This window comes from Ceratotherium simum, chromosome 19, assembly GCF_057802395.1.
Source record: "Ceratotherium simum simum isolate JZ-2026a chromosome 19, ASM5780239v1, whole genome shotgun sequence".
Classification (NCBI taxonomy): domain Eukaryota; kingdom Metazoa; phylum Chordata; class Mammalia; order Perissodactyla; family Rhinocerotidae; genus Ceratotherium; species Ceratotherium simum.
This window is the reverse complement of record NC_141918.1, coordinates 23,709,867-23,781,955: the sequence shown is the minus strand read 5'-3', so window position 1 is coordinate 23,781,955 and position 72,089 is coordinate 23,709,867.

The following is a 72,089-nucleotide window of genomic DNA, read 5'->3' as shown; positions in this document are numbered from 1 at the left end:
TGGTTTTTAGCATATTTAGAGAATTTTGCAACCGTCACCCTAATCTAATCTTAGAATATCTTCATCACCCCAGAAAGAAACCTAGAACTCATTAAGTCACTCTCCATTCTCCCCTCCCACCTCCTCCAGCCCTAGGCAAACACTAGTCTATATTCTATCTCTATAGATTTGTCTATTCTGGACATTTCATATAGATGGAATCATACAATATGTGGCCTTTTGTATCTGGCTGCTTTCACTTAGCATGATGTTTTCAAGGTTCATCAGGTCATAGCATGTATCGATACTTCATTCCTTTTTATTGCCGAATGATATTCTATTGTGTGGATATACATAGATAACCATTCATCAGCTGATAGAAATTTGGGTTGTTCTACTTTTTGGCTATTATGAATAATGCTGCTATGAACATTCATGTATTCTCCATCTATTTTTACTTGTATGAAGTTTCCTCTTTGTTCATCTTTTTAGTTTTTCTCTATATGTTCCTTCAGGTCTGATACACAACAATTAGTGACTTTTTTTCTCTAATGCTCAAATATATCAGATAAAGTTTTTTCCCCCATTTCCTCTGGAAACCTTCCTTATGGGCCTTCTTTCCTCCTGCTCTAGTCTGGATGGTTACCCTCAAATCTACTGCATAGCTTTCTTACTGGAACATTCCTTCAGTGTACGTCTGTGTCAGAGCTCCCATATCTTGGATCCCATGTCATCTTCTTTTTTAGTTGATGCCTCTGTTTGGCAAAAGCCATGTGGGGCATGGGAGGGCATCTGGGGCCCAACTGCTCTGTATACATGGCGGCTTTCAATTGAGGTCTCTCATCCCATCTCCAATCCCTGAGCCTCTGGGGGTTCCAGGGTGAATTGGCTAATGTCTCCTTGGTATCCCCTCTGTTCTGCTTTTCATCTCCCAAATATGTGTCGGAATGCCTTGTGTACAGAAGACTCCTCTTTAGTTCTCTTTGTCCTTAGGAATTTATACTTTGTCCCTTTACTATCATTGGGAAAGTGTCTCTGGAGAGAGAGAGGAGGTAAACATGTGAATGAATGTTCGACTGCGAGCTCAGGCCTTGATTTCAATGAGATAGTGTGGTTCCTCAAAACCACTCTTTCCTACTTATGGGCTTTCTCCTTTCTTTGGGATTGGAATTTTAAATTCCCCTTAAGAAAAATTAATTATCAATGTTTATTATAGTTTATGTATTTATACTTGCGAAACCTAAATGTTATGAGAAAAGTTATGAAAGCAAAAATGAACTACCAAACGCTCATAGATGGGTAGTTGTGGACCACGCCCAAGAGATGCTGGAATCAGTTAGACTGGAAGGGAGATTAAGCCCACAAGGCCTCACTGAATCCCATAGGAATGAGGAAACAGGCTCAGTGAGGCCACCTGACATGCCCTGGGTCCCACAGCTAATAGGTGAGAGTCACAGGAGGACCCAGGTCTCCTGACTCAGTTTGGGGAACCTTCTCTCCTTCCCGCTGGCTCCCATATTGCCATTTGACCTTTGCTAGTCTACCTGTGAAGACCTCAAGGAGGAATCCTGCAACACTGCAGAAGCATATTCCAGCACCTAGTGATCCCCATGGAAATTCTTTTATACATATGAAGTAACCAACCCTTTTTGGGTCACAATTAAAGCCTATTTTTTGTCATGTTCCTTAGCAGGGATGTAGAGTCTCTAGTAAACAGTCATGCGCCGCTTAATGACAAGGATACGTTCTAAGAAATGCATCATTAGGCGATTTAGTCATTGTGCAAACATCATAGAGTGTACTTACACAAACCTAGATGGTATAGCCTACTACACACCTAGGCTGTGTGGTACGAATCTTCTGGAACCACTGCAGTATCTGTGACCCATCGTTAACTGAAACATTGTTATGCGGTGCATGACTGTAGTTAGTTTTGATAACTATCTAGTCTTCCTTCATTTTCTGTTTCTTCATGACTACAAATGAGGTAGACAGTACCCACCTCTCAAGGCTGCGAAGATGAAATAAAGTAACATGTGAGAGTGCCTGGTATAAAGTCTGGTGCTCTATAAATGCCAGGGTCGGTGCTTTATTTTCCTTTAAAGTAAAGCTGTCGTAGGAAACATTGCGTTGATATAAAGCAGGTATATGATATATCTATCTAGGGTCATTATTTGCTTACTATAGGAATTGTTATGGAATTACTCTGAATAAACTTTAACTTGTAGACATTTTGTCAGTAAGCTTTTGAGTAAAGTTCACCTGTAAGAATCTGGTTAGTGTTGGATATGAGAGGTGAATTTCAATGAGCTCCTCTCTGGGTGTGCTCAATTTCATTTCCCCAACCCCCTGCACTGACTCATACCCTGTTCTGCCACATTTGTTATATTTCCCATCGGCATGAATTGCTATATTAACCAATTGCCTCTGTATGACATTTCATTCTTCCAAGGAAACTCACGTTTAGAAAAATTGTGTTCCAAGATTATTATCTCTCCTTTATTCTTGAGTATCTTGTTCTTGATTTTTTGCAATTCTTTTTGTAGTTTTATCCCCTTTGTGGTGTATGCTTAAGCAAATTATAGTATACCAGTTTGGAGATGCATAAAAATAAAAACGAACTATAGACATCAATTAGCCTTTATTTTACAGACAGGGAAATGGAAGCCCAGAGACAGGGAGTAACTTGCCCAAAGTCCCACAACTTATTGATGGCCCAGTTCTCCTGACCTCCCATCTTACCACTCCTTTTCTTTTTTTGGTGAGGAAGATTAGCCCTGAGCTAACACTTGTGCCAATCTTCCTCTATTTTGTATGCGGGTCGCCACCTCAGCGTGGCTGATGAGTGGTGTAGGTCCACACCTGGGATCTGAACCCACAAAACGGGGCCGCTGAAGTGGAGTGCGCCGACCTTAACCACTACACCATGGGGCCAGCCCCTTGCCGCTCCATCCTAACTGCTTCCTACTAAACTATACTCCATTTGTTCCATACTATTATTCTTGCATATCCAGACCATTTAAAATTCTGTCTTCAAGATTTATTTAGATGATTATGTGAGCTTTATTTTTCATTTTAACATAAAAGCATTTATTTAAAAGTATACAGTTTATCATAAATCTCTAACTCATTTATTTCCCTTCTCCAAGTTTTTATTTTGAAAAATCTCAAAGCTACAGAAGAGTTGAAAGAATAGTACAATAAACACCTGTATAACCCTTTACCTGAATTAATCAATTGTTGTTTTTGCCACATTTGCTTATATAGCATATAAAGCACATGGATGTGTGTGTATGTATGAGTGCAGAGAGGAAGAGAGAGAGAAAGAGACTGGGATACTTTTTGTCCTGAACCATTTGAAAGTTGCAGACATCATGACAATCTACCCCCAAGTATTGAACATGCATTTCCTAAAAACAAGCATATTGGTTTACATAACCACTATACCATTATTACATCTAAGGAATTTAACACTGACATAATAATATTATCTAATAGCCAGTCCCTTTCAAAGTTCCCCAATTGTTCCCAGTATATTCTTTATAACTGTATGTGGTATTCAGTTTTTGTGTCAGTTGCCTGTTAATGTGCAACAAATCAACACAAAACTTGGTGGCTTAAAATTATAACTATTTATTTACTTCTTGAATTTCTGTGGGCTGACAAGGCAGTTCTTCCCCACGTGGTATCAGCAGGGGTCACTCATTTAACTACATCCAGCTGGCAGCTGGGGTGGGCTGGGCTGGAGGGTCCAAGAAGTCCCCCTCACATGTCTGGGATTTGGGTGCTGACAGTTAGTTGGATACCTCAATTCTTTTCCTTGTCTTCTCTTTCCACATGGCATCTCATCCTCCATGTCCTCTATACATGGCCTCTCGCTCCAGCAGGCTAGACTGGACTCTCTTATAACATGGCAGCTGAGTTCCAAGAGAGCAAAAGCAGAAGCTGCCAGGCCTCTTAATGACTAGTACTGGAACTTGCACAAGGTCCGTTGTCTTTTATGGATCATTGCAGGTCAAAAAGCCACCCCAGGTTTAAGGAGAAGAAATGGACCCTGCCTCTTGATGGGAGGAACAGCATGCGTGTACAGGGAGGAGAGTTATTGGCAGCCATCCTTGGAGACTGTGTACTGCAATTTTTTTTTCTTTTCCCTTCTCTTCTATTTTCTTTTTTTAATGTTTTTCAGGACATTGACATTTTTGAAGAGCCCAGGCCAGCTGTCCAGTAGAATTTTCACAATCTGGATTTATCTAATTACTTCCTCATGAATAGATTCAGATTAAACATTTTTGTCAAGAACACTGCCTAGATAACGTTGTGTACTTTCTTAGGAGGCACAAAATAGCAATTTGTGCAATTGTTAGTGGGGCTAACTTTGATCTCTTGGTTAAGGTGGTGCCTGTCTATATTGCAAAAGTAACTTTTCCCTTTGTAACTAGTAAGTAATATTGTGGGGTGATACCATGACAGCATGAGGTGACTTTCCTAACAAACTTGCACCCAATTGTGTTAGCATCCAGTAGTAATCCTTGATTGAATCAGTTATTGCATGGGTGGTTGTATATTGGTGATTTCAGAAATTCTATCATTCCTTCTAATCTATTAGTTGGCTTCTATTAGTTGCTCCTCCTCCATACCTTCTCCTTCCCCTCCACTTATTTTTTAATTGTTATTATCATATACACCATGGATAAAAAAAATCAAACGTGTTATAGTCCATTAACATTATTATTATTTGTGGTGTTCAAATTGTCCCAGATTTGACCATTGGAAGCCCATTTGAATTGGGTCCTGTAAATTTTTGACACGTCCCCACCAGTCTTAGAATACTTTCTTCTTCTATGCCACAAAGCAATATTCCAAGAAATGAGCATGTTTTTTATTCTATTATCTGTGCCATTCATAGAAGTTTTTCAACAGACTGGATTCTCTCTAAATCCTTGAGAGAAATTACTATTATTCCTCTCCAAAATGCCGTGAACTCAGTTATAGCTCTCTTTGAGATTTTCTTAATAACTTATGAATCTAGGATGACCAACCATTCCAGTCTCCCCGGGACTGATGAGGTGCCTGGGACTCGAGACTTTCAGGCTTAAAATCAAGAAAGCCAGGGAAACCAAGATGAGTTAGTCACCCCAGGTGCATCACATCCTTTCATTTAAAAATAGATGCTGCCTCTAACTTTATCACATTTTTCTAAGTTCTGTTGCATACACTTAAAATAAATTTATAAAGCTTCAGGTAATTACATTACACAATTATGTACAATGTACATAATAAGGTAGAGCAGCTACTGTCTGCCTCCATAGGTTCTAAAAAGCCCATTTATCCAGGGAATATTTGTTATATGTTATAGTTAATTAAACTAATGACTAGAGTACTTTTGGTCTGTATTGTAGTTTTTGCAAGGCTTTTCCGTGTAACATCATTTATCCTTACATCAGGCCTACAGTGTAGGCAGGATATTGTCCTGTTATTGCTGAGAAACTGAGATTCAGAGTTACTTAAGATGTCAGAAATTAGAGGCAAGAGCTAGGACCAGCACACAGTTCCCTGATTTTCTGTCTTGCTCTTTTGATTACAATACAACAAACAAATAAATCACACACACACACACACACACACACACACACACACATATCAGAGCCTAAACAAAGGTGAGGAGGGCTTCAGAATCTCTGAATCATGCGTTTAAAAATACTGTATTGTGGGGCTGGCCCGGTGGCACAAGTGCTTAAGTGCGTGTGCTCCACCGCGGCGGCCCAGGGTTCGCCGGTTTGGATCCCGGGCGTGCACCGACGCACTGCTTGTCGAGCCACGCTGTGGTGGCGTCCCATATAAAGTAGAGGAAGATGGGCACGGATGTTAGCCCAGGGCCAGTCTTCCTCAGAAAAAAGAGGAGGATTGGTATCAGATGTTAGCTCAGGGCTGATCTTCCTCACCAAAAATAATAATAATAATAATAATACTGTATTGTATATTTGAAAGTTGCTAAGAGTAGGTCTTAAAAGTTCTCATCATGGGAACAAAAAATTTGTAACTATGTGAGGTGAGGGATGTTTAAGTTTATTGTGGTAATCATTTCACAATATACACATACATCAAATCATTATGTTGTATACCTTAAACTAATACAATGTTGTATGTCAATTAAATCTCAATAAAGCTGGAAAAAAATATCGTTACAGAAAGAGAAACATTCTACAAACTTGACCAGAAAGCAATTTCTTCAGGAGTCCAACATCTCTTTTGCTTAAGAACTAACATTCACAATCTGGTAATGGCTGAGGGAGTGGGTACGTCTGTCCCTCTCTATTTGTTCCCTTGACCCAGCAAGGACACCGGATAGCAGTCATCTTAAAAGCACATTTCAAATTCATTATATTGGAGTCACATAAGCTTGCATGTCAGGGTGGCTGGTGGACTTACGGGTGGTGGTCTCCCTTCTCTGTTCTGAGAAGACACTGCAGCTAGTGGCAGGCTTTGTCTTTGCAATGGATCATGGGTAAGACAGCTAATGGCTTTCTTGCAAATAGTCTAAATTCCGATACTTCAACCTTACAGAGGACACTGTTAAAAGTAGAGATAAATGCTCTTAAAACTCCCAGAAATCACAAAGAAATTTTTACAGGAAAAGAAAGTTTAAAATTACATGGACCTGTGTTTTGTTTTGTTTTGGTTTTGGCTGAGGAAGGTTAGCCCTGAGCTAATATCCGTGCCAGTCTTCCTCTACTTTATATTTGGTTCACTGCCACAGCGTGGCTGACTAGTGGTATAGGTGTGAGCCCGGGATCTGAACCCATGAATCCGGGCCACCAAAGTGGAACGTACCAAATTTAAGCACTATGCCACAGGGCTGGCCCCAAAATTTTCCAAATTTTTTTTGTGTGTGTGGGGAAGATTGGCCCTGAGCTAACAACTGTTGCCAATCTTCCTCTTTTTGCTTGAGGACGATTGTCCCTAAGGTAACATCTGTTCCAATCTTCCTCTGTTTTGTACGTGGGACCACCCCACAGGATGGCTTGATGAGCGGTGTGTAGATCCATCCTGTGAACCCCAGGCCACCAAAGTGGAGCACTCGAACTTAACCACCATGCCACCAGGCCTGCCCCTAAATTGGTGATTTGAGCTGTTTTGCATTTTTTCTGTGGATTATTTTCTTTCCCTTTTCTGATTCCCTACTTTTAGTCATTACATATTTGATAGTATCCCTTTGCTGGTTAAATGGGTTGCAAAATTTTTCAGTCTGTCATTTGCCTTTTAACTTGTTTATAGTATGTTTTACTATACAGCGGCTTAAAATATTTGTATTATTTAATCTGTCAATCTTTTTATGACTTGTAGGATTTGAGTCTTTCTCAAACAGTATAAAAAACTTCTTAAGTTTTATCTTTTAGAACATTCTTAGATTTATTTTTGTTTGGCAATTTAACTAGAATTTATTTTATGTATCTTTTGAGGTAGAGATCTGCATTTATTTATTTATTTTTAGTAAACAACCATAATTTTAACTTAAATAATAAAATAAATCAATATTATTCCCACATTTTAAAATGCCACTTTTTATAAGTTCACATATATTCATGGGTCTTTTTCTGGACTCTCAATACTGTTCCATTGATATATTTGTCTTTTCTGTGCCAGTGTCACACTATCCTAATTACTGTACATCTATAGTATATTTTCATATCAAGTGGAGAAAGTCCAGAGGAAAAAATTTTTGAATATTTTTATTTTTCTTTCTTTTTACATTTCCCTTTCCCAGCCTAATTGCAGTCTTCCCAGTTTGCTATGGCTGCACTGATTTCTGTGTTTATCTTGGCTCTTCAAGATCTCATACTTTGCGTTCTCATGCACTACAGCCATTTTCTCCTCCTTTGAGGCTAGACCCCATTGGTAAGAGCAGTGTTATTATTAAGATTCAAAAGAATTTAAGCTGCATCTTTACATGCCAAGTGAGGTAGACTTTGACTAATTAATTGATGAAGAACAAATTTGGGTAATTTGATAATTTCTAGCTCATTTGGCTGAATGGTAAAACAACTCCCAGGACATCCTCCCATCTCATTCTCGCAAATTATCCCATTTCTATTTATCCACTTGGACATGACAAAATTCTCAGTCTATGCTGAAATAAAGAAAAGCTATAGACTAATGACAGCTTCTCCATTCATTTTAGCTGTTTAAGTGAACTGCTTAGTAGAGCTATACAATCATTTGGCCAGGTAAGATCGGTGATATGTTAGTGGAGAATAAGAATTCAATTTTATATTGTAATACTGTCGGCTTTCTTAATAATAATATAAAACCAAAATATGATATTCATAATGCACTTGAAAATTTCCAAAGTGCTTCCATTCTTAATATTATTCCAATTGACCCTTCAAATAGGATGCCATGTGACATAGGATGGGTGTGTGTCTGTATATAGGTATCTTAAGTGAACTATATCTTAGGAACATTGAATACTAATTAAAATTAAACTTTATAAGGAAATAATTTTTTCTATTATATCTCCAAAGTGAAAGTGGAGTTTTGATTTCTGAATTTCACTGAAATAATGGCATTGGCTATAATTTTTCCTTTTTTATACAATGCCGTAGATGTAACATGGAACGTCTCCCCTCCCCCAATCCTATATTGAGGAGTGATTGTTGACTGCTGGCTCCCTTAACAGTGGGGTTGGATGTGAACTCTAGGCTCTCCTGCTGTTGAACATAACAAACAAGCTGACCATGAGATTCCAGATGTTTCTACTTCTTTTTGTTTGAGACTATTGGACCTCCCAGAAGCAAATGTCAGCGTGGTTGAGTGGTAGACCCTGTCCCCTTCATGTTGGGAACAAAATTTTAACCTTGTGGCATTACCAAAAATTTAAACTTGGGTCCCTCAGAACAGGAAGCTCTCACAGATCCAGAGCATCAACTTGCACTGCCAGTGATACGAGTCAGAAATCTAAGTATGTTTAGAAAACATATCCTAAGTTGAAAGACAGCTATACTGATTTGATGCTGTAAACGGGTCACATGAATTTTTACACTGAGCTCTGATTGAAACACACAGGGAGTATTCTAGTTGTAATTTTAAAAATTGATTAGGGAGGAGATGGAGGTTATGGGGAGACTGGAGTAGCAAGTGTATGGCACCTAATTGGGTTAAAGAGAACTCATAATAGAGACTGCTGGGAGAGAAAGGGAAGGCTGGTGGAGAGAGTCATCAGGTGTTTGGTTTGATGAAACTCATTGTTTATCTCATTTACTCTGGTAGTCATCCCAAATGTGCATTTGGAGCTCAGTCAGCAAGAGCTGGTTTCAAAATGAGAAAGCCTACTTAAAAACCCATTGACAGAATCAGAACTTTTGAAAAACAATCCTTTCACAGACTCATCACATTTTAGTGGGTTGTGGGCCTCAAGGTCAATGCCATGGAATGAATTAATCTCCTCAAGTCCATGCTGGCTTACATCTGAGCTTAATGTGGTTGTTTTAGACTGATGGCTTATTAATCCACGGCTGTTTTCATAATTTTATTTTTTGGGTCTTGAAACAAACAGTGCTTTCTAACAAGCCCTCTAAACTTCTACTGAAGATTCCACTGAAACCGCCCTGAAGCAATTAGTGAGAGGAATTGCGAATTAGAAATGTTCCCCACAGTGGTAGTTTGGCATTTGGGTTTTTGAGGGAAGGAAGGTGTGCTCCTTGGGTTATTTTTTGGTTGCAACTGGAAAGCCATGCAGAAACATTAGTGATGCTAGTTTTAAAAGCCAGTCGGTAAGATGAATTAAACTGAGCAGTAAAATAAAGCTCAAGAGTGCTTTGCACAGAGAACCCTACACTAAACCATGGGAACGGGCAAAAAGAAAGAAGCAAAATACTCTTTCATTTCAAGACAAATTTGGGGCCAAAGGCAAATTTTTCCTAGTGTGAAACTGTGGTGCTTTTGATTTTCTGGAGTGAAGCACTGATATCCTGTGCCTCCACCCCCACCTCCCCTAGCCTGCCTGCTCCCTGTTCAAGAGGAGATTTCACTGGGCTGAAAACTGCTTGTACAGTGGCCATTTGACTTGCCAGCATTCTGCTCTCCTGTGGAAAATGTGGATCTTCAGCCACATAATGTCTTTCCATTAGTGATGGCGGCTCTCCAAAGTCGGGCTGTGGTTTAAACACAAATGGGCAGTGCGGGCCAAAATGAATGCAATTCTGAGTCTACTATCTTTAAAAGGTGGATCTGGAGGCAATTTAGTGAGTGTAAATTACAATTGACTTTGGAAGAAATAACTCATACACTTGAACCTCCTCAGATGTGTAGCCAATAGGGGGTAGCCAGGCTAACATGAAATTTTACACATCCATCAGCTAAAGAAGAGATCCAAATGTAAAAATCTAGCTATCATATGGATTCGTAACACCCCCTGGAGGACTTGCAGCCCACAAATCAATGAATGGTTTATGCTGAGCCAAAAATGTACTTTCACAGTGCTTCTCATTTTCCTTAACCATTTCAGAACACCATATGTGCGAGGCGCAGCAGCCTGTGAGTTGCTCCTGCAGAAGGCGCTCCTCGCCAGTGAGAGGGGTACCTCGCAAGGCAGCCAAAGACATATTGTTGGCCAGCTCCTAAGCTCTAATGATAAACAATTATTTAGTTACCTTTAAAACTTAAGCCAGGCAGACATTTTCTGCCATACAGGTGTTTTGGTCTGTGGTATTCTAGAAGGTGTGGGACATGCTACTTCCTCCCTTTGATTCTCTTCACTGATATGTTACTAATCAGTGGTGGATTAAAACAATCTGATTTTGGTTACTGTCTTGCTGTCTTCTTTTGTGTGTGCATGAGACCTCTTCTTCGTCTTTACTTGATGTCAGCAGCCAGAAATCCTTACGTATTCACAGGGTTTGTTCTCGCTCTGTGTGTTCTCTATTTAAGGTTGCTGCATAAATACATAAGAAATGTATTTAATGTTAGCTCTGCATATAGGTAAAAAGAACTCTTTTTGTAGCTAAAATTTTAAAGCGTTAATCATTAAGTTATAAACAGTGAGAACTGTTTATTAGCAACTAAGTGAATAAAATGCAGGTCATTTCTTTTTGGACAATACTGTTGTCTAAGGTGATATAAATGATAAATACTTTTGCATTCTTTAAAAAAAGAGGTCTGATGTTTATGTTTCTTGAGTATTTACATTTTTCTATTTAGCAAACTTGGATGACAACATCTTACTTCACTGTCCACATTAAAAAATAGTCAACTAAAATGTTCAAAACAAAGGCTTGTGTGGATTCTATGTGGACTATTCTAAACAAGTAGGTGTGGAAGGAAACATGTTTCTTTACAGAAATGTGTGACTTAGAATTCCAAGTTTGCACTGCATTTTCTATGTGTTTTTATAAAAATAATGTGTATATATTTGTTTACGTATGTATATGTATATACATATCTTTTTTGTTGTCGTTGTTACCTAGCATTCTAGTTAGGAATTGCATCTAGCCACTTGTAACAGAGATCTGAACAAAACAATGGCTTAAACAAATTAGGGCTTTCTTGTTCTGTCATGTAAAAGAATTTCCGAGGTTTGAAGTTCAGGGCTAGCATGATGGCTCCACAGTGTCACCAGTGATCCAGAATCCTTCTAGCTTTCTGCTCTGCCATCCTTAGAGAAGGGAATGTGACCCTTCTCACATATGCTCAGGATGGCTGCCAGTGCTCCAGCCTCACGGTGAATTTCCAGCAAGAATATAGAGGTCAAGAAAAGAAGTTTTTCAATTGATTCAGCCCCTTTAAAAGGATTTCCCAGCAGCGCCAAGTAGATCTCATTGACAAGAACTTTGTCATATGACCTACTGCAAAGGAGGCTGGGAAAAATAGATTTTTTAGAATTTTAGCTAGGCATATTGAAATCTGAAATAATATTAGAGTTTTGTTAGTAAGGCAGAAGGGAAATATATGTTGAATAGGCAAGTAGTGCTGTTTGCCACAGCTGTGGTTTGCAAGGGGAAAACAAGTACAGTGCCAAGCCCGTAGGGCAATGTGTTATGAAAATGGGGACGTCTTTAAGGTAATTTGAACTTCTCTTCTCATGAGGACACACCAGGAAACACAATGACTGCCCAACATGTTCCTTCCTAGAGACCTTTGCCCTTTCTACTCTTTTTGCCTGGGAAACACTTCTCCCAGGGATTTGAAGGGCTTTATGCTTTATTCGGGTCTCTGCTTAAAATTTACTTCATCACTGAGGTCTTCCCTGACACCTGGGAATGGATCCAGGTTTTGTAGGGTCTGAAGCTTACACAGTCCAGGAGGCTCCTTTAAAAAACACAAAGAAAATTGTGAATATCAAATTGGATATTTACGTATGAAAGTGAGTATTGATTTAGAATGAGAAACCACAAGTTACACAATTAAGACACTTATAACTACTACAAGTATCACAAAATCCAGAAGAATAACATAAGTTTTATTAACTAATGACTAGACACACTTCTAATGCTCCCCACCCCCAATTTTTGTCTATATTTCTTTTGATCCCCTCCACATGTGACAACAATTTTATAATATTTTCTATAAAGAAAATAGAAAGATATCCCAGTCTTTCCTTTAGTATTAGTTTATAAAAACTTTTTTCTAAAAATCATTGATAGTTTAGAAAACTTCCTTTCAGCTTCTAAACAACTTGTAATTGATAATATCACATAAATTTTTAGGATTGTTGTCAAATTTTGGAAAACCTCTATCAAGTTTTTTTGATATCTGCAACTTTAAGATTTTAGGGAATATTAACACATTGATATCTTATGCATTGACTAATCTTAAATGTTCTTTGATTGTGACACTCAACTTTTTTGCCATTGATGTCCTTATTGTAGTAGCATATTATTTTACAGTTTTATATTATCTTTGCTGATATCAGTTTTTTGTGCCCAATTATCAACTAATTAATAATGGCAAGACCATTTCAGACTGAGAGAAGATCCTGGGCAGAGGTGGTGTCAGTAAAGATAAGGAGTCCAGTTTGGGGAAGTGCCGTGTACAGGTAGAGCTACTGTAGGAGATAAGACCAGAAAGATGAAGCCAAGTGGGACAACTGTCAAATGCTGGTGTGTGGCTGATGAATATTTTGAGTTATGATTCCTTTCAGTTAAGGCGTGGAAGGCTTCTTAATGGAAAATTAAGTACATGAAAAGTGAGAAAGCATTCTGTTGAAGTTGGTATTAGGGTTGGACGAATCCTCAATTTAAGTCCTAGCTCTGGTGCTTACTGGTCTATGAAACCTTCCTAGCAATACTGTAAGCAGCAGTGAAGTGATCTACATAATGATATCTCACTAAACCCAAACCAAATGTATTTCTAGCTCGACTTCCCCTTAACTGTGTCCTAACCAGGCTCGAGGTCTACACAACACTACCAACACAAGGCAAAGTGTGACAGAAGGGAAGTTGGAGTGGAAAAGGACAGTAGTGTAACCGGTTTCAGTTAAAACTTCATACATTTGAAAATGTTACAAAAGTATATGGGAAAAGGCACACATGAGTGATGGGTCCTGAATCTTCAGCTTCATTAGCTTCACAGTAAATCCATTCCTTTCAAAGTTACGGACCTCTCCCCCAATACCCATGGCTCTCCCATTCTCCTTGCCCTTCTCATGTTTCTCCATAGCACTTATTATAATATATATTTTATAATTATAATATTATCTATTTACTTGTTTACTGTTTTTTGTTTAACTCACTTCACTAGGATGTAAACCTCCGTAGTGAGAGGGACTCTTGCTGTCAGTTTGTCCCCAGTGTGAGAAAGGTATGTGGCACATAGATACTTGTTGAATGAATGAATGAATCAATCAATAGCTTCACTGTTTTGCTGTGTTGTGTTTTTTACTTCTAAATCATATTTAGTTTACTTTGTGGTTAAACAAACTGGTCAAGTGATTGTTTCTATACCATATTTTTGGCTTTTGGAAAGCAAACTGGGAAAATTGTTGCGGGCGGAGGGTGATAGGGGTGAGGGTGAGGACACAGCCAAGGCAAAGGAGAAATTTCAATCATAATTGAACAGTGAGCAAATGACGTCCCACAGAACTGAGGCCATCTGAAAGATCCCATGGGTAAGCGAGGCCACACTTCTGACTTTCCAGGTCACATTAAAAACTGTTTCTGATAAATGTGTCCTTTGAACCCTACAGTGAATTTATTTATGTTGCAATTGAATATTTCAGACCTCTTACTCCTGCTTGGTTCTCGTATCCAACGTCTATCTCCTAACCTCTGCTCCACCGCCCTGGAGAGGCATGGCTCTATATGAGTACCATGAAGTCTTAACAAAGACTGAAATCTGATGCTGGTATTGATGTTCTCATGGAAATAAGAATTCTGACTCTATGTGTAGGTACTAATCACACACTTTGGTCCCCTACCACACAGAATTATTAAATAAAAAGTTGAAAAGCACTTAAAATTTGCTTTTTCATCTTTTTTACAAATTAACACAGTGTCAAGGGAGGTAGAGTGGTCTGCCCAAACCAGAACTAGGACTCAGCTGTTCTGCTTTTTAGCCCATGTTCTTTTAACTATAATGCAGGGTTAAGCTGAGAAGGAAGAACCAAAAGACAATTTTGCATTCTTTGCTCCATGAAACTTGAGGTTTGTGGGGGATTCTGAGAGCTAGCTTATGTCTTCTTTTTCATTGAGGCGTTATTGGAGTGCCCATGGACCCACTGGCATGACAACCTCAAGAAATTTTCCAAACGGTTTTGATCTTTCTTCAAAGCTATGACAAGAAAAACTCAGATATGCTTTTGAGGAGAGCAGTCCAATGTCCATGACTTAGATCTGTTCTTAGAATATTCCTCCGGAGATGTGGATCCTGGTGTTCAGAGCTTTAAGAGGAAAGAACATATATATCCAAATATATTACATGTCCATGGAAAGCAGCCTTCAGTCTGTACTTCATGTGGGGAGAATTCATTAGTTTCATTTTTGTTTGTTTGAAGTGTTGCGCCTTGAAAAGTATAAAGTCTAAAACTATGTTCTAAAAAAAATATTGCCTTTCTCTCTGATGCCAAAAACAAATGCACTGTCAAACAAGCTAATTATTCATGAGCTTTCCTTACACTTTCTTTCTAGGCCTTCCATCTCTAAATTTTTCACATGGCACGACCTCTACTACAAAGGAAATATTGTGGGTGGAGTAGACTCAAATTCTGCTGGCTCACAGGGATTCTGCAGTGAGTTTATCTGGGCCCCAATCTTTAAGAATCCACTCCTTCTTCCCTCTAGTCCTATCTTTTCCTCTGACACTCTTTCTTAAATCATCCTCATTCTTTGACCACTGTGATTTGTCATGGGGGATGTACCCAACCCAAGCTAAGCCAATTGTAATATTTTACCTGCCTGCCAACTGTGATTGGTTTATTTGGGCCAAAGTTCTTCCCTGAGATTTTTCAAATTACAATTGAGAAAAGAAAGCCTTTCTTCTTTGTCTGTGGAGCTTAGAGAATACAAGTCTGGCAGCTGCCCTAGGCATACCTCCCACCATGTGGAGAAAGGGGGTGTACAGAAGGGAGAATGAAGCCAAAAGATGAAGCTAAAGAGGCACCGAGAGGTGGATTCTTGAGATCAGTGCTGCTACTGTCTTTCCTGCCTTTGGTTATGTCAACTGATGACTTTTGTTCTCTCTTCCTTTTCTCCCTCCCTCCCTTCTTTCTTTTCCTCCCTTCCTTCTTCTTAAACTAGGATTTTTGGATTTTCAGCCGTGGCCACCAAAGTCCTAATGGATACAATAAATCAAATATTTTCTTTCTATTTGGTAGTCTAAAACTCAACACAGATATAGCCAGGTTTTTCTTAACTCTAATATGTTTTTTCTGAATAGAATTTTGCCACATAGAATTTTTGCTGTTGTTTAAATATAAGAATATTTGAAGGAAACATATATTACTGTGTTTCCACTGTTGGTCATATTCTCTCTGAGCAGATTGACGTTGTAAGGGTTCAAGAGGAGGAAGGCTAGAAACCACCTCTCCCCAGCATCCATGCCATGGTTCTTTCTGAGTGCATGATCGCAGCATGGACGTGAACTCCAGAGTGGACTTAAGGTAAAGGCTGGCTGTGGAACTGGGCTCTGGGATGTGGCCTGTGAAAAGGTCTGTTACTCAGAGCCAGGATATTAGGGAACTGCTGTGTTGTGGCCCAGAGATGATGAAACTGGACTTCCTCAGGGAGGAGATGCTCTCCCTTTCCTACATTGCTAGTCGTGCCTGTGTTCAGAGGCTCCTATGGTTTTCCTGCTGCTCCTCTTCCTGCCTGTCCCTCTACCAGGCCAGGCTTATGGGTGCCCGTGTTCTCTTCAATCCTGGGAAGAGAGTTTCACTCCTTTGAAAAACTACATGCCCTTTTAGTGTCTTAAAAAATAGCTTTAGGTAGGAATATAAAATAGTGCAGCTGCTATGGAAAAGGGTACAGAGAGTCCTCAAAAAAATTAAAAATAGAACTACCATATGACCGAGTAATCCCACTTCTGGGTGTATATCCAAAGGAAATGAAAACAAGATATCTGCATTGCCATGTTCCTTGTAGCATTATTCACAATAGCCAAAAGGTGGAAGCAACCCAAATGAGTATTGATGGATGAGTGGATAAAGAAAATGTGCATACACATACAATGGAATATTATTCAGCCTTTAAAAAGAGGGAAATCCTCTCATATACTACCACACAGATGAACCTTGAGGACATTATGCTAAGTGAAATAAATCAGACATAAAAATATAGATACCATATGATTCCACTTACATGAGGTATCTAGAGTAGTCAAACTCATAGAAGCAGAAAGTAGAACTGTGGTTGCCATGGGCTTCGGGAAGGAGGAAAAGGGAATTGTTGTTTAATAGGTATAGAGTTTCAGTTTTGCAAAATGAAAAAGTTCTACAGATTTGTTGCACAACAAGGTACATATAGTTAACGCTATTGTACTGCATACTTAAAAATGGTTAAGATGGTAAATTTTCTATGTGTTTTTTTTTTTTTACCACTATTTAAAAAAGTAGACTTCAGCATTACAGTTCCTTCTTTTAAGTAGGGATAGGGTACAGTGTAATACATTCAAGAGTTCAGGGTTTCCTTTCCTTTGTCCCATGCTCAGTCTCTTTCCATCCCTTACCCTCCAAAGAGGAGCCAGTCTACAGATCGTGGGATTTTCTGCTGAAGAATCAGAAGAACGTGGGGAGATGAGTAAAACAACAAGTGGTCTAAGAGGAGAAGGATGGAGTTGCTTCTCAAGGGTTTCCAAAGAGAGAAGGAGAGAGAGAAACTGATGTGGGAAGAGCAGGGCCACCATTAACCTACACAGAGCTTTTGCATGGATTAGAAAAAGGGGCTTCTTGGGGTGGATGAAGTCCACCTGCTCAGTGGCTGGCACCTTTCTTTGAAGATCTAGAGCCTCTTCCTCCAAGAGCCATCAGAGCCATCTCTTGGTGTGAGAGCAGGCTAGATTCTGCTCCCATTGGCCCCTTGTACACAAAACTAACCAGACACTCTCTGGTAAGCACAGTACATGGGAGAAGAAGAGAGTTTTAACAAATATATAAGTAGAGCCAGAAATTGTGTCCCCTTCATAAGTTTGAAGGACTTAAGATTTTAAATAAATTATGAAATAGTTAAAAACATAACTCCATATAAATAATAATAGATCCCATGAATAGCACCAAGATTTAACACATTGTTGCCATATTTTCTTCAGATGAGGTAGTTGCAGATATGGTCTTACTAATATCACAGGCACAGTAACATTAAATCCATTTTGGCCCTGTCTCATTCCTTTTCCTACCTCCCTAGAAGTGAGCTTCATTCTGAAGATATTTTATCCTTTCTGTGTATGTACCTTTACCACATGTTTGCAAACATAAATAATATATAGCATCTTTTGGCATACTTGAAAATTTTTATACATATAGAGAGAGAGAAAGAGAGAGAGAGTATCCTATTGCAACTTACTTTTTGCATTCAATATTATATTTTTGAAATATTTTCGTCTTATTATACGTATATCTAGTTCTATCATTCTAACTCCTCTGTAGTATTCCATTATATGACTATCCCATAATGTACTTATCTGTTTCCTTATTGAAGAATCGTTGGGTTGTTTGTAACTGAAAATGATTCAGTCTTGGTGTGCATGTTCTTATAAGCCTGCATGAGAGCATGCCCATTTTGTTACTTCCCGTGTGCAAATAGAACTACTGATGGACTACCCTGAATCCCCAACATTCTTGGGGAAAGCATTCATGTGAGGTCCTTGTTGTCAAAGTTGATGCACTCAGAAAAAAAATTCATTCTTTTTGGAAACTTTCTGCACCTGCCCCAGCCGTCCCTTCTTCTTGGTGTTCTCCTCAAGTGCTCTCTCCATCATCAAGGTTGTGAAATACCTTGATTCTTCCATCTTGCAGAAACATTGTGCCGAAGGGAATAATGTTCCTGAGTTTGAGTCTGGACTGAAATTTAGCCCTAAGATCTTTGAAACCTTGATGCCAATAGTAGAAGGGGGACAAAATACTATTTAAAAGCTTCATTTTTCTCTCTTCACGGGAGTGGAATGGAGACTTGAATACAGGTTGGGGTAGACTGTCTCTTTGTCTGGGACAAGCTGTTGAATGAGACATTTAGTTGTGCAAACTTAAAGTAGTGACTACAACCAAACAAGATGCTTGAGATCAGTGGCTCCAAGGAGCTCCAGATAAAAATATAACATATTGTCTAAGTGGTGAGTAGAATTGCATCTCTGCCAATACCGCTTCCTGGGCTGATTTTATTTTCTAAGAAAGATTGAGACTGTTTTGTGCCTGAATAATGTTGTAACTACTTGTGAAAATGGGTAACTTTTTTTTTTTTCCCCAAACAGGGACTATCTAGTTGAAGTTTAGACGTAGAAGCAGAAGGAGTTGCTTCCATGAAGCCCTTTGTACAACCCTGGCCACAAGCAGGGCTATTTTGGGGTATGGTTGCCAAAAAATTATTTGTTGAATAAATGAAAGCAGGCTTGGAGTTGGGGTGCAGGACGTTCTTTCCACCTCCCCATGGACTCTGGGATCCTGTGAAGAGATCCCACAGGAGCTATAGTAAGGATTCCTTGTGGCTTGTGAGCAGGAGAGCAGGGGAACCCAGAAAACTAGAAAATAAGAGAACAGAGGCAGCTGTGGTAGGGGGGAGCCTTTGGTTAGCACCCATGATCACCTCTTTGGGGACTTCCAGAAATAACTGGGAGACGTCTTATGGGGGCACAGAAATCACAAATTACAATGTGTCTTTTGTAATTTGAACATTGAGCATTAATACAACATTATTGATATTCACAGGCTGTTGAAGAACTTGTGCTGGTGAAGAATGGAGGCTGTATAACTGTTTTCTTTCTCCTTTTGAGGAGCAATTTAAAAAGAAATGGCTGTATTTCTTCCTGTTTATATGCACAGAAATCCTTTGGAAAGTGGCACATTTTACAGGGAGTATCTTAGGCTTGAAAAAGAGGCAATCATAGAATAGAAATGTGGAACGATTTTTAGCTGGCAATCTCAGAGGACTTGATTTATAAATGTACTTCCTACATATTTGGATTTAATTCCCTATCTTTTTCTCTAACCTGAATGTTAAGAGTTTGGGAGGAAAAAGGGTCAAATTCAAGCACCTTTCCACTATCTGAGATTGAGGTTTCACATTGATTTTTATAGCATTTTAATCTAAGCGTATACTTTAAAAAATGTCCTCAAATAATTTCTTCCTTGATACCTAATTATTAATTGGACTGAGATGGTATATTTTACTTTTGACTGCATTGACTAGATTTCTCAAATACATTCGGCTTATGTAGGTAATTAATGTGCAATATTTCTATCCTTGAGGACTAGGAGACACCTCATTACTTGTCTGGATCACTGTGGACTTTGAAGTCCTAATTTTTAAAGGTATTGGTTTATTGTTCCTTTTAATTTCATTTTGAATTATAAAACTCTCTGAGGCCTTGCTGTATGAATTTATTATATTGTTCTTATTACTAGTCATACATTATCCATACAGTATTAATGAGAAAACCAGGAGAGATAAGGTAAGATTTTAAAGCAAGAGACTCATTTACAAGAACCAAACCTACAGCCTTTTCTTTCTCCTCTTTCTTTTTTTTTTTCAGTTTCATCATTTTTCTGCCTCTGCCTTGTTCTGTTAGCTTGTTAACAGTATAGTTTCTATAGCAACACCTATTGGTTGTTGGAATAGTGAAAGCCATAGCAAGATCTCCTGCAGCGAAATCCTTGATGCTGACAAGATCAACTCATATTTTCTTTGTCTGATGTTCTCTATTTCTTCTTGGAATGACCCTTTTAGCAGAATATAAAAGATCTCTACTAATTACTTGTGAAATAAACAGCTGAAGTCAGGCAGCCCTGACAGCACATTGGATGTTAGCTTTATTCCAGGGATGGTGAGAGATTGCCTGAAGGAACAAGCCAATTTCTTGAGCTATAAATTTTACTAGCCAGCACTGTTAACATGAAATAAAATGAAGGTCAGTCCGCTTCTTCCAATTTGAGTTAAAAGGTTTTATTTAGAGAAAATTTCCCATGTACTCAGGTTTTAGCACTGCATCAAAATAGCAAAAGTAAATATCTGATGTTATTTTGATGTATGATTTAGAATAATAGATTAAAAATAAAAATAAAATATTGAATGCTAACTCTGATAAGATGGGTTTGGATAGCCGTTTAGACAACCACTTAGACTAAATCCTCTTTTATGTCTCTATTTTTGGAGCTATTGGATGCAAATTTTTCTGTCTAATGTTCCTTTCCTGAATTATTCAGAAAATAGCACTGCTTATCCATTTTGCTTTATGTGACATATTCATACTTGTTAACTTAAGGAACAAGGAGGAATTGAGAAGTTATGGGTTTTCTCTATTGCAAATTTACCCATTGTGCATCATTAACCAAAAATAAAGTATTATTGCTTAATGTTTAATTCCAGGGCCTTGATAAATTGAGGATCTTTGTCCTTATTTCCTATCTCTTCCACTTTCCTTTTGGCCTTCTCATGAACATCAACAAAAAAATTAGCATTGTTGGACTCTTTGAAAACCTACATTAATTCTTCCCAGTCAAAAGTTATCTATTCCATAAATTTAAATATTTCCTGAGGGTTTAAAACAGTTTATCTATCTTCCAATAGTTTAAGCATTAAATATCATTTAAAGTCTTCATGCTTAGGCATCAAAAGCAATATTGGATGATTCCAAGCTTTTCAATTTCAATTACAGGCATTGAGTACGTATGCAAAGTATTTAATTAAATTAAAACTCAGAAATTGACAAACTGAGAGGACAATGGCCAAAATTCTTATTTCCTTTTCCAAGTTCTTTCATATCTTTGTATTTAGATGAGGTTCTAATGTCTACCAAGCAAACTGCCACAATTTTCCACAACTATTGTCTCTTTAAAATACACAGACACACGCATACATATAGAACCAATTATGAGTAATGTTAAGTTCTGAAAAATGGGGTTAAGGGAGAGTTTTGTTTTCTTCTTATGGCATTTCTGTATTTTTTCCAAAATTTATTCATTGAGAATAATTATATATATAATAACTATAATTAGAAAAAATAAGGAAAAACTTCTTGGTAAAGTTAATTGTGGTAAATGTCTTCCTACTAGGTTTCATAAATTCTGGTCAGCCTCTGGATGTTATTTCATCCTGAAAATCTGTAAATCTCATCTCCAGCAGAAGAAGTAGTTTTGCTAGAGTTAATAAGGAAAAAGCATTAAGGATTTTTCCACCTGAATCTTGATGAAAACTATCTTGAACCCTACATATCCCTTATTTAACATACAAAGATACTCAGATTCAAAAATCCCGTGCATAGTCTAGCATGCATCTGATAAGTACTTCACCACATACTCTTTAGAATAGTGGTATCAGATGCAGCCTTAGACTGTCTGCTATTCTGATTCATCAGGATGTCTCTAGGGCACTTGCTTATGCACTTGCCTAATCACAGCCTTCAAATGCAGATGTTTCTTAGGGCTTGGAATCACATCTGGCCTGATCATCAGTTGATGTTGGCTTCAACTCTGTAACCTTGACATTAATTCCTCTATGACCGCAAACTTCATATTTCCAACTTCCATAGCTACTAAAACTTCTCTCCGTCTACACCAAGCCTCCAGTTATTTGATTCCTCCAACTTTACCCAACCTGTCACCCCTTTCTCCCTTGGAGCCCACTTTGTCCTTGTGCCACAGTCAACAACCTCAATGCTTTGCTCCTTCCTCCCTGGACTTGCTCACTCCCTGATCAGCTATTGCAGTGTAGCACTGGGTTATGCACATCTCCTTCCCCTTTCTTTCTAGTATGCTCATGTCTTCTCATCTTAAAAACATCTAAGCTAACAAACAAAAAAACTTTACTATGGACCATCATATGTTTACTATCCAATTGGTTTCTTTCTTTTTTGTGTCAAACTCTCTAATGAATGATCCAAACCCTCTGCCTTCCACTTTGGTACCATTTATTAATTCCTTCCCTAATTCCATGTTAGAAGCAAGTTTCTGCCTCCATTATTCTTTTAAAATTGGTCTCTCAAAAATCGCCAGTGAGCTTCTGGACAAACACAGAGGCTATCTTTCAGTCCCCATTCTCCTGGGGTTGTCTGTAGCTCACACCAGGGCTGACATTGCTCTTTCTAAATGCCCGTCTCCCTTGGCTTTCAAAAAGCCATTGTTTTCTGGGCTTTGTTTTTTTTTTTTTTAACCCCAGACTGTTCATTGGCTATCTTCACTTACTTTCTCTTTTCTTACCTGGGAGCATTACCAAAGCCTCAGAGCCAGGCTTCTGTTTTGTCTCCTTATGCTTTCTCCCTTGGAGAATATACCAATATTTGAAAATATGATCCCCATGCTGATCACCTTTTTGCATTCCAGCCCTTATCCTCTCCCCCCACTTCTATATGCTGACTCATTCCAGGCCCAGAAATCAGGAAATAACCCTGTGATTTCTGTAGATACCTAATTTGGATATTTTACTCTCTGAAGCCATGTCACTCGCCTGTTCTCAGTAGGGCCTACTTGAGGGGGGAGTGAAGCATGGCAGTGGTGATCAGGAAACTTTACCAAATCATGTAGGCCTGGTTCTATCCCCAGGGGCTCACCAAGGGCAGGGAGGGTGGGAGTGGTCTGCCCTTGGTGCAGGCAGTAAGGGTGTATATTTTTGGTATAGAATTTAAAAACAAGAATAAAACTGACTAGAAGTTGACTTACTTTTTATTATCACCATGTGCCAGCAATTCCAAACAATGTCAACGAGAAATTCCTCCTCCTTAAAAATTTTCCTTCGTTATCCACATTCTAAATAACTGCTGTGATTACTGTTGAGTTTTAACTATATATGCAACCTCCAAATTAGGACATTTTAATTACTTATCCATTAACAAACATTGTATTCTACATGTGTTACCACACAAAAAGGGAGTTCTCTGCCCAGTGCACATAAAAAGCCAATAATTACACTGCTGGCTTTTGAGAAAAGAAAAGGCTTTATTGTGAGATTGACCAGCAAAGAGACAGGAGGCAAGTCTCTCAAATCTGTCTCCCCAGTCCAGGGCTTGGGGCGAAATTTAAGAGGTTAGTGGGAACAAGCTAGTATGTGGAAGTGCTGGTGGAGCAGGTTTTGATTGGAAGGCTTTAAACATTTAAGGTAAGTTGTCAAAAGGAGCTTTAACATGGGATCGTCCTAGACCACAGACTCCTCACTTCTGATAAGGGTCCGACTTTCAAGTTCTTTTTGTTGTGTTCTGGTCCTTTGGTTCCTTTGGGGAGGGAATCTTTGGTTCTGGGTGTTATTTCAGGTCAAGATTTTCTCCTCTGCCCATGCTCTGGCCACAGAGCTTACATTTTTTGATTCATTGCCCCTGAAAAACAACTCTTAATCACTCTGTTGATAAGATGGGATCACTTTGAACTATTGCCAGAGAGCTCGTGGTTACACAAGAAAGTTAATTTGATGAATTTCTCTTTTATATAGTCACCCCAACACATGGAATATCAGCCACTATACATATTCCTTTCAAGAATAATTTCAAAATTGTTCCAAATCTTTTGAACTCCCCTCAGGAGCAGTTCTTGTCACTAATCCCTGCAGTACTAGATCTTCCTGCATTTAAATGGAAGATTCAAAATTAGCTAGTGATTGTAAGACAGAACTTGAGTTACTTCAATTCTGTCATATGAAGTGATCTCTTGGAGTTTTTATTTGTGTTTAAAACTTAGAAGAGTACAATAGAGTGTGAACTGTGAAGTGTGATATTTTTGTTTGGTTAGTGAAAATTTTAGCTCATACATGCAATATTTTACTGAATTTGAATAATGTATTTAAAATTTAAATGTATTCTTTTTAAATTATTTGCTTTAAAATTAAACAACTCAAAAAATAATGATTACTGGTTATTACATAATTATTATTCAAAATAATTTTGTTTTATAGATGAGGTGGTTAGCAGGTCACAATGAATGTGTACTCTATACTTCTCTCTTTTTCTTTGTTCTTTATTCAGTACTTTTATAGGCATCAATATTTGGTTTTCCTTGGTACTCTGCTTAATATAATATTCATATCACATACTAAAAACTTCTACACTCATATAGATTAAGTAACAACAACACAAGATGCTGACTCCCAAGCAGTATCTTTATTTTCCCTTTTCTGTGAATGAAATTTTCTTTGCTCAGCTCCTCAGTTTATTTTCTAAAACCTGGGAGATATTTTGGTTCCAATGACATCTTAATGGAACAATGGAAACATATATGTGTGTATGTGTGTCTTAGTCCATTCAAGCTGCTATAACAAAATACAATAGACTGGGTTGATTATAAACAACAGAAATTTATTTCTCACAGTTCTGGAGGCTTAGAAGTCCAAGATCAAGATGCTGGCAGATACACTGTCTGGTGAGGGCCCACTTCCTGTGTCATAGATGGCTATCCCTTCACTGAGTCCTCACATGGCGGACAACAGAAAGAGGAAGCAAGCTTTCTTGTAACTCTTGTAGTAACACTAATCCCATTCATGAGGGCTTTACCCTCATGACCTCATCTAACCCTAATTACCTTCCCTAGGTCCCACCTCCTAATACCATCACATCGGGGGTAGGCTTTCAACATATGAATTTACAGGGGGGACATAAACATTCAGTCCATAACAGTGTGTATCTATATTTATATATTAGTAATTTCTATTTATCTCTATATATTATGTATATGTCCCTACACATTCATATACTTTCTTTCTTGACCTCTCTGTGACAGTTGATACTATTGACCACTCCTTCTTTCTCTCTTTCCTTAACTTCTGTGACATCCCTTTCTTGATTTTTCTCCAACTTTACTGACCAGTCCTTCCTTAGCTCACCCTTTGAATGCAGGATTCCTTAATGTTGAGTTCCGGGTCTTTTCCTTCTCATCCTCTTCCAGGGCTTTCAGCTACCACCCAGGAGCCCAGGACTCCTAAATAGATTTCTACCTTAGGCCACTTGCCTTTGCTTCAGGTCCGAATTTCCAGGTGGATATGCCACAGGCACCTCAAACTCAACATGTGTAAAACATATTATCTTCCTCCCTCAAACTTGCTCCTCCTCTTGTTTTCCTTACGTTGTTAATAGCACCAGAAATCCTTGAATCATTGAAAGGTTAAACCTGAAAATCATCCTAGACTTCCCTCACCAGCCCTCAGTTCCAAATCCTATCCTTTCTACCTCCTAAGCACCTCTCTGATCTATTCCTTCCTCTGTACCCCGATTCCCAGCATCTTAATTTGGGTCTTCCTAAGGAATTACTGAACTAAATTCCTCAAATTGGGCTCCCTTCTCTCTTTTCATCCCCCTCTTCCTCAGGGCTTCTAGAGGGTTTGTTCTAAAATGCATATCAAACTGTGCCCCCTTTTTGCCTAAAGTCTGCTTGGATTCCTAATGCCTTCATGACAAAGTTCAAACTCTTTAGAATGTAAACTACAGTCTCATAATCTGATGCCTCTTTACCCTCCCCAAAATATCTCCAGCCTCTCCTCAAATGTACCCTTTTCTTCAGCCCTGTTGGTCTAGTTTGAGTCCTCAAACCTGCCTACGCTCTCTTATTCATGGCTTTTGTCTCTGCCTGAAGTTGTTTTCCCCTTCCCTTCTCCTCTCCACAATCTTTCCTTTTCTGGCCAAACTGTCTGTCTGTTCTCCCTTGGCTCCTCCTAGATTTTCCTCAGACTTCTCTGACTGCTCCTTCTCAGCCTTCTTTGCTCTCTCTGTCTCCTCTAATTAACCCCTATGAGTTGGTGCCTTTCAAGGCTTGATTCCAGACTCTTCTCTCTTTAAATTCTCTCTTTTGGAGACCTCATCCAGTTTCATGGCTCTATCACATGGAGACATATGCTGATGACGCCTAAGCTTATCTCCAGCTGAAATCTCTTTTGCATACCCCACTTGGATGTCTCAGGCTTCTTAACATTAACGAGTCGAAAGTGAAACATCTGAAATTCCTCCCTTGTTCTCGTTGCTCCGCCTTCTTTCTTCCCCATCTCAGTAACTGGTACCACTGACTACACAGCTTTTGAGCCAGATATAAACCAGGTTTTGAACCATCTCTTACTTCTAATCCATCAGTAGGTGCCATCTATTATACTTCCAAAGTACATCTCAGGTCTTTAGTGTCTACATCTCCATTGCTTCCATTCTAGTTCAACCCGATCTGCTGTCATATGCTTTCTTGAAATAGCCTCCTGCCTGGCTTCTCTGCGTCCACTTCTGCTTCTTTACAGTTCTGTGCCCAAATAGCAGCCAAAACAACATTTTAGAAAAGTAAATCAGATCAAGCTATTTTCCTGCTTAAAATCCCTCAATGGCTTCTCTTTACACTTTTGATAAAGTCCAAAATTCTTGTAATGGCCTTCCATACCCCAAAGGACAGGGCTCCTGCCTCTCTCCCCAAGCTCCTCACGGTCCTCTCCTGCTGGGCACTACACTCCATTCTCGTTGCCCTTCTTTTGTTTCCTAAAACAGACCAAGTTGTTTTCAGTTACCTGCAGTTGCTTCTCCCTGGAATCCTTTCCACTCTCTACCACATCACCTGACTCCCTCCCTCTCATCCCTCCCTCTCAGATATCGCCTTTTTAGAGAGGCTTTCCCTAATCATATTTTCAGAGTAGCTCCATACTCCCCTAATATTTTCTACTAGAACAGTTGATTTCCTTCTTGGCATTTATCACACTATCAATGTTTGTTTCACTGACTATCAACTTTACTAGAATATACACACCATGAAGACAGGGACAATGTCTCGTTCAGTGCTGTAATTCCAGTGTGCAGCACAGCGCCTACACTCAATACGTATTTGTGAAGAAATAAATGAACATTTGATGAGCATGCAGTTTAGGTGTTATCTCATGGAAACATTTTATAATAATCCCCACCTGAATTAAGGGTTCAGGTGAACCTTGCTGAATTAAGTGTTCTTCTTGGAACTCTTTCCTTCCTTCTACAATCATTACAGCAATCATTGTTCTATGGTATGATTGCTGATTTTCATATCATTTCCCCCAGTAGATTGTGAGTTCCTAGGGCAGGCTTGAGCCTTGTTCATCTCTGCATCTCTGACAGTCCCAGCACAGTGTCTAGCCCATAGGAGGTGCTCAACAGTCGTTTGTCAACAAGTGAATGCACTGGGGTCTGTAGTATCAAATCCAAACTCCCCAGGGACTCCACCAAGTGTTTCTCAGTTAGGTGGCAGGAGCAGTTGGCATTTTGTGTTGAAGAATTCTTTGGTGTATAGAACCATCTGGAGCATTGAGGACATCATGTAACTCTGACTTCTGGGCTAAATACCAGTAGCACCCCCACCTCTAGCCATTGTGTCAACCGAAATTGCCACCTCAACTTTCCGAGTGTTGTCTCCCTTTCTAGAAACTCCAAAGAGCTCAATCTTCAGCTTGAGATAGTGATTGTGTCTTAAACTTCTTCATTTCCCATAGAACCAGCACTGTTCTTTCCACAAACATGCTTAGAAATTAATAAACACCTATTGATCTTTAATTCATATTGGAAGTCATTAAATTTGTTGGAACTCTCCAAGACCAAGATGAACCTTTTTTTGTTTTGTTTTGTTTTGTTTTGTTTTGTGAGGAGATCAGCCCTGTGCTAACATCTGCCAATCCTCCTCTTTTTTTGCTGAGGAAGACTAGCCCTGTGCTAACATCCGTGCCCATCTTCCTCCACTTTATGCCACAGCATGGCTTGCCAAGCGGTGCGTCGGTGCACATCAGGGCCCCCGCAGCAGGGCGTGCGCACTTAACCGCTTGCGCCACCGGCCGGCCCCGCAAGGTGAACCTTTTAGATCAGTTTAGGCATGTCACCTTTCTGTAGTATATTTATTTATAAATTATACCCTATTGTTTCCTTAAAAAATAAAAACGAGGCTGTTAAAAGTCTATACTAAGAGAAAGCCAGAGAATATAAACTTTTAAAAAAAGGAAAAAGAAAGGAGAGAAAAGAGGGGACTCAGCTTGGTGTAGTAGTGTCTGAACATAATTTGAATACTCTTAGAAATCATTGTAGTCCAACACTTAAATATCATTGGGAGAAGTTTTCAATAGTCTTTCCTTTTAAAAATATGGAACATAAGATAAGGATCAAACGTTTTGCTCAACATCAGGTTTAAACCCTTCAATAGCACGTAATATCAGCGCCTCCTTTTTCAGACTGCAGTCTTGTTTTTCTCTCTTTTCTAAAGCACTTTGCTTCTGTAATGCCCTCATGGCACTTGATAACTTGCTCCTAAGTGAAGCCAATTGTTTCCTTTTTATTTTGGTGTGGAATCTCCCAGAATTCCTTTTTTAATATGAAATGATGTTTCTTTCCTAAAGTGATTGGTCTGTCAGGCAAATTTCTTTCCTGGATCTGATTTTGTTCAATCTTCTATTTCATGTGAGACAGCATCAAAAGAATAAAAGCATAAAGATTAGACCAATATCAGCCACATTAGTAAATTGATATTCACATCTAGCTGTGGGATGTGTGGAATAAAGTGTTTATCTTATTTTTCTTCCTCTCATTCTAGTGAGTTTTATTCTAATGACTGATTTTGAACTGTAAGTTTATTATCTGTGAAAATTGAATTGAATTCCTTTGCTGTTTCTAGCTCCAAATTACAACCCATAGCCTCTCTCCTACCACCCCACTCTCCTGCAATATGTCTTATATGATGTCTTTTAAATATTTAAAAACTCTTTTTTATCATTTCCATGCCATGCTTTGGTAGGGCATTTGAGTACTCTATTTTTATAATGATTCAACCATAAATTTTTTTTATAAGGTTATCAGTACCAATTTTTCTTTACTACTGATATGAATTGAGTCAGCTTGGCCATTATTGTGGAAGAGGATAACTCAAAGCTTGTGCCCCGGTGTCCAGATCCTCTTCCAAAGAGGCCCCACTGCCCTCATCCTGTGTAACAAGGTGTGCTCTGCCTGGCTACAGCCTCCTTCAGTAAACTATCTCTGGGGAGCTCAGAGGGAAAAGCAATTTAACGATGTGATGAACTTTTAGACAATTTAGAAATCTTACAATATTTTCACAAGCAGATTTCTGTTAGAAGTTTTAAAATAAAACTTTTAGAGTTTTTCTAAGAAAAATATTCCCATCTCTTTCCATTTCTAGACAAGAAGCAGTAGCATAAAGGAAGTTACTGAATCAAGAATAAAAACGAAAAATGGATTGGAGACTTAGCTAATTAATGAAATGTTTAATCTCAGTATAGAAATGATCCCATGCTGTGCATGCCACAAAATCCGGACTTGTGTGCTATTTTGGCTCCATTACATATTCAAATTCATTCAGATTTAACTGAGAAATCACTTACTAGTGCATGAAAACATGGACTACCCTTTTAACATTTGAAGTGAGGCTGTCAACTTCGTTTTGCCCTATGTGAAATGTATGAGCTCAGATGATTTGGTTTGTAAATCACCTATATTCCTGTAATTGATTGGAGCCAAGGAAAATGGAACTTACTGTGAGCAGTCATCTGAGCTCAGTAGAATCTGGTGACAGCTTTATGAAATGGAAAATTTTAAGGTGGAGGTATTAGCACAGATGTGAAGAAACACTAAACAAAAAACAGTAATTTGTCTTTCTTTAAAAGTTACAAAATTCATTTGAAGGAAATATTGGAGTTATCTTGTCACATTTTAAAAAGACTATGGTGCCTAAGAAAAAAATTCAAAAAGGGACAATAGTTATTTGCTTGAGATAGTTTTTGTAGCTTTATTTATAAGAGTCTGGGGGCATCCTAACTAGAAAGCCTAGAGGGGACTTGAATAGTGTATTATGGTACATAAATTAGAATGTTATTGAGGCTGCCAAAAAATGATGATACATAGTGATTATTTAATATTTAGTTAAATGGAAAAAAACATAATGCAAACTGAAGCTGCGCTTTGATTTCAGTTGTGTCAAATTATGTGTGATTGTAATTATGTGTATTAGGATGATGGGAATGTGGAATTTTCCCCTTTTGTTTCCTTTATTGCAGTAAAAATATGATTTGTTCATTACATAAAAATTAGGCAGTAAAATAAAGATAACAATGCCCATTCCTAATAAAAAAATATTGTACAACTGTTTTCCATTGTTGCTGGTTCTGCTTCTGTTGAACTTGATTCTTATAAGGGACAGTGAGCTTGACTTCAGTGATTTTGTTCTTCACCAGATAGTCCCAGGATAATTACATTTTACTGCTGAAACACCATCTGGACTTTGTTCAAAATCCTCCTTAGCATGAATTGTGGTTGGCTAATGTCTCTCCCTGTACAAACACCATAAATTATCTACTCTCAATAGGGACCTCTATCACTTTGTAATTTAGGTTATTTCCACCTTTCAGGACACAGCTACAGGAACTTTTCAATACTTTACACTATTTTTTTTTGGTTACAATTAGTATGTTTTTAAAGATATTTTACACTGAGTTTGTGTGCGTGTGTGTGTGAGTGTGTGTGTACATGCTCAGATGCAGGTATTATATACGTATATACTGGGTTGTTTCCAGCTTCAAAAGTTGGAAATAAGTTCTTTAAAAAACAATCAAACAAAACCAAAATATGTTAGATACACTTTGTTCAAAGAACAGTAGCAAGGGACTGTGTCAGCTTTAGCTGATAGATGTGTGGAAATAATTCTAATTCTCTCATGCAACCATCTCACATTCCTTCCCTGTGATGGTCTTTCTCCTTGTCATCCCTGGAGGCTCCTGCTCCTTAAGCAGCAAGCAGCTGTTAGAGGTGATAAGAATGTGATAATAATCACCTCAAGGTGATTCTTTATGTTTACTAAAGGCAAACACTCCAGCCCCAAGAGATGGGGAAGAGAGATTGACCTCCTGGCCCCTAACTAGAGAAACTAGAAAGAAGGCTTCACTTTGAATCCTCAGGAACACAATGGCTGCCTCTTCGTCTCTTTTGGGCTGATGGCCTAGCCTTTGCTTTTCTCCATCTGCTGCATTTTGGTCCCATAAATAGAATGAATCACCTTGCAGGTGCTCAGTAGGTACATTGTTAACTTGACCTAGAAAGAGCATCACACCCATTCCTTCTGTCCTGATTTCTGGGTGTGGCAGTGACCCAATAGCCTATTAGATTGGGTGTTGTTAGGTTCATTTTGGAAGGAGAGCTGAGAGGCCAAGTTATCAGCCACACAGCAGCACATCTAAATCTGAGCTAAAAATACAGACAGGGAGGTTTTTGAAGTGACTACTTGCTTCTCAGGTAATGATCTCAGAGTTGGAACACACAAGTAGCCCTGGTTGACATCTGGTCTTTGCAATTGGGTTCCCATGACACCCCAGTTGGTAATCCATGGGCAACATCACAGACAGAGAGTAGTGGATTGATGAAAGTGGTGCAATGAAGCACTGAGATGTGGCTGTCCTTATCTGCCCACTAAAGTGACCCATCTAGCTCTATTCTCTCCAAAATAGAGTGTTCCAGAGTAAGACCTTTGGGAACCAAGTAACTCAACTGTTAAGACCAAGTCAGGGAAGGTGAGAGTAGGGAAAAATAAATGTTGAGTGCCTACTATGTACTATGCACTGGGCTAGATGTTTTACATATATTAATCCTCAGAGTAGCCTTGTGAGTGACATATTATCATCCCTGTTTGCTAGATGAGGAAACCACAGTTCATAATTGGTAAGTTGTGGAAATACTATTTGAAATCCATCTGAGTCCATGGCCATCCTTCCACCATTCGCTCATAAATGTCACAGCCTAAAATAACTTCTTGGGCTTTGGGGGCTACTATATGGAGATCTGATTGTAAACAGGCAGATTGGGAGAGGATCAGATGGAGTGGCAGTCAGAGGATTTCAGGGCGGCAATGGGAAGGAGCAGTCAATGTGCTGTTTTTAGTTATTAGATGTTGACTAGAGAAATGGTGATCACTAACAGTATGCTTTTATATTTAAAATCTTTCAAAGAGCTTTCCTCTCCATTTTATCTGCTGCACTTCACCATTTACAGTGAGGCCAGGGCTGGCCAGACTAGACATTCGTTGAACTGCTGGGATGAGGACTTGCATTCGATAAGACTGAACTTGGAGTAGGGTGTTTTATACTCAGGGTAGAATTCCCAGAGTAGGGAATACAAGTCAAGTCAAAGTCCATAGGAAAACATCAAAGGTCACACCCAGAGAGACCACGTATAAACATCAAGTCCACAGTGCCAAAGGTAGGATTGAGGGCAGGGTCAGAGATCAAGAGTTTGAGACCAGATGGGGATGAGATTGGAGCAAAGCGGGTTAGGACTGAGGGATGGAAGTGAGGTTTAGGACAAGTTCTTACAACTGTAGTGGAAGTCTGTACTTGCGCTTCTGGAGATGGGTTCATAGTGTGTGGATAAGTAGGGCTGGCTTAATGCTGAAAACAGGGTTAACATCGGCATTTGATTTTCAGGATGATAGGGGACATACTACTATTTATATTTTTCTAATAAGAAAACTGAGACCAAGAGAGGTTGACTCTAGTAGTCAGTCACACAGCATACAAGTGACAGAGTGGTGGGTTGGACTTACAGGAACAGCAAAGCAGGAGGTGCATACATCAGCACTATTCATAAAAATGGGACAGAAGTAGGTATATCAGCTCCAGTTGTCCGGTTGACACGGTGTGTCAGGTTAACACAGATGTGTGGTGACAAAACTCACTCTACAAACTCAAATGTGCATGAAAGGTAACTTTGTTATTTTTTATAAATAATATTTTTTTAATTTCTATGACGATCCCCTACCCCATGACAAAACATCTCAATCAATTCGGGGAAAATACTCCTGTCTCCCAGAGTTGTTTTAAGTTCCAGGTGGTATGATAGTCTCTGGGCCCGGAGAAGGATTAGGGTGGAGGTGGGAATCCGGTGTGGGTCTGTTTGTTCACAATGACATCTGCTGAGTTATCCTCTGTCCAGTCTGCTCTGGAGTTGATCCCTTGATTTCTGCTGAGCTGTCTCTTGTTCTCATGCACAAGGTTCCTGCAGCTCCCACGGACGTCCTCAGAGGGCATGGACTCATTTGCTGCCATACTAAGGTGTGACAAAACCTGGTGGTGGTATTAGTGGGGATCTCTGGTCTCGGGTGCAAGAGAACTGTTCTCTTGTTTAAGAACTCACCCCTGTCCCTTTCATTATTTCCACAAGTCTTGGTCCCCTACTCCACCCTCCCTGTGATGTGAACAATTGACACTTCCTCAATCTACTGCGAAATGTAGGCAAACGCCAATGCAGGGGATCAAAATCCCTCTTTCCCCTAAGCCCTCCTGCATGGAAATTCTGGAGCTGCCCTGGCTGGCTCACCTAATAAAGCCAGCAAGACTCCATGGTGTACTGGGCAAGATGCAGAAAGCAGTGCATTTCTCTGAGGCATCCTGCCCAATGTTCAACTAGCTGCCTTGATTTTTCTTAGCAACTAGACAGGATTGCCAAGTATCTAAACGACTGGGTATGATTCTGGCTCCTCCATCAGAAATTATAGCTAACGCCAGGTCAGCCTGACATGAAGAAAAGTCAATTGCTGGCAGCTGACCTCATCTCTGGCTGATAATTCTTTTGTAAAACATGTATAACCTTACATGTTTTAGGAACATCTGATGAATGCTAATAGAATATTCTGCTAATATTCATCCATTAAAGATACTTTTCTTTTTATTGTAATAATTATGTGAATATTTTTACAGTTGATTAAGAATAATTTTTCTCTAATTCACACTATTTTTTTGTTTATGTCCTAGAGTTGTATTCCAATGTAGTGGTGTGAGGGAGGAATGTTGTAAAATTTCTTCCATGAGACTGTGAATCAATTTAGCTCATTGTGTTGTTATGAAATTTGACTTATTCCAGAGATAATTCTATCACTTGTGGAAGTGGAGCCTTTATGGGCTATTGCCTTTCTCTTCATCCACTAATAGAGAGGCTCTGGGTACCATGAAATGGAATTGGATCAGACTGGGTTCAAATCCTGGCTCAGTAGTAAGAAGTGTCACCTTAACTCAGTCACTTAAATTCTCTGAGTCTTGGTTTCTTCCTCAGCAAAATGGTCAAAGTACCTGCTTTGTAAGGATTGTACCTTACACTGAACACCTGTTCCAATGTACCCCATCACACCTTCTTTAGCTACTTAGCAGCTATTTACAGGTATGTTATGTTTAATAAAATTGAGAACACAAATATAAGGTCAAAAGAGGTTATTAAAGAAGAACCAGCTGAGGCTAGAGTTGTAGCAGAAAGTGTGTTAAGTGTCAGAAGACCTGGTTTCAAATCTTGTCTCTGTTATTTCTGAGCTACTGGCAAATAATTTTTCTGAGTCTCGGTTGCAAAACAAAGAGGTAATAATACCTAACTCAAAGAGCTGTAGAACCTGAATGAGATAACACATGAACATTTAGATGATGCTTGTCCTTTGTTAAGTGTGCAATAAATGTTTGTTGTTGAATTAAAACACAAGGCTTATTGAGAGTTAATTATATGAATTGAATTTTCATGGAGAAGGCTTTGTATTATGGCACATCCCATAGTTTGTTTCAAGTAAATATATCCAAAAATATGACACTAGGAAATAACCTTTCATAGACTATTTTTTTCCCCACAAAAGTTAAGGGTGATAATGATTTCACTTACATACAGAGAATCCCTATGATAATGTATCCTGTGATAACACAAACTTGGCTTTGACACAACTGGCTCCTGTCCTCCACAGCAGGCTTATCCTGATCAGTTCTTTAATCTCACAATAGTAACACCAAATTTTACACGATTGGATTTTTCAGACCCCACTTAATGTTTTATGCTGAGGTCAATGACAATTTTATCCCTGTGGCACTACTATTATACTGGCTCAAACATGCCTTGTGTGAGGGAGAAATGAACTTTTCTTGTGCTAACGCACTGAAATTTCAGAGATCATCTGGTACAGCATCTAGTATTAATAACTCCAATAGAGAACAAGATATTCATTTGCACTTTTATAATGATGTGCTTACCTTCTTTTTGCAAAGATCACCCTGGCTTAGTTTACATTTTCTAGAATTTCACATAAATAGAATCATATAGCATAAATCTTTTGTGTCTGGTTTCTTTTGCTCAGCCTAATGTTAATGAGACTCACCCAGATTTTTGCATGTTCATTCCTTTTGATTGCTGAGTATTATTTCACTGTATGGATATATCACAATTTATTTATCCCATTTATCTGTTGTTGGACATTTGGGTTGTTCCCAGATTTTGACTCTTACAAAAAAAAATTGTTTTCAAAATTTGAGTAAAATCTGTTTATGAATATATGTCTTCATTTCTCTTGAAGAAATACTTATGAGTGGAATGGCTGGGTCACAAGGTAAGTGTATGTTTAACTTTATAAGAAATTCCAAACTGTTTTCCAGAATGGTCATATTGTTTTCTATTCCCACCAACAATGTATGAGAATTCCAACTACTCTGCATCTTCATCAGATCTTGGTCTTGTCTTTTCTTCTTCTTATTTTTAAAATTCAGCTATTCTAATAGGTGTGTAGTAGTATCTCATTCTGGTTTAATGTCCATTTCCCTATTGACTAATGATGTTGAGCATCTTTTCATATGTTCTTTTGCCATAAATATCTCTTCTTTGGTCAAGTGTCTGTTCAAATCTTTTACTCATCAAAAAAAAAATCAGATTGTTTGTTTTCTTGTTGAATTGAAAGACTTTTTCTATATGCTGAACAGAAATCTTTATCAGACATACATTGCAAACATTTTCTCCTGATCTGTGGCTTGCCTTTTCATTTTCTTAGCAGTGTCTTTTGAAGAGCAGAAATTTTAGTATTAATGAAGTCCAACTTACTACTTTTTTTGTTCTTTTTGATTCGTACTTCTTGTGTCCTAAGAAATCTTTGCCTAACCCAAAGTCACAAAGATTTTGTTCTGTGCTTTCTTCTAACAGTCTTAAAATTTTGCTGATATGCTTTGAAGTAATTGTTGTTTATGATGTGAGATATATTTATTTTTGCATATAGATACCCAATTGTTTCAGCACCATTTTTGAAAATTTTATCATTTCCCCATTGAATTACCTTGACACTTTTGTTGAAAACTCATTTACCATATGGGTCTGGATTTATTTTTGGGTTCTCTATTCTGTTCCATTGGTCTATATGTTTATGCTTATGCCCACATCACATTAGCTTGCTTACTGAAGTAATTCTTGAAATCAGATAATGAAAGTTCTCCAATTTTGTCCTCTGATCCCATCCCAAAGTTATTTAGGCTATTTTAGGTTTTTTGGATTTCCATATAAATTGTAGAATCAGTTTGTCACTTTTTACCAAAAAAAACTATACAGATTTTGATTGGAAATGCATCGAATCTATACACCAATCTAGGAAGGAATGACATCTTATCAATATTGAGCTTCCCATATATGAACATGGTATACCTCTCCATTTACTTAGTTATCTAATGTCTTTTAGCCATGTTTTGTAGTTTTTCAGCATATATGTCTTGTACATATTTAAAAAAATATTTCCTATGCAGTTCATATTTTCTGATGTCATTAGCAGTATTGTTTCTTTGTTCCATTTCTAAAGGAACAAAGAATTTAGAAATATCATAAATTTTTATATTGACCCTGGATCATGTGAACTTGCTAAACTCCCTTATTAGTTTTAGTAGATTTTTGGTAGATTCTTTAGAATTTTCTACATAGACAATCAATTCATCTGCAAATAAGGGAAAATGAAATAAAGTTTTAATGATGGAATTTTAGACATAAAAGAAGTCCCAGGGGAGACATTGGGAAGGTGTCTTACAGGTTTGACTTGTGAAAGTTGACATTAAATTAATCTGTGCCTGAAGCTGACTTCAAACCTTGTGGAAAAAAACAAAACAAAACCTCGTCTTCTCCTGCCACAGATCTGTGTTCTAAATATTAATTGTAGTGTTTCTCTGGACTTATGCTTAAGGTTAATCAGCATAAATTGTGCTAAAGGTTAAGTTAAATACAGTCAATGACTTCTCGAGGGGACTGAAATAATTAGGATTTGAATTAAACTTTTGAGCAACGTGACTACTATCATTTCTTGAAGAGATACAGGAAAATCATAGTGTTATATTCATTCTTACAAGTCAATCAGATTAAGCCTAAATAATTGCAATTAAGAAGGAGCAGATATACAAATATTACTTATCAATCATATTCTCCTCTTTCAAGGTTACAATAAAAACAACTTTATGGTTAAATATTTGTCGATAAATGTTCACCATATTTTATTCACTTAATTTCTAATATCATCCAGCTCTCTCCCATTCTTGTCAGCTCTGGGCATTTCATCGTGTCTGTGGTTAATTTATATTCTACTGAAGGAATATCTTCCAGAAGAATATGCTTGTCTGGTTAAAAGCTATGGCGTATTAAAGACCATAAGTCTTTCAAAATTTCAGAAGGCTGTAGAACCAATTTTTTAATCAAAGAATATACTCGTAATGTTTTTATGGATAGTTCATTTTTAAATAACACCAATCTTAGATTATATTGATGTAATGTATGCTGGCTTCTCTCAAATGCATATAGAGCTTTAAAATGTGCACCACTTTTTTAAATGGTCAGTTTTATTTCCCCCAAATGTTGATTTACTCAAAATAGATTTTTTTTTTCTCTGAGACTGCATTCCAGTCTATATGTAAATTGAAACACACTCAGATTAAATTAAAATAACCATGAATTATGGGGTAGTTTCCTTACATGAAGTCTTTTCTTACTTAACCTTTCCACATGAAAGAGAGAATTTGTATTTGGTGTCTACTGAACCTGTTTGACATTCCAGAGATGTCAGAATCCCGGAGAATACGTCTTAGCTGGTCTGGGTAATGCTTTTGTTGCATAAAAGAACTAAGCTGGAGAGGGATTTGTGATTTTTCAATTCTAGAAATAGTATGATGAAAAAACTAATGATCCCACATGGAGTTCAGTGTTTGTGCAATGTTTATTCAGCCAAACAGAGAGCCGTTTTTCTCTGCTATTAATCCTCAGCTTTTCTTAGACTCTGGCATAAAGTATTGGTGGAAAGCGATGTTTCAGTAATGTGTTACATTTCATTAAATAAATGTGGGCATGTGAGTGAATCACACAGCTCTTCTTGAAGTCAAGCACATTTCCCAGCCTAAGAATTTAACTCTTTAATTTGTATTCATTTTCACTCTATAGAAAATTATCCTTTCATCCTATCTCCCTTTTACTTTGCAAATTAGTAAGCAATAATTTAATATAAAAGCCAAAAATCTTTTCATGGGACCATTTTAAATGACCCAAAGTGAAAAAGATTTTTTTGTGAATGGCACATATTATGCATTCCCTTAACTTTCTTAAATATGTCTTTATTTTTTATTTCAAGTCAGTCTAAACATATCTTATAAAAACATTTGGAATGGCTTGATCCACTAAGAATTCAAATTCCTTGGCACGTTTTCCTCAAGTCTCTTATCTTTTAGTCTTTGCATTTCCCCAGTGAATACACCAATTCTGATGGGATTACCATTTTAGCATCCCAGAATCATTTATGCATCCTTTTGTGAAGATTTTGGAATTAGTGTTGTCAAATTCTAAATATGGTGGCAAAGAATAGAGCTGGAATAGAAGAGAGAGAGACAGAAGGGAGGGAGGGAAAGAATCCTTTGAAATCTTAATGAAGTTTAACCAAATTGCAAATCTTATAAAACAATTACAGCACCCACACTTGGCATTTATTGTACACTTACTACCTAGTAGGCACCGCAGAAAGTGACTTCCATAATTTGTCTCACTATTATCCCTCTTCTATGAAGTCAGCAGTCTCAGTATGCCCATGGTAAGGTGGGGAAATCAAGGAATACAGAAATTAAGTGGATTTTCCAAGGTTACACAACTAAAAAATAGCAGAAATGTGACATAAACTCAGATTTGCCTGGTTTCAATGCGCACTGCAAATCCATATCGCCAGCACTGCTCCCAGCTCGGTTAGGAGTATAAGTTTCTGAAAGGGCTTGTTTTCTTCTGAAATTACTCAGAATGAGGCCAAGACTTGTGTTTTTGGTTTTATGTTCCTCTGACAACTTGTAACCAAAGTCTTACCCCCCCAAAAAAAAACTTTGAAATCTTATTCTAGATTTTTTGCACAAGTCTCTTTGTAAATAAAAAATGCAATAGAAACAGAGAGGTATTAGGTTCAAGCCAGCATGAAATTTGCTCTATGTTAGTCAGCCAAACCATGCTGATGGCCCCAGAGGGGCTCGCTCCAGTCAGGGCAGCACTGTGAGAAGGCTCTCGGAACTTCCCTCCATTCTCCCAGCCAAGCCCCACTTCAATGCCTGCAAACACCCTGCTTTGTGCCTGCATCTCATTACTGAGCAAGGATCAACTTTCCAGCACTTTGTCTTTTACAAACTGGAATAGCTGTAGTTAAAGATGTAGAAATTCTCGTTAAAACATGAAAATCTCTAATAGTGTAATCCCACTCTTGTTTTCCCATTCCCTTCCCTTGTTCCCATCCCCAAATTTATAGCCATCTTTAATCTTTTGTCTCAGAACGGACAAACTGTTTTGTGCCCTGATTTCAACTGCATTTGATTTCATAAATAACGACTTCTATGCAACACAAAGTATCATAAGGGGCTGCCCCAGTGGCCCCCTCTTTCTAAAGCTGGCATAGAACTGATGTCCCAGTACTGTGCTGAAGAATGCTAGCAGTATTTTCTTCCACTCCGTAGTTATTAGCACTTGTATTTACAAAGCATCTTGTCCTATTTTATGTGGCAGTTAAATTTTAGCTAAGGTGATTATACTCCATCTGCTGAAACTTCTCACTTACAACTCTTAAAGTATCCCAATTACATCAAGTATTTTTTCTACCCGTATTGTTCTATCAAGCTCTTAAGCAACAAAATCTTGTTTAGTAGGAATGGTAGAGGAAGAGGGCCTTCTGATTAAGCCAATCTTCTGATTAATTTAGATTTATGTGCAAGTCCTTTTGGTTAAGTCTTGGAACAATCTTTTTAAAAAAATGATTTGTAAACCTAGCATATGGAACGTAATGCAATTGTTGATGGCTGACATGCTCTCAGGATCTGGGTTCATTATCTGAATGCAGTTCCTGGAGGGAACTGCAAACTGATAGCTAGTGGACCCTCCACTTATCCTCTCTGCGTCTTTTCTTATTTGGGTTCAAATTCCAGCTTCTTTAGGTACTATTTGATCTTGGACAAGTTATTTATCTTCTTTGCACCTCAGTATTATTATCATCTGTAAAAAGAGTAATTACTACCTCAAAGGGATGTGGTAAAGATTGAATAAATTAATTCATATTAATGTCTTAGCACAATGTCTAGCAGAGTGCAGGTGCTGAGTGACTATCGGCTATCATTAATACGCCTTCTTTACCTCTTAGTGTTTGCTGACCTCAACACATACTTTGAAAATTGCTTTCCTTTGGGTGAATACCACATAAATCAAACTGTTTTCTTGCCATTTGTCTCTTTCTTTTGAAAAGAGAGTTTAGTTGTAGCGCAGGAAGAACTACTATTGCCAGTTGGCTCTGGACTGAGGGGCACATAAAATGTTTTGTGTAATTTAACAGATGTAATTGTTATTTTATAGAGGGTAAAAATAACTTGGTTAGGTTTGATGCGTGCATATGTAAACATAAGACAGATTGGTTGGCTGACTCAAGAATATGAATGTCAAATTCCTGTTTGGAATTAACAGAAATCCTTAATCATCTGCATTGTTACTTTAATGGCTTTCCATAGTCAAGTGGCTGATGACCGAAGTTTGTACCTAACTGGACTGTCCGCCTATTTCTCCCTCCTTTCCTTCTTCCCTCTCTTCTTCCCCTAGATGGACATGACCAAGGGAAATAGGACAAGCCTTATTTGTTCACTCTCTGGTCCCTCTCTTTGGCCATCCTCTCCGTGGTGGAAGGTCGATGTACAAAGGTCACCTTCCAAGGCCCCTGCAATAAACACTCTGACCTCACTGCCAAATCACTTTTCCAGAGAGTGCCACCAGATCATGTGTCACTTTTATGAACTTTTGGTCTGGCAAACCTGATGTTGTGTGTCACCTCCTTCTTGGTTAAAATGTGTGCTCTTTAAAAGCAAACACTATAGATGGATAGAAGTATGTTTCCAGCCTGATTTGAACAACTTTCTTTATTTCTTTCTTCAAAATTCAAAGTATATTTGAAACACAGTATCACAGCAGAACCTAGAATTTACTGTTAATTCCTAACAAGCTCCTTGTTAGCATATTATATTTAAATAATGCACTAAAACAAGGTTACAATTGATGACCCATTCATTGCAATGAACTCATTTGGGAAGTGTATTTGAATTTCACTGAGTGGAAGAAGTCTGCAATTTGATCAAAGAGTTGATAAACAAAACAAGTTTATGTTTTGCCCACTTAAAAGCCAGTTTTTATTGCTTTAAAAGTATTTGCTTTAATCTTATTAAATACATAACGGTATTATTGCTTACAACTTTGATTTCACTAAAATGAATAAATATGTTTTACATTTAACTTTTAAAAAATTTTTATGTTTATTTCTTCACATTTTATTTAATAGTTTAAAATACTCATCCATCCTTTAACCTCCAAAAATAATTCATTAATAATAAAACAAAAACAAGTCGCCTCCTCCTCCAAAAAAAAAAAACTAGATATTAAGGCATTTTTTGTTGTTAATATACACATAGATCTCATGGTTTGCTTTTCATTTATATTTATGGGGTAGAAAGACATTCACACTCTTACTTTTTTTAAATAATTGCAGTTTTCATTTGACAACTGGTATCTGTGTATTTTATACATTCTTCTAATCATTACTGTGTTCAATGCCACAATTATCCTTTAAGTAGGCTGAATATATATATTTCACATCTGCAAATTATGTCATTTTGAAAGAAATGTTTACATAAGATATAATAATTTTTGGCATTGGGATTACAAGTATTTATTCATATTTTTAGAATGTACATTCTTTTCAAATCTATTGATTTCTCTGAGTGTATTTAAGTGATTACCTAAATTTATAAGTAACCAAATTAATTAAAATTCTTCAGTAGTTATATTTCCAAAAAATCTAACTCTAATTTGGAAACAATAACAAAAAGCCTATATATTTATTTTATGTTTAAAAGAACAGTTGAAAGCCCACAATATATTTGATTCTACAAATCAGAAAAACAGATTCTCACAATCCTGCCAGCTCTGATAGGTTCACTAAATGTTGTTGATATTTTTAACATAACTGACAGTTCTTATACTCTAGGAGCTTGTGGCCTGTGGGAACGTTATTTACACGTGAAGGAAACAATATGTAATTTACCAAAGAATCAGCAATTATTTCCAGTGGTAGGCAGGCTATGATTATTTTACAAGATGAAACACCCTTATAAATTTACTTATGGCTACTGCTGGGTGATTAAATGTGGTAAATAGTCGTAAAAGATAGAGTACTTTGGGGCCAGCCCGTGGGTAGCAGTTAAGCGCACGTGCTCTGCTGCTGCGCACCTACGCACCACTTGTCAGGCCACGCTGTGGCGGCATCCCACATAAAGTGGAGGAAGATGGGCATGGAAGTTAGCTCAGGGCTGATCTTCCTCACAAAATAAAGAAGACTACTTTTTTTTCTAGCTTGAATTCATCATGCAGTGAATCAAAAACTGGAAAAACAAAACCTTGAAATGACAGAACCATAGACTTACAGCACAGGGGAAAAACTCCAGAAACCAATCTTTCAGGCATGTTGTAGCTATGCAATGCTCCCAAAGATAGTGCTCTGTTCTATTTTTACAGATCTCCACATAAGGATATTACATAATTTATTCCCTTTAGTAACACAGATTCAAATGAAAGTGCTCTCAAGACTAACAATTACATCTGACTTACTTATGTCCACTTTGATTTCAATATTGAAGAAACTAGGTACAAAACCATCCCTGGTTCATTTAATGAGTATTACCCGAGTGGGAGGCTCACAAAATTATCTTTTCCACTTGGTTGCCCCAGTCTGGGCAAAGTACAGCAATCTCCGCATAAGACTACTTTTGGAGGAGTGAGAATCTATCACTTTCTTATACCCATTACTTTCTTTTCACTCCCAACAATATCTCCAGTGGTGGGCCATCTTCCATGGGGATGCAGCCTTATGATGAGGGAGGCTATCCAGTCTGCAAAGTTCACTCAATAGCTCTCTCACACCAGCCCCCCAGTATACTGGTGTCAAATTTGAGTCCTGACAATGGTCAGGTCTGAGACCAGGCACTGAATAGTTGAATCCATTAGTGTAACATTTGGGAAGATAGAAAGACTTCACTATTGCCTCTGAGCAGCTTGTTTTTAAATACAAATAACCCTGGGAGGAATGACACACTGAGCTGTTATAGGTCATCTTTTCCTCACCTGCAAAGGTATTTATTAGATTTCTTTCTTCTGTGACCTACTGTTTAAGGTAGAGTTTCTGAAATAAACTGTCATATAATTAGAAACCCTGTTGGTCGTACTGAATGGTGATGATCTACCTTGAGGGTGTCCTAAGGCGGGTCACATGAAGGGTTGAAGATATATCAGGAAGGGATCATTTTTAGGCAGATGATAATGGCCAGAATAGCCAGCATTTCTAGAGTGCTTACTATGTGCCAGGCACTGTCCTAAGGCTTTTTACATATACCGACTCATTTAATTCTCAAAAAAACCTTATGAAGTAGATTCTACAATTATCCTCCTTCTATAGATGATGACACTGAGGTGAAAAGAAGTGAAATAATCCCAAAGTCACAGTAAATGACAGTGTGGGGATTTGAACCCAGCTAGCCTGGCCCTAGAGCTTAAGCAATACTGTCTATTCAGCTGGTTCATTACAGAGAACTGTGAAGACCCGGGAGTGAGAAACTACGAGGGGAAAAGAGCTCAGAAAAGGCGTGTAGCAGCCCCTACAAATTTCAATTTTGCCTTAGATCAGTTTTCACAATCTATTCGGAGAAGGAGATAGTCTTAATCCCATTATCTCCCCCAGAAGTAGGAATCTGTATTTTATTTCAATTCTGTTAAGTCATGCCACTTTAGATAAGTTTATCTTTTCTCTAGATCTCAGATTAATTTAAAAATAAATAAATTACTTCTACAAAAGAAAATACACCAGCATAAATACTTTTAAATGTGAAGTAAGCATTCTATATGATGATACATAACGTTGGTTTTGAAAACTTTTTTGTTTAATATAGAAACAACCAAAAAAGCTAAGGATCCCAAATAAAACTGCTCTAAATAAGAAGCCTGTGGAGAAGGAAATTAAAAAAAAAATCCTATAAAAACAAGTAAACTTTTAAACAATCACTTTGATTTTTATTGTTTTCATAGATGTTATCTCCAAGGCAAGGTGAAAAGTTGATGAAGTTGTCTAGACAATTTCTAAGGGAAGATTACTTGCGTCCATATGCCCTAACAAATAAGAACAAGACTGGTTAGTCTGCCCTATCCTGTATGTGGGTTTCTTTGATTGATTGGTTGGTTTGGCCTTAAATCTATCGTTCTCCCAAATCCTCAGGAAAATTTGCCGTAAGCATATAAGCCAACTGCAGTTTCTGGAAATTTGCTTTTCTTTTTAAATTGAAAGACATTTGGTGAAATCTTCTGTTCTAAAAATGGCAATTCAGTCAGGAACATTCTAGGATTGATTATAGGATCATGCTTCAGTTCTACGCCTTACTTTGCCAGTAGACATTGGTCACACCCCACCAGCCTGGTGTTGTGTTTTGGAATTTGGAACTTCCCATCATTGGGAGCCATTATCACGTATTGTTTGGGAAAAACCATGTAGCTGTCCATAGTTTCCAGGAAAGCCATTCTACTCACTTTCTTGCTCTGAGTTAATAAACAGGTCTGTTATTACTCAGGACCCTGGGCAAAGATCTCTGTGATGAGGTCCATGCTGGGGAGTAGGGAAAGTGGAGAATAGGGTTGGGCCCTTGAGAGTGGATATTTCTTTAGAGTCATGTGACAAGCATCAGCCAAATCATCTCAAATATTGCTTTCATTTTAAATTTAGGGTAGCATAAATGGTTTTGGAAGGGTCAGAGTTTTTTCATGCAACTGGAAAGTTGTTATTTAGCCCAATTTCCCTTAGAGAGACTGGTCCCCTGGATGACAGTATGGAGGCACCTGATTAAATTAACAGGGGCAGGGTGGATAGCAGGAAGCTAGAGTCAGCCGATTCAGATGAGGAAAGATCTAATAAGTGCCATATCAGCAAGGTAAAGTTAAAGAGCATTTGAAAGAACCACCAATGCCAAGGTTTCCTTGCATGAAATATAGCACAAGTTCAGGCTTCTAAACTCTACATACCTCTGACCTTTGGCTCTTTTATGTCTCTATTTTTCTGGCCTGACAGACCACATGCCAATGTGCAAACCAGAATCCCTCAGCCTTGTGATTTATGGCTTACAGCTGCTTCAGTGTCTCAGACATGGCAGCTGCTTTTCAGATGTGTTCAGACTGCAGGGAGAGTGTTAATGTGAACTTGAGTGGCTGCAGAAGAGAAGAAGAAAAGTTGATGAAAAAATCATCTGAATTCAGCCCCAAAGCTTTCCATTGATCTTTGCCTTCAGGGCCAAGCAAAATGTTTGGTTTATTTCATAAGCTAATTAGGTGTGTGAAAGGCTACTTGGCATCTGCTATTGACTGAACCCAACAAAAGTGATCACCAGGCTGGGTAATCGATAAGGGATCAATAACAAGCGTGTGATTGGATTAGCCATTTGATCAATGCTGTGTGCTAATATATTAACAAGCAAATTACTGAGCAGCCCTTAAGAGCAGAATGCTGACTCTGATTGCATTACAAACTGGTGAGATCTAATGACCCGCCAAGTGCAAAGGGTTAGTTATACAAATCAAGACCTGAAAGTATTTTTTTCCTTGAAGATTTCTCCCCCACCAAAGAAAATGCTTTCTTAAGTGAGATGAAAATTAAATTACAATTAGCAAGCAGTTGCACTGGGACACCTCATTTCCAAGCAGATATTATTCATGAGGAAGAGGGCTTGGGAAGTCCAGAAAAAATAGCCTGGAGAACTTTAGGAAAACTCAGGTAAGTATCAAAAAGCGCAAACGCAAAGAATGCTAGAATTCTCACTAATATTTCTCCGATAACATTTTGGTAAATGGATTCCCAGTTTGGATATATAGAGCTCTTTCATGATAGAATGTAATGAGGCTTGATCTTCATCAAATCTGTTTATATCTTTCCAGCTCCCATTTTTGTTTTAAGGTAACCTATTACCTTAACTATTTCAATCACAGAATGGGTCAACAATAAGATACATCTGTGTATGTGTGTGTGTTCACGCAGAGTAAAGGATTGTGGCTAACAGCGAAAAGTGCACTTTCAAAAAAATTACATGACATAGAATGTGGAGGATTGAAGAAAAGGTCCTACGCTTTCTAACTCTTCAGAACCTGTCACCGTGAGATGATTCTATAAGCGACCTTACACGAGTACAAAGCCACCAAGCAGAGTTCTCTCCTGCCTTCCTCATGATTACGGGAACCATTTATTCAATTGACTGTGCTCTTTCTGATTCCCTAAGTGGAGACCAGGCCAGCCTTTGCTCACTTTCCCTCTTAATCCTTTTCCTTTTAAGAAACCTTTTTTTCCCTTTGCCTGAGGGAAGCTGAACCGATTAGCCTGAACTCTCCAGTGTTATTTGCAGACTGGAAAGGTCTCCCCGGGCCGGAGCAGCGGTGAGGCGGGCGGGGCGGGCTCCCCCAGCGTGGAGCCTCCAGCCTCCTGACAGTCAGGCCCAGGCAGGCGGCAGCTGACAAAACAGCCAGCCAGGCCCCCCGCAGCTGGGGGCGGGCGGGAGAGGCTGTCAATCAACATCACAGAAGTGCAGGCAGGAAACGTATTATGTGATGGAGCCCTGGCAGCTCTAGACTTTAAGGTGAGCCAAGGTTTCGGCCTGAGGCCGAAACGCCTACTACCTCAGGGCTGCGTGTTTCGGCACTAGGGGCTGTAGGCAGATTTTCCCACTTGACATGCATTTGGTGGGTTTCAGTTTTATCCCTTCCTACATTAGTTTCTGTACCCAAGTAGCTAATTCAGTGCCATCGAGAATACCTAATGATGTTTTTATGAGACCTATTTTTCTGCTTGAATAAAACTGCTAATATGCAGTGATCACAGTGATGACAGTCCTCTCAGACCCATTCCTTCCTGGTATTACTTCTTGTGGAAAGCCCTGTTCTGTCTTTTTAAATACTTTTTTTTTGAGCCTACCAAAGCACAACATACAGGAAGCTACCAATGTATGCTTAAAGAGCTTAATTCTCTTTATATATGGCAGTAATGAAACTGTGAAGTCATCACGTTTATTGTTGGTGGACTCTCACTCAACACTTGACCACAGAGTGAGATTTTGTAGAGAAATGATAAATCGTTGGGATCTGACGATGTCTAAACTACGGTGGCATATGGTGCAATGATATGTAGTCTAGGATACAAAATTAATTCTTTCTGTCATCAATGATTACATTCATGGTGAGAAGCAACATACTTTGAACCAGCAGTAAAAGCCTGTCTAATTAATCTCCATTTCATCAAAAACCTTAAACAAAGCAGTTAAAGAATATCCCGCATCTCATAAATGCAAGACAAGTGTCTACAATGCTATAAACTCCTTATTGCAGTGTTGCTGGCTAATGCCTCTGACATTATTCTACTCTTCTCCTTCTGTAGTGTTATTAATTTGAAGCTTTAAGTGATAGCTTCATAAATATTTTTCCAGCAAGAACCAGCTCTATGGCTTTGGATAATAATGATCATTGTTATTATTTAAGACAGAAACCCTTGGAGAGCAAAGTTCTTGCTTGTGCCTGATTTTGTAACATGCTGGTTTGCAGGAAGAACTGAGAAGGAAGAGTGAGTGATAACAGGCAAAAAGAAATTTGCCAATGTTCAGGAATTCGTTTGGAAATTTGTGAACTATTTCACTTGGGGGGAAAAAAATCTTAAGCAACTTGATAAACATAATCAGTATCTCTTACACCCTGAACGTCATCTAAAATATATACATCATCTAATCAACATTTCTTTTTCTAAAAACGTCTGTTTGGTTTCTAAACTGTCTCATTTTACCTATTTCCATGTTAAGTTTAATGACAGTTAATACTAAAGATTTAATGTAATATTTCACATCAGCTTAAAGATTATTGTGTTTCAGAATCTCACAGTTTAATTTGGCTTTAGCTAAGCCTTATAGAGCCTGGTATGCCTCATTAGTGTGGGGATGAAAGGCATGTTCTTTTGCCTACTTCTGCCCACAGAGGATTCATCTCCCCCCAACATAAGTGATAATGTTCTTGAAAACTCCAGTGGGCTGGACTATGACTTGGTTCCAGTAGATATCTCAAGTGTTATCCTGTGAAGGACTGATGATTAATGAAGATGAAAAAAAGGGATGGGTGTTTAGCTGAAGCACGCATGAGTGATTTGGCTTACAACAACAGAAATGTTTCAGATGAGAAAATATTAGAGGTCTTCACACCCATTAGGATGGCTATTATTAAAAAAAAACAAAAAACAGAAAATAACAAGTGTTGATAAGGATGTGAAGAAATTGGAACCCTTGTACACGGCTGGTGGGAGTGTAAAATAGTGCAGCCACTATGGAAAACAGTGTGATGGTTCCTCAAAAAATTAAAAATAGAACTACCACATGATTCAGAAGTTTCACTTCTGAGCATATATCCAAAAGAATTGAAAGCAGGGTCTCAAATAGATATCTGTACATCCATGTTCATAGCAGCATTGTTCACCATAGCAAAAAGATGTAAACAACACGAGTCCATCAATGAATGAATGGATAAACAAAATGTGGTATGTACATACAATGTAATATTATTCGACCTTAAAAAGGAAGGAATTCTGATGCATGATACAACATGGATGAACCCTGAGAACATTAGGCTAAGTGAAATACTCCAGTCACAAAAGGACAAACATTGTACGATTCTACTTATAGGAGGTATCTAGAATTGTGAAATTCATAGATACAGAGGTAGAATGGTGGTGCCAGGGGCTGGGGAGAAGGGATATGGGGAATTATTGTTTAACGGGTACAGAGTTTCAGTTTGGGAAGATGGAAAATGTTCTGGAGATGGACGGTGGTGATGGTTGCACAGCAATATGACAGTACTTAATGTCACCAAACTTTACACTTAAAAATGGTTAAAATGATAAGTTTTATGTAATGTAAAGTTTATCACAATTTGAAGAATACTAGTCAGAGGGTAACCCACAGAGATATCTATGAGTTTCATATGTCTCCTCCCTGATTTTCGAGGAGAGGAAGCAGTCTCCTGCCAAAGTGCATGTTGCATTTTTCTTCCTTCATTTAGGAGCTCAGACTGAGGGAAAATATTTGTCATTCTCATGCTGCCCTTGCTGCCTGGGAGGTTTGAAGGGAATGATGAGCAAGGAGTTGAACTAGTCATGCTGTCCTCAGCCGGCTCTCCAGAATAAGGTTTACGGTTCACACAGGTGGAATCTGCCTACTGGAAGCTTCTTCTACTGCACTGAGTGACCACAGTTAAGAAGAGATGCAACTTTCACTTTTTAACCTTCATCCGGTAAATATTTACTGATAGTGTGTCAGGCTCTGTTATAGGCCTCACTTTCCTCCAGACCAAGTCCCACATCCTCAGCAGGAGTTGTGATCGTTCCAGTCCTGGCCCAGTACTGTCTACACAGATTGCCATGATAACGGCGAACATCTGTCTCAGGGGTTAGGGCTGTAACCTCAACGAACCAGTGTTCTTTAAAGAGGTGTCATTGGTCAGTTAGTTCTGAGTTTTCTAATCTTTTTGAATCCAATTTATATTTTTTGCTGTGATCACATAGGGGAGCAAGAGTGTCATTAGTTTGTGAATATTATTGAATGCTCGTGATAAACACCCCTTCTTCCATGCATATCGCACCTGCGGTGTATATAGCGGTTTTACCTACTATCCTAAACTGACCCTTCTGTACTCTTACATTTTGAGATTTGTTTTTCTTTTCTTTTTTTTTTTTTTGTGAAGAAGATCAGCCCTGAGCTAACATCCATGCTAATCCTCCTCTTTTTGCTGAGGAAGACCGGCTCTGAGCTAACATCTATTGCCAATCCTCCTCCGTTTTTTTTCCCCAAAGCCCCAGTAGATACTTGTATGTCGTAGTTGCACATCCTTCTAGTTGCTGTATGTGGGACTCGGCCTCAGCATGGCCGGAGAAGCGGTGCGTCGGTGTGCGCCGGGGATCTGAACCCCGGGCCACCAGTAGCAGAGCATGCGCACTTAACCGCTAAGCCACGGGGCCCGCTCGAGATTTGTTTTTCTTATTCAATAGTGTTTTATGGCAGAGACTTTGAGTCTAATCTTTATACACTGGAGTTACTTGATTTTATCCTTATTTTAAAAGTATGAAGTATTTGATACATTCAAAAGTATATATGTAATATATATGTAAATTATTAAGCAAAATAATGAAATGAATGTCTATGAACTGACTATAGAAGTCAAGGAATAGAACAATACTGACATTGTTTAAATAACCTTCTTACTTCTCCTGGATTCCATGTATCTTCTCAAGAGGTAACACTCACCTAATTTTAAAAATCATTCTCTTTCTTTTCTACTATATATGTGTATATCCTTGAGCAATGTATTGTTTTTCTTTTGTCTTGAATATTTAAACTGGTACTATGTTACATGTATTATCTGAAACTTGCTTTTCTCACTCACCATTCTGTTTCTGAAATTTATCCTTGACACAGTAGCTATAGTTCCATTCATTTTCACCGATGTGTAGTATTCCATTGTCTGAAAACACCACAATGTGTTTATCCATTCTCCTGCTGATGAACATTTAGGTTGTTTCCAGTATTTTTTTTTCTTTTGACACTCTGAACATTGGTATTGTTAACATTCTTGTGCACGCTTTCTGGTACACTGTGCAAAAGTTTTTCTCAGGTGCAGTTGGGAGAAGAAATGCTGGATTATAGGCCATGTTAGTGTAAGTTATTTATTTATTTTTTCTTTTAAAGGTAAAACAAGTGGAAACTGACTTCTAATCCTCACCACACATGCACCACTTCTAATCTGTTGCCCTAGTTTTTTATTTACAGTCTCTTTAGTTTGCTTTTTATAAACTGTCATGCCTCCCTTTACTCCAAAGACATGCCTTTTCCATCCTGGTCTCTGAATATTTTTATCCCATAAAAGACCTCTGCCTCCCCAGATTGTTAATTTGCAATTGACCTTCAAGCCCACTGAAGGCAATTCCCACCCTCTGCTCCTAAGCCACAAATATCCCAGAGCTTGTCAACTCAATATTTCCATTTTTTTAGGAATTAATTAATTCTAACTATTGAGTACTACTTCAGTTACTTATATTGAGAATAATTAATACCTGGAAAAAGAAATAAGTTAGAAATATACAAGTTTATTTAATGCAACTTGCAAATATTCTAGCCAAGTGTTTACAGCATCAGTATTTCAAGTAAGTTTTTCATTGATTTAATCAATATGTATTTATTAAGTGCTCACTCTGGGAAGGGCACTGCACTAATTACTGGAGACATAGCAATGAACAAAACATGCCTGTTTTGTTCAGGTAATAACTAAATATGACAGGTAATAACTAAATGTGATTAACTTCATGAGGAAGAAAAGAAGTGCTGCATTAAAACAGTGTGACAGGGGACCAACCAATTCTACAGGTACAGGGATCGTGGGCCAACGAGGCCTCCCCAAGAGAAAGGACACTCATATGAGACCTGTAGGATGTAGGACAGTCATCCAGGTAAGGGGGGCCCAGAGTGCTAGCTGGGAGGAGCATTCCCAGTTGAAGGAATCACCCAAACCCCTAAAGGGCTGGAAGAGTGAGGGGTGAGAGGATTTTGAGAAGGTGGACTAAAGAGGCAGGCAGGAGTTAGACTGTGTAGGATTTCAATTAAATATTTTTGATTTTTTTCTCATGGGCAGCAAAATGACATCATCAAATTAATATTTTAAATCTATTATCTGATAGCTATATGGAGAATATATTAGAGTGCAATTATGAAGTGTGGAGAGACCTATTGCAGTGAGAGAGGATGGGTTGTGGATGAAGGGATGAAGATTGGATATATTTGAGAGAGTTTTAAAGCTGAAATCAGCAGGACTTGATTGATCATACGTGGGAAGAAGGTGAAGATGTGGAAAGAGTTAAGGAAACTTCCGGGTTTCTGGCTTGAACATTCATTTATTGCACTACAATTAAAGAAAGCAAAAGTAGCATTTTGGGGTTCAGCTCTGGCACTAGTGGAAAAGAAACAGAGTTGTACTACTGGTAACAACAAAGAAAGAGAGGAAATTGCCAACATGTTTCACAGTGGAAATAGTACGAGAAGTCAATGCCTGCCTTTGAACAATTTGTTGCATCTTTTTCTCATATTCCTTTCCTGTCTCTGCTCCTCTCAACCCACTTCACGATCCTCAGCTGTTTCAGTCTAAACCCTTCCCTTTATCAGAGCATGCCTCCAACAACCTCTCCTCAGCAAAGTGGGTCCTGGTCTCGCCACAAACAAATCCTCTCTCCTTCTCCTGAGCCTTGGTGCCTACTCGTCCTGACACAGCTCCTTGTTACTAACCTGTCTTATTCACCCAAACTGATTGTAAGCCCTTTGAGGCAGGAACCATGTTTTACAATCGTTTTACGTTTGTAATCTTCTCTACTTTCTCCCACCTCTCTCTACTCCCCTAACAGCACTAGAACACCTTGGCTCCTGATTCACATGTGATCAACATTGGTGATTAATCCAGAGACCCATGTCTCATTATTTTGTAATCTTCAAGACCACTCACAAAGAGATAGATTTTGATTGTAAAATTAGCAATATAATAATATTATCTCCTAAGAATATGTCCATTTTTATTGCTATTTGTAAAATAAAAAAATAAGCAAGTTTCAGAGTATCTAGATAACTGAATGCCAAACATCTAAACCACTTGGTGTTGACTTTTTGCTTAGGATCAAAATATAGCAAATATTCACATCTGTTGGGTCCTGAGCAAAAATTTATGGAGAAATTTAAATATCTTGCATTTCAGGGGCCGGCCAGGTGGCGCAGTGGCTAAGTGCGCATGCTCCACTTCTGCGGCCTGGGGTTCACAGGTTTGGATCCTGGGCGCGCACCAACGCACTGCTTGTCAAGCCATTCTGTGGTGGTGTCCCATATAAAGTAGAGGAAGATGGGCACGGATGTTAGCTCAGGGCCAATCTTCATTGGCAAAAAGAGGAGGATTGGCAACAGATGTTAGCTCAGGGCTGATCTTCCTCATCAAAAAAAAAAAAATCTTCTATTTCAAAATAGTGCATGTGAACCACATATTTTTCTAAGAAATATTTTGTAAATGTGATTCACGTCGCAATGGAGAAGTATATCTCAATAGTCCTGATTGATAGTTTTCTTTATATTAAGATGAAATTACGTACACACACATATAGACATAAGAATGTGTGTGTGTATACATACACATGTTTTCGGCAAAGATAAAAGGCAAGAGGTAACTTGAAGTAGTGATGTATTATTTAAAAACTTAAACCTATAATCTAAGTTTTAAAGTTGAAATCTACTATTTTAGGTTCTTTTCCTCTGCTATTTGGAAGAAAAAGTATACCCACAATTTTATAGTGTGTATTTGTATTAACACTTAATTTATGCACAGCCAACATATATTTAATGATGTGAAATTATCGATCACCGTTTATTACACAGACTCAATTGAGAAATATTCTGAGTGGTTTAAAGATATCAATGCTTCATAATTATGTAGTATTTTGATTTAAATGTTGCTATAATCTTGAGAAGAAGAAAGTCATAGTTTCATCAGCTTTTTGATTTGTACAAGAGCAACTAAAACACTGACAGTTTGTGTCTGACCAAAGTCACATTCTTAAATAAACTTGGAGAAGGACTGTGATATCTTCCCTATTGAGCTAGCAATGCTTTTTTTTCACTACATTTCGCTACTGCATTCCTAATCCATCTTGGACATATCTCCAAGAATCAGACAGAACCTGGGGATGACCCACTGATGCAAGTTTTTTTGAAGACTTATTATTGAAAAGCCTTCTAGATTCTGCTCTAGCCCCAGACAGAATTGGCTAAAATAAATGTTGGACCCATTTAACTTCATTTTTCAGAATGGGAAAAACTTTTAAGATATCACATTATTCTCTTTTGACACAACAGCATGAAATCCAGTAGGGTTTCACAGTTTGAAAACCAAGAAACATTTAATTTAGTTAAAGAGAAATTACAAAGGGCCGGCCCCGTGGCTTAGCGGTTAAGTGCGCGCGCTCCGCTGCTGGCGGCCCGGGTTCGGATCCCGGGCGCGCACCGACGCGCCGCTTCTCTGGCCATGCTGAGGCTGCGTCCCACATACAGCAACTAGAAGGATGTGCAGCTATGACATACAACTATCTACTGGGGCTTTGGGGGGGAAAAATAAATAAATAAAATCTTTAAAAAAAAAAAAAAGAGAAATTACAAAAATATTCTCGTTACCCAGAAAGTGAATGTTAAGTATTGTATCACTTTCTGATAAATAATTTCCAATGTTATTCATATTAATACATTATTACTAATTATAGATTCTTAATAAATACAAACTTTTGTAAAACTTATTTAATAGTACCTACAGAAAAGTAAAACAAAACCTGCAAGTGATGCCTCAAGAACCAACATATACTTGCATTTTGTTTTGATTAATTAGACTTAAATAGGAAAAGCTATAAACTTCTTTTATACCTTTCATGAAGTATCGAGATTCTTTGGTAATGTGCCAGGAAAAGCATATGTACTCTTCGTAAATAAGGTGTTATCTATCTATAAAACCTTACGTCATGGAGGCCAGCCCGCTGGCGTAGTGGTCAAGTTGGTGCATTCCGATTCGGTGGCCCGGGGTTCATCAGTTCCGATCCTGGGAGTGGACCTACTCACTGTTCATCAAGCCATATGCTGAGGCGGCGTCCCATGTAGAACAGCTACCACTCTACCTATGATACACAACTATGTACTGGGGTTTTGGGGAGAAAAAAAAAAGAGGAAGATTGGCAACAGATGTTAGCTCAGGGCCAATCTTCTTCACCAAACAAACAACCTCGTGTCATCTTAGCTAAGTTATGAAATTTTATATTGAAAATGTTGTTAATATTACTGCTTAATATTTCCATGCATTATAAGGAAGAGGTGAATTTTGCACACGCATTTATATATGCATTTAGTGATGATAGTGCAAAACGTGCCCTGGGATGTACCTTCAAACAACCTAAAAGCGGCCTTTTCAGCAAAGTTAGGGGCACTTAGCATCTGCCCCTAACTGCAGTCTATGTGCTATCATGCACCCTGGCCATGACATTCCAAAGCAGCAGTCCCCAACAGAAGACAGCAAAAAAATGGGCCCAGTGTGGATGGCAGAGATCCAATGGCATCTGAGTGGCATTGTCCTCTATGGCTGGATTCTGTTCTCACACCAAAAGGGCTGTTAGTGAAATCTGGCCACTAGTGGCTTTATCCAGGCATAAAAAGTACAAAACCATTCATAATGAAGTTTTGTAAGCGTAAAATATATATTAACTCATGGAAACAAGAGACATAAATGAGAGTTGAGATTGATAGCCCTTGATAGATAAAACCTATTGATATTAGTAAATACACATTTTTGCTCTAATGTATCCACTTTTAGTAATTATGTCAATGTAATTTCAATAGCTCTGCTTAATATATACTCCAGTCAATATGAAAGAGTGCTGTATCAACAACCCATTTTTTCTTTGATTTAGCTTTTATTTATCTTCCTTTTTTAGTATATAAAAGATATACATTTTAACATTTATATAATGTCATCAATAAAATACCAGTTTTATCTTCACTCCTGGGGATGAATACTCCTTGACTCATTTAAGGATATGAATTATACAAGCCACACACTCTTCCTTCCCTATTACGTGGGACGCTGGCTTGCCTTTTGTATTTGCAATCTGTATGCTGAATAAATTGGTGTGTTTCTTTCCCTTGAAGAGGCTACATATTTCATACATACGTGGCGGTTGTAGGTACATATGTCTGCTGTAGGTACAACTCACATTCATCCCAAGTAATTACATAGAAAGGGTTATAGTGAGCAAAGTGAGTTGATAAAAATGATAATGCAAGGCTCTATATTTATTCATTTGCAATGATTTCTACATCAACTTCACTCAGTTTATAAATCTAAACATTAGTTCTCTTGCTGTCAGCACTTCAAGCTCCACCTGGGATCAGTCAGCCAAGCTGTGCTTTCTGCCTCCCAGAATCATCATGCAAAATAAAGATTCTGCATTTGGAATGCAGCTGACAGGTTGCTTGATGATGCACTAGACAAAAAGGAATGCACTTTTCCTCCTCAGCTGTATAAGCTCCTCTGTTCCACAGGCTTTTTTCTTTAGTAAGAAAAGCAGATGTGACTTGAGGGGCAGGGACAAGGAGGTGGTAGGGAAAGGGCTATCCTTCGATAAGCACGTTTTTCATTGCAACACATTTTTTTTAGCTTGTCTTATAAAGTATTAAAATTTCCTGGTGATCAATAGCTAATTAGGTCTGATGTTTTTATTCCTGAAAGAAAAAAAATTATATGAAAGTTTTGCATATTTAAATAAAGAATGGGATAACAAATTTGCCAAATAATTTTGCCCAGTTTATAATTCTTCTCTGTAATTTAACTTTTTTTTACATTCTAAATTTTTGTTTTTTGTTTTTTTTTCCTGTAGCACTGACTATGGTGGAATTTATCAAGCTGTTTATCTTAAAGATGCTGCTAGTCATGTGTTACCTATCTCTGGGGTCTAGAATATTAAATTCATGGATTCTTTTCTACTTAGGGCTCTGACTGCCATTCATTCGAGAAATATATATTTCTTCTTTTCTATTGAATGTTTATATTTCACAAAAAAGAATAATTATTAAAACATTGCATTTATCTTTCACTAATCAAACCTGCTATCCTGAAAAAGTAAAAACTTCAAAAGTCCAGAAATACTCAGAATCAGGTTCCTGGTTTCTTCTATGTCAAAGAGGCAGACTGTTAAACAGAATTCCAGCCTACAGTGGATTCTGTTGGGTATCTACAATTGTTGTTACAGATATCACAAGTCACTAAGTTGGTTACATACACAGCAGCTAGAAATTCATCTTATCGAATTTTAGGTATCTTTGCACTTGGGCCTTAGCAAAGCTGTGAACAGAAATGTTTTCCTAAAGGAACTACCCCATTTATATATTCAAAGCTTACTTTTGAATCATTCTCTCTGCTGTTTCTTCATCTTGTCTTCTCTGAAATACAAGTCAATCTGTTTATTTAGATTAGAGAGCGGATCAAATAAAGTACCAAATAAGAGTCTGAGCAGCCGAAGAGTGTTGCAAGTTACTCTGCTGTCAAAGACAGGAAAATAGACTAGTAAAAGTGATACCTTGGCAATTTGTAATTATACTTCTTTTAGTATTTTACCTACTACATCAAACATAAAATAATCCTGGATACTTTGTATTATGTTTTTAACTTAGTAAACTTATTATTAAATTAGTATTTACCTATATGATTTTCATCTTACTAATTAGAATATTTTTATAAAGTTTTGTTAAGTCTTAAAAACATCTTCCTCATCCAAGAAAGATGTCTCCACTTAAAATGGAATGGAATGGGGGCTGGCCTGGTGGCATAGTGGTTAAGTTCGCGGGCTCTGCTTTGGCAGCCCAGGGTTCACAGGTTCGAATCCCGGGCATGGACATATGCACTGCACATCAAGCCATGCTGCAGCAGTATCCCATATATAAAGTAGGGGAAAATTGGCACAGATGTTAGCTTAGCGACAATCTTCCTCACCAAAAAAAAAAAAGGAATGGAATGTATGTCTCTTAATGTGTCTTATGGGGCCTATTGCTCTTGTACTGACCCTTTGGAAAGTCAGTTCATTAAACAATTATTCTGGGCTATGTTCTGAGCTTCTAACAGAGCAAATTTAAAGAATCTAAAGCAAAAATAATACTCTGACACAGAGTCAATGAGCTGTGCACTGGGAGGGGTCCACTAGCTATGAGTTGTCTTGGGTTATCTCCATCCCTGGTTTCTCATGCCGTTGGGGTTCATGTGTTAGCACCCAGGGGAGACACTTTTTCATTATTTATCTCTTTCCTTTTGAACAGCCAAGATTAGAGATGAATTTGTGGCTGTTTCCAGCAAATGCACATTGACAAAATCCACAAAGTGATCTTTCCTTGGAACCATAGCGTTAATGAAAAGCAAAACAAAATAAAAAATTCTGACTGCTTTGGTAAAAGAATTAGGGATTGGTGATGGAAGGAGTGGCCTGGAACAGTGCCTGGTACAAATTGGTACTGAATAAATATGTGTTGAATGAGTGGAGGAATAAATACTTAACTATCAATCACTTAAGCAACTTTTAGGAATGGCCCTGTGATTCATATTTTATCCCCAAAAGGGTTATTTAGTCATTCAACAATTATTTGCTAGGCACCTATCCCATGTAAAGCTGTAATATCCACTCTAGGGGATACTAAAATGGGTAAATCATAACATAAAACATACTGATAACTGAATTATCGTAACAGTTGCATGGTTACAAATGTGAAGTGAAATGCTATGAAAGAGATCCAGATAGAGGAAGTATAAAGATGACTATTAGTGTGTTTTTAGTTGCCTGTTGTGGCTAGTGCGTATCTCCCGTAGAGTAACTATCAATACACCCTCTTAATATAAGCTGCTACTTATTTTCTACTACCACAAAGTGCTGTCTCAATGCCAAGTACTTTGTTTCTATTATTGCTGATTCACACAACAATCCAGCAAGGAAAGCTCCTTGTTCTCATTTTATAGAAGAGGAAACGGAGGCTCAGAGAAGTTAAGAAGGAAATTTTCTTCAAGTCACACAGCTAATCAGCTCCAGATCCATTGTCTCACACTGCTGCACGAGAAAGACCTACCGAATTCCTGCCTCTGCCTCTGCCTCTGCCTCTGCCTCTCTCCTCTTTCTACAGCTCAGGCCCCTTCCCTCTTAAAGGCTCAGCATGCCCTCTCCAACTCCACCCAATCCTACTGTCTAGAAAGGGGAGATTTAAGAAACTCTAGTGAAGAAACAGGAGAGTTCTGGTTTTCTTCCTTGTCCCTAAAACCAGTCCTCACATGATAATTTTGGCCTTCTTGTTCCACTGGGAATGAGAAGTTCTGCTGAGTTCCCCAAGTTCTGCCTGGATTGTCTACTATTCTAGTCCTTCTGGGACTGGGGCCTTGCTTGCCCTGGTCATCCCATTGTCTGAACTAGAATCCTTCCCTTGAGCTCCAGCCAGAAGTCTGAAGCACTGCCACCTGACGACAGAGATCACCGTGGATCTCTTGGTATTGCCGCTTGGATTCTTTGGTGCTGCAGATTCCCTAACATGGAACACGTAGCCTTTGATGATGGGGCTCTTGCTCACCTCTCTAGCCTTACCCTCATACCCCAAACCTCAGTCATACTGAACTACTTGCAAATCTCTGGATTTGGCCCATCCACTTTTCCCCATAGGACTTGGCATAAATTGTTCCCTCTATCCAGATACTTTTCCTCACTCTTCCCCTGTTTTCAGAGTCTGCCCTTATTTAGAGCTCAATTTAGACATCTCCTCCAGGAAGTTGTCTTATGCCTTCCCAAGTCACTCTGGCTTTACTCCTCAGTCTCCTTACCTGGCTAAGAGCAATTTGAAGCCATCATCATTGCATCTCCAGAAACTGAGCCAGAGCCTAGCACATTGTAGACATTTAACAAATATAAAACTACTTACAAGGCTATTTACAAGGACTATAAAAATCAAGCAAGTAGTACTTGGATGACACTGATCTCCAGTTCCCTGTTTCTTGATACAGTAATTTCCCCCTTGATGCAATATTCTAGTATACTAGCTGACTCTCATGAATCTTTTAGGAAACCATGAGAATTTTAGTTCCAGTATGTGAGAATCCTGAGTCCTTCCTGCTGGGAGAATTATTTCAACTCATAGTTATTGCAAGGACTTACAGGGTACATTAGCGTGATTTGCAGATGAGGAAAATGGGACCTAGACGAGTGTTAGATGCTGTTATGATGAGCCTCAGGTAATGGAAGATTGGAATTTATGTTCGGGTCATATTTCTACTGAGATAGAATGTCAACATTTGGGATATGTTGCTAGTTAAGATGATTCTATGTCTATAAGTCTTATGAATAACAAAGCATTTCTTACACATTTAAAAAATTAAGTAGATATAGTCCTAGGAAAAAAAATCTGTCTTCCACAAATGGAAATAATAAAAACCACTAAATTACATTATTGCCTAACCTGGAAGGTAGCAGATTTATAGCTACCCTGTTGACAGGTCACCTGCCACTCCTTCATGACCACGGCATGGGCTATGAGTTTGCCATGTCTCTGAGCAATGTTGTTCTGAGAAAGGAGGGGATCTTTGTCTGCGAGTGGTGATGGAAAACCCAGAAGATGTAATGAGTATCTTGTGTGGAATGGAGCCATTACAGGCCTAGAACACTGTCTGAAATGTGCTGGGAGTTTTCTGGCCGCATTCTCAAATGACTAGGAACATGCTGTTCTTTTACACTTTGTGGAAATCTACTGTGTAGTTATCATCCTTTAAATAAAATGGTCTCTCTTTCAGTAAAAGGAAAGGATTTCTCTGTTGTATGTTGAATTTTTGTTCCTTGAGGCTGAATTTGCATATGCAGAATGCTTTTTTTTTTTTTTTTTTAAGATTGAGTAGATGACCACATTCTTTTTTTTTTTTTGCTGGGAAAGTTCGCCCTGAGCTAACATCTGTTGCCAATCTTCCTCTTTTTTTCCCCCTCCCCAAAGCCCCAGCACGTAGTTGTATATTCTAGTTCTAAGTCCTTCTAGTTCTTATGTGAGCTGCTGATGCGGCATGGCTACTGACAGATGAGGGGTGGGGTTCCGTGCCCAGGAATCAAACCTGCGCTGCTGCGGCAGAGCTTGCTGAACTTTAACCCCTAGGCCGTCAGGGCTGGCTCCAGAATGCTTTTTTAAATAAACAATTCCTACCTGTGTTATTGGAAGAAAACAAAAGAAGAGAAAGATCCAGCTTTCTGGTACACATAGGCTGGCTCTAACATTCATTCCACATTCATTCATTAAGCAAGATTTTAGAAACCTGGATTATTCCAGGCACTGTGCTAGGCCCTGGAGATACTGAAGATACTGTAGTGAGCAGTGAACAAGGCACCATGCTGCTTCCAAAGGGCCTTGGAGCCCTGAGAGGGAGGAGTGGAGGGGATTGGCTGCCATTAACCAGGGTGAGTTCTTTCTTTTGGCCCAAGTCTTCGTTTCTGAATTCGGAAGGCAAAATGGTCCATTAAGAACAATACTAGGAACAAAATCCTTTCTGTCACCTAGCTCTCTAATTTTCTTCTTAAATAAACTGATAAATCTCAGCTGGAATCTGCAGCTTCGTGACCACTGGGGAGGGGAGATTAATAAATTGCCACCCTGCCAGGGAAACTTAGGCACATGTGAATACCTCCTGCTCTGCTTGCGTTCCCCGTGAGACCTCTGTGCTTGTATGAATTCATGTATAGAGCAGAGAGACAATTCATTCTTGGATGAACTCGGGAGAGGTGAATTAGCCTCCACATTTTAGATATTTGAATTATGCTTTAGTCTTCTTTAAACTATAAAGGGAAATACATTTCATCCCATGAAAACACATGTTCAACCTTTTTTATTTAATTGGGTTCACGAGTCAGTCTCTTGTTCTATTTTTATTTACTTATTTGCTAGTTTTGAGGAAATTTCTCCATTTTACTAACCATTTTAAAATCCTTCTTCAGATTAAGATCAACATCTGAGGTTAGAATTTAAACCCCAGAAAAGGTAGTAAGTAAAGAATCTTTAATTTATGAAACTGAACAAGTTGACTTATCCAAACATCTCTAGGGCTTTAATGGGGGATATCTATAATTCTCTGAATTGTATTCCTTTCACACTGATATTTTGTAATTCCATTCTATTACCCTTGCTTAACATTAATGAGATAAAAAGATCACATTATGGCTATTGATGTTCTTTAAATTGAATGCACGTTTCCATGTACAAAGCTGTCTGCTAATTTAAAAAACATAGCATGTAACATAGAATCATGACCATGGTCATCACTCAGCTGGGACCAGATAACATTTTTTATCTATTCATTGGATTTAACAAGGCATGAGATGGAAGCAGAATACAAAGTGTGGGTAGATTATCCTGTATCCCTCCTTTTGGCCAGTTCTTGGCAATCTCAGCAAGGAAACTGAGGCTTCATGTTTCCATGGAAATAAACCTCAAGGTCAAAGGGGCATATGGAAGGTCAGACAATGACAAAGGAACATCTGAGAGGCCATCTGGATGAGTGACCTGACATAATTAGTCATTAATCCCACTCTGGGGAACAATAGAGCTGGCAGAGAGTGTGTTTGGGCTTTGATCCTGGTCTGGGTGATCTCATGGGGCAGAGGGAAAAAGCGCCACTTGGTAACTAAGCAGATTACCCCGGCATGCTGTTAACCAAAGACGGGGTGGCTGAGGAGGCCAGTGGGGTACGCATTTTACATACTAGACTACATTTCCCTTTACTTACCACAGGCCCCTCCAGGGCCATGTGGCTTTCGGATTAGCTTCTGGGTAGCATTTTTTACAGTTTACAATGGAAAGAGAGCAAGAGTCCCAAAATACGTTGCTTAAAATTCTCAGGCAACAGATGGGAAGATAGCTGGAGAGCCAACGGCATTAGCCAGCTTGGTTTACAGGTGTCAATATTTACTAAGCAAAGTTTGCCAGGGTGCCTTTTGGGAAAAAGCAGAGAGAATAGTTAATCAGTAAAACAATAGCAATCAGTCCGTTGTCTGTTTTTAGCAGAATGGTTAGAATTATAAGTTGTCTTAAATGGTAAGAAGTACTCGTCGCATCTGTCTTTCTCTTCGGCTCTTCTTTTTCATGTTTGTTAGTCTTAGCTGACTTTGATCAGCTACCCCTCACATGTAGCTGGAATCCTTCTATTTGAAGGGCTGGTGATGTTTTGAGACTGATTGTGTGCATTTTTGTAGGATGTGAACATGCTGGCAGTCTTTATTAATGCATGTACTTCGGCAACTGCTGAAACACCCTCTGCCCCCCAGAGATAACTGATTATACTTGCTGTGTAAAGAATGGTGGCCAGATGAGGTAGTAAATATATTGGGCCGAAGTCTCTTTATTAGAACAGCTTTCTGAATAATGAAATTTAAAAGTCATTGTGAGCTTTTAAATTTTGAAACCGGAATCTAATTAGACATTTGGGGGTATATTCTGGCAAACTACATACCAGAGAGAAGGGGCAAGAGAAAGAGTGCTGGGCTGAGCTTAGGGAGATGAGATGTATTGTCCTAACTCTGACTAATTTGCTGTGCAATAATTTTGTGAGTATTTCTTTATCTATAAAAGAATGGGTTGTACTATATCAACATCAGACTATATATTGTACTATATTTGCTGTATCAGGGATAGCAAATATACATTTTCTTGTAATGCCAACTATGATAGATTGGTAGTGGCTGCCTACACATCCACCAAAAATTGCGAAAGACTGAGGGGTATCCACGCTTAGTGGGAAAGAGTAATTAGTAATGTCTGCGATTGGTGTAGGAAGAGAAGGGGGCAACATGAATGTTAAACATGTATATCTCCAGATTTGATTATGTTATACATCAATTCTATTTTGGAGAGTTTTGGATGGGGGGAGATTATTTACATAAATACTTTAAAAACTATTTGAATTTGTGGCATGCATTGTTGTTATTCTTAGTAATAGGAGTAGTAGCAGCGGCAACATAGGACACTTGCTTTGGGTATGGTCTAGAAGTTATAGTGATGGAAAAATCGAATTTGCTTGGTTGCCAATATTTAACTATATTTCCTCAAGTAGAATGTGGGAACCTAAGTTGTAGAGTCTACTGACAAAATTAAGATGTGAAATTAAGGCTGACTGTAACCAATGACAGAAAATATCTCTTAAATAGTGCTGTGGATGATTGTTATTTGGTCTTGCTTCTTCTCTCCATTAGAAGAGTGAATTTTGAAAGTACATCTTGGAAATGTTAACTATAAATTCGGATGCGTTTTGAGTTGACTAAAAATCCTCAATGGCTGTTCAGAGTGGCTAGACTAGGTATGTGTCCGTGAAAGTTTTGTCTCAATGAGAAGTATGGCATACAGAGCTTTCTAAATGTTTTTCTAGATTCCTTTTATGAGGATAAAACAAAACGGGGCATCCAGGATTTTATCCCCCCTCCTCTTTGTCCCTTCAATCTGTTATATCGGGGTCTGTTTCTCTGCTATGACGTGTTAATTCACGTGAGTGATTTACTCAAGCATTCTCACTGATGCAAAAGATTTCTGAATTCCCTTCTGTGATTAAAAAGACCCTAAAATCAGCATGAAATATGACTTAGGTTATATTATCATAATAACTCGAGTTATTCAAAGGAGTATCCTTAATATTTTTATTTATGAAACGTCTAGATGTGAGAATTTTACAAAGGAAGTTCAGGTGTTTGGAAATTTTTAACACTTAATTTCCACCAAAACTCTGTTTATTTTTATGAGCTCACCAAATCACTATCACTTTTGAGTTTGTGAGTTCTAGGAAACCAAGAAGTTGTCTGAAAACACCCCTTTGGGGAAGTGCTGAATTTTGCTTCTTTAGCCCACACTTCCTGGCATGCAAAAGCTTCAGCTCGTTACTAGAGCAGTTCGTGAGTAGGGAGTAATGCGTTTTGCATTCTTTTTTTTTTTTCCCCAGCTATATTGAGATATAATTGACAAATAAAATTGTAAGATATTTAAAGTGTACATCATGGTGATTTGATGTCCATATATATTATGAAAGGATTGCCACCATCTAGTTAATTAACACAGCCATCATCTCACATATTTATCTTGTTTGTGTATGTGAGAACATTTAAGTTCTATTCTCTTAGCAAATTTCAATTATATGATACAGTGTTATCAACTATAGTCGCCATGTTTTACATCAGAGCCTCAGACCTTGTTCATCTTATAGGTCAAAGTGTGTACCTTTTACCAGCCTCTACCCATTTCCCCCACCCTCTAGCTTCTGGCAACCACTTTTCTACTCTCTGTTTCTGAATTTGATTTTTTTTTAATTCTATATATAAATGATACCATGCAGTAGTTGTCTTTCTCTGACTGTCTTATTACACTTAGCGTTAAGGCCCTCAAGTTTTATCCATGGTGTTGCAAATGGTAGGATTTCCTTCTTTCTCATAGCTAATATTCCATTATATATATATATATACACACACACATATACCATTTATATATATATATGTAGATCACATCTTCTTATCCATTCATCCACCGATGGACACTTAGGTTGTTTCCATATCTTGGCTATTGGGAATAATGCTGCAATAAACATGGGAGTGCAGATATCTCTTTTTTTTGATACCCAGTTTTCATTTCCTTTGGATATATACCCAGAAGTGAAGATTGCTGGATTGTATGGTAGTTCTATTTTTAATTTTCTGAAGAACCTCCATACTATTTTCCATAGTGGCTGCACCAATTTACATCCCCATCAACAATGCACAAGGGTGCCCTTTCTCCACATCCTCGCCAACACTTGTTATCACTTGTCTTTTTGATGATAGCCATTCTAACAGATGTAAGGTGATATCACACTGTGGTTTTGATTTGCATTTCTCTAATGCTTAGTGGTGTTGAGCACTTTTTCATATACCTGTTGGCTATGTGTATATCTTCTTTGGGAAAATATCTATCCAGCTCCTCTGCCCATTTTCAGTTTGATGTATCACCCTTGATTATTATTGCTTTTGTTGCCTTAACTTTGGTGTCAAATCCAAAAAATCACCAATACTGATGTCGAGGAGCTTACTGCCTATGTTTTCTTCTAGGATTTTTATGGTTTCAGGTCTTACATTCAACTGTTTAATCCATTTTGAGTTGATTTTTGTGTATGGTGTAAGATAGGGGTCTAGTTTCATTCTTTTACATATGACTATCTAGTTTTTCCACACCATTTATTGAAAAGACTGTCCTTTTCTCATTGTATATCCTTGGCTTCTTTGTCGTAAATTAATTGAACATATATGCATAGGTCTATATCTGGGGTCTCTATTCTGTTCCATTGATCTATGTGTCTGTTTTTATGTAGAATCATACTGTTTTGATTACTATAGTTTTGTAATTTAGTTTGAAATACAGAAGTATGGTGCCTCCAGCTTTGTTCTTCTTTCTCAAGATTGCTTTGGCTGTTTGGGTTTTTTTTGTGGTTCCATACAAATTTTAGGATCATTTTTTCTATTTCTGTGAAAATTGACATTGGCGTATTGATAGAGATTGCACTGAATCTATAGATTGCTTTGGGTAGTATTGTCATTTTAACAATATTAATTCTTCCAGTCAATGAGCACAGAATGTCTTTCCATTTATTTGTGTCTTAAATTTCTTGCATCAATGTCTTACAGGTTTTAGTGCACAGATCTTTCACCTCCTTGGTTAAATTTATTCCTAAGTATTTTATTCTTTTTTATGCAATTGTAAGTGGAATTTTCTTCTTAATTTCTCTTTCTGATAGTTTGTCGTTAGCATATAGAAATGCAACTGCTTATTTATTTATTTATTTATTTGGTGAGGAAAATTAGCCCTGAGCTAACATCCATGCTAATCTTCCTCTATTTTGTATGTGGGACACTGCCACAGCGTGGCTTGATGAGCAGTGTGTAGGTCCGTGCCTGGCATCTGAATCCGTGAACCCTGGGCCGCTGAAGCGGAACGCGCAAACTTAACCACTACACCACCCAGCCGGTCCCACAACTGATTTTTATGTATTGATTTTGTATCCTGAAACTTTACTGAATTTGTTCATTAGTTCTAAAAGTTTTTTGGTGGAGTTTTTAGGGTTTTCTACATATAATATCATGTCATCTGCAGATAGAGACAGATTTACTTCTTCCTTTCCAATTTGGTTGCCTTTTGTTTTTCTTGCCTAATTGCTCTGGTTAGGACTTCCAGTGCTATGTTGAATTAAAGTAGTGAGACTGGGCAACCTTGTTCTGTTCCTGACCTTAGAGGAAAAGCTTTCCAGCTTTTCATCATTGAGTATGAAGTTTGCAAGTAGGTAGTTATGCCTGGCATTCTTGACATTTAGAGGGCATCATTTATCAATGATCCCGCCTTCCTTTATACAACAAAATTATTTTCAGTAAGAATTATGAAATAAGTAATAAATAATAGCTGGAAAATAAACACACACAATGAAAATTTTCTTTTATTAAATTTCTGATATACAATTATTTTAGTAAATTTTTTAAAATAAAAATTAAAAGTAAAATAAATATTTTAATACAAAGGAGGAAAGAAGTAATGGATTAATAATTTTATGTATATTTTGAAATTAGATACATTTATACATGTATACATATATTATTAATGAATATTTTGAAAAAAAGGGGGAAACCTTTTACCTATCTGTTGGCCTGTCACAATAATAAAGTATAACATCTTTTGGTTTTGGGCTTCAATGTCTTCAAATTTGTCAATGTCACTTTGTCAATCTATCTTTCGTAAAGGAGATCAAATGATAATTTTGATCAATTTATAAAAGTTTCTTTGATATGCACAAATACATTAATATATATATTTGGCCAGCTCTGGTGGTCTAGTGGTTAAGATTTGGCCATCTCACCACCAAGGCCCACGTTCGTTTCCTGGTCAGGGAACCACACCACCTGTCTGTCAGTTGTCATACTGTGGTGGCTGCGTGTTGCTGTGATGCTGAAAGCTATGCCACTAGTATTTTGAATACTGGCAGGGTCACCCATTGTGGACAGGTTTCAGTGGAGCGTCTAGACTAAGACAGACTAAGGAGAAGGACCATGCCACTCACTTCCAAAAAAATTGGCCATGAAAACCCTGTGAATAACAGTGGAGCATCGTCTGATATAGTGCTGGAAGGTGAGGAGATGGCGCAAAAAGACTGGACAGGGTTCTGCTCTGCTGTACACAGCGGCGCTAAGAGTTGCAATCAATTGGATGGCACTAAGAATAAATATGATATATAAGAAAAGTCTTAAATATATAAGTTAGGCAGGGATTCACAAAAATCTCATTTCACAATAAATTCCAGAAATTGTATTGCTATCCATATCTTTGTTTCTTCAAGATTGGTTCTAATAGTATTCAAATGTCTCTGTAATTGAAAACTTTCCATTAAAATATTTTCATCAGAAAATTAACCTCAAAACTATATTACTTTTGGTAAAAACTTCCAAAATTCTTCTACAAAAGCGAGAGAAAATGGCTGCATGATAGCAATCATTGCCATTACTTGATCCATTGCTTGAGAACAAGAGTCCAGGTCTTGGTAAAAATAATTGAGACAGTCAAACGTGGCCCTTTTGATTTCTTCTGGCAATGAAATGCTGGCATCTTCTGTCATCTTCTTCACTCTTCTGTCACTCTTCTTCAAAATTTGAGTCTTTTTTTCTATGCGGTAGTTCATGGCATATTTCACAATTTCTGTGGACCAGTCAAGGAACGATTTTAAAGCTTGGTGTTTGCAAATATTTTTTCTATCTGATTAACTTCATTTATAACTTTACAACAGAAAAAAACTTTTCAGAAAAGAAAAATTCATACAGTCATGACTGTTTATTTCATATCTACTGTTTAATTAGAAGACTATGCAGTACCCTAGAGGTTGCAGACCCAAACTACACGCAAAAGGAGGTCAAAGGATTCCAACCTGTAAGGAACTTACTCTACAAGCAAACACATGTAGCTGAGTCTGTGCACGTTGGAGGATAGCTCTAAAACTGGGAACTCTCTATGTTAACTTCCATGCAGAAAATAATGTTTAGCAAAGGATAAGCAACAAAAATATGCTCATTTAAAGCTCTCACATTTATTATTAACAGTCAATAGCAACCACAATAATTGTTTGGAACTTAGCAAACAACAGATTTCGGGGGAGAAGTGTTTTATCACTGACATTGTTAAGAATTGTCCGTTCAAGGAGCCGGCCCGGTGGCGTAGTAATTAAGTTTGCATGATCCACTTCCACAGCACGGAGTTTCACAGGTTCAGATCCTGGGTGTGGACCTATGCACCGCTTATCAAGCCATGCTGTGGCGGCATCCCACATATAAAGTAGAGGAAGATGGGCATAGATGTTAGCCCAGGGCCAATCTTCCTCAGCAAAAAGAGGAAGATTGGCAACAGATGTTAGCTCAGGGCTAACCTTCCTCAAAAAAAAAAAAAAGGAATTGTCTGTTCGGGGTAATGGAAAATGGACTAATTTTTGGTGAGTTTTATTATTTTTTTTAAATTCTCTACAATACACCCCTTTATTGTCTGTGCCCAAGCCTAACCGTTCCTCTTCCCACCCTGGATACTGAGTGTGGGAAAAGGGATGACTGATTCCATCACAGGGCAGTTTTATCCCACCACCCTCTTACTAGGGTGAAAGATCCTGAGGGCCGTTGGCCCAATCTGAGAAAAGATTATGGAGATTTTAATATACTGAGGCGCAAATTGTTTCCCAAATTATTGGTACATAATTCGTATCAATATCTCCACTTCTTCAATTTCTTCTTCTTTTATTCTTTTTTTGTCCCATAGACCTCACATGTGATTGAATGAATGGTAAAGCCAGACACCCCCTTTACATACAGTTCTCACAGTCATAACTGTTTCTTTCTTAGTATAGCACAGATTTTCTTTCCTACTTTATAAAACTTCTTCACAGGACCACCCCTCTTCAGTCCTTAAATTTTGCAGCTCTCTCTAACATATTTTCTATTGCTTCATTTGAGCATACTATTCTATATTTATAATTTGTGTTAGCTTCTTAGTACATCATCAAATAAATCCAGATTTCTCATGCTATTTTCAGAGATGCCTTCCCAGAACCCTAGGTAGAATTAACTCCTTCCTTCACTGAGACCCCAAACACTTTGCTCTCACACCTCTATTGTAGGTCTTATCATAAATATTCCTTTATATAAATTCAATTTTTCCCTTATAATATGAATTTTAGAACAGGAAACATTTTTTTTTTCTCTCTCCAACATCTTGTACAGCTTAAGACATAGTTGGTGATAAAAAAATTATTGTGAAAATAATGAATACAGGAATGAAGATTTAAATTGGTGTTGTCTAAGACTTACTCACTGCAATCTTCTCGTCCTGTAGATTTTTTCCAAATACACTCCCATTTTATCTCAAAAAATCAAACATTGACTTATATATGATTTATTTATATATAATCTTGTTATATTTCTAGGTGATAATTTTTGTCCTATGGTGTAAATATAACACACATTTACCTGCACTGGGGTCAGAATTATCAAGTCCCTGATGATCAGAGCAGGGTTGTCTGGGGTGTAGTACAGCACCCAACATGGTACTAACTGATACAAGCCATTTCATGCTTTTGAAACTGAATAATAGTAACTAGTGGCTCAAGTAAGAATCAGAGAAAGGCAAATGAACTAGAACACAAGAGACCATATTTTTGGCTGATTTGACTAAGAAAATATAGACTTTTTCGTAAGTATTTAAGGCATAATGCATTTGAATGCAAAGATCATATTTTTAAAAATTAATTTTCTTTGTTGATAGGCCTTGCTTATTTCATTGACAGAGGCTTTGGATTTCTCTGGTAATACATTTCAGGGGAAAGTGCTCAGCCCAATATTTCTTCATACTATGCTTGAGTGATTTTCATCATTTGAACGATTTCCTGCAAGAAACAACAATGGACACAACACTCAGTTCAATGCAAGGAAACATAGAAATACTAAAAACACAGTCTTCCCATGAGGCTAATAATCTTTTGGGAAGATAAGGCACATGTAGGGAATGATTTGAAAATGATGCAGGAGAGTGGAGTAGTATTAAATCATGTAATACAGACACTTTGGACTAGCTTGGACTAGAGATTATTGGAAGAAGATTCTCAATGGGTCTCTGAAGTTTCTGCATATCTTTCAAGCAGAGGCACTGATTGCCTTTGTTCTGAGTTATAAAAGATATTTATATAGTGAATACCCTTGGAAGATAAAGATAGTGTCTCCTTATGGGGCAAATGGCAAGCATGCTTACACCCATTATAAAAGATTTGGGTTCCCTGAGCTTAGGATTTCTCTCATGTAACACAATCCACTGCATGTACAGGCATCCATTTCTTTCGCCCTGTGGGACTTGGAGACAAGGAGATCTAATGCAAATATAATGAAGCTCATGAAGCTTGCTGTGTCATGAGTAATACAGTCCTTTATCTCTGATCCTAAAGTCTCATGTCTTCTGCCAGCGTCTATGAAATTA